Source organism: Loxodonta africana, chromosome 1, assembly GCF_030014295.1.
Source record: "Loxodonta africana isolate mLoxAfr1 chromosome 1, mLoxAfr1.hap2, whole genome shotgun sequence".
NCBI lineage: Eukaryota > Metazoa > Chordata > Mammalia > Proboscidea > Elephantidae > Loxodonta > Loxodonta africana.
Window position 1 is genome coordinate 82942585 of NC_087342.1, and position 52708 is coordinate 82995292.

General features: G+C 41.2%; 10 non-coding genes across 10 annotated transcripts; 3 read left to right on the plus strand and 7 right to left on the minus strand.

The window, feature by feature from the left end:
• Nucleotides 1-7134: 7134 nt before the first annotated feature.
• TRNAA-CGC (transfer RNA alanine (anticodon CGC)) lies at nucleotides 7135-7206 on the minus strand. Its single transcript has one exon. It is a non-coding gene; the product is annotated as a tRNA-Ala (tRNA).
• Nucleotides 7207-14852: 7646 nt separating this feature from the next.
• TRNAM-CAU (transfer RNA methionine (anticodon CAU)) lies at nucleotides 14853-14925 on the minus strand. The gene has a single exon. It is a non-coding gene; the product is annotated as a tRNA-Met (tRNA).
• Nucleotides 14926-15685: 760 nt separating this feature from the next.
• On the plus strand, nucleotides 15686-15768 carry TRNAL-AAG (transfer RNA leucine (anticodon AAG)). The gene has a single exon. It is a non-coding gene; the product is annotated as a tRNA-Leu (tRNA).
• Nucleotides 15769-20145: 4377 nt separating this feature from the next.
• TRNAT-UGU (transfer RNA threonine (anticodon UGU)) lies at nucleotides 20146-20219 on the plus strand. Its single transcript has one exon. It is a non-coding gene; the product is annotated as a tRNA-Thr (tRNA).
• Nucleotides 20220-31970: 11751 nt separating this feature from the next.
• TRNAK-UUU (transfer RNA lysine (anticodon UUU)) lies at nucleotides 31971-32043 on the plus strand. Its single transcript has one exon. It is a non-coding gene; the product is annotated as a tRNA-Lys (tRNA).
• Nucleotides 32044-37357: 5314 nt separating this feature from the next.
• TRNAA-UGC (transfer RNA alanine (anticodon UGC)) lies at nucleotides 37358-37429 on the minus strand. The gene has a single exon. It is a non-coding gene; the product is annotated as a tRNA-Ala (tRNA).
• Nucleotides 37430-41696: 4267 nt separating this feature from the next.
• Nucleotides 41697-41769, minus strand: TRNAF-GAA (transfer RNA phenylalanine (anticodon GAA)). Its single transcript has one exon. It is a non-coding gene; the product is annotated as a tRNA-Phe (tRNA).
• A 3164-nt stretch (nucleotides 41770-44933) lies between these two features.
• Nucleotides 44934-45005, minus strand: TRNAA-AGC (transfer RNA alanine (anticodon AGC)). Its single transcript has one exon. It is a non-coding gene; the product is annotated as a tRNA-Ala (tRNA).
• A 1773-nt stretch (nucleotides 45006-46778) lies between these two features.
• On the minus strand, nucleotides 46779-46850 carry TRNAA-CGC (transfer RNA alanine (anticodon CGC)). Its single transcript has one exon. It is a non-coding gene; the product is annotated as a tRNA-Ala (tRNA).
• Nucleotides 46851-52111: 5261 nt separating this feature from the next.
• On the minus strand, nucleotides 52112-52183 carry TRNAA-AGC (transfer RNA alanine (anticodon AGC)). The gene has a single exon. It is a non-coding gene; the product is annotated as a tRNA-Ala (tRNA).
• Nucleotides 52184-52708: the final 525 nt, after the last annotated feature.

Genomic DNA, 52708 nt, shown 5'->3' on the forward strand with positions numbered 1-52708 from the left:
CGAAATGACCACATTACTTCTGTTGATAAAATGCATCTTAAAGCAAATAAATAATTGCCCCCAGGAACACAACCAACCTGCGGTGAATCAGACTCGGAAACCAGGCAGTCTCTTTCCTTATAACCTGCAATGGGTATTTTCACTGGAAAAGAAAATTGAGAAGTAATGACATCCCAGATGGGAGTGCTGGGAGCAAACATTAAATTCTGTGTCCTCCTAAAGGCGCTTTGATTCAACAGGAATGCATACAGAGAGATACATTTGAAACCATAAAGAATTAGAAAGTTACAAGCAGTGGACCAGAAATACCTGGAAGTTTAGTGGTCATAAAAAGCACAGTGATCATACTGACCATGACAGAACAGAGGAAGCAGCTATTCTTTACAAAGGAAGCATACAGCATATCTGTTCTGTGATCCATTCACCTTTTATTTGTAGTAGTCCCCAACTAATGATGGTGTCCCAAGTCAATTCTTACATAAGTCAAATACTTTTTTTTTTTAGTTTTCATTTTTATTCCCCTTTATTACCAATATTTTTATTTATTTTATTTTTGACCTTTATTTATTTTGAGGGGTTGGCACGAGACTGATAACATAAGTAACATTGTACATAGCACATATTATTGATGATAAGATGTACAAAAAAAAAAGACTGGTGGTAAGATGGTTTATTGTAATTCAAATACGACATGTCAGAAACTACCTGTATCTATTTTTCTTTTTGACAGAAAAACCTTTCCCTGCTTCTTCACATGGGTGTACCTCCTTTTCATGTTAACTGAGGTTTCCAGTAAATGTTTTACTTAAAGATTAACATTACGAGGAAAATGGAAAGAGTGAGAAAACATAGGAAAATTGATATTATGGAATATCACTTGGGAATGAGCTGATTCTAGTTATTTCTTGTGTATTAGGAAGGCTTCTAATTCCCTTACAGCCTTTGTTCCCTTGTCCAGGGTCCAAGCCGTTCGTTCGCCTAAAAAGACTTGGAACCTAAACTCCTCTGCATCCACTCAGTCTTTGGTCCAAAAAACACAAGACACTAAAGAAAACTGTCAGCGATCTCTTTCCCTACCCCCTTTTCTGTCTATCTCTTTAATAATAGTACAAATGGGAGCCAAGGTAAACCACCAGTTAATGTGCACATTTTTCTTTCGGGTGTTTCAAATGATTCTGTTGAGATCCAGTTCTTCTTTTCTCCCCTTTCTGAATGTCTTACTTCCATTGTCACAGTCACCTAAGTGGATGTGGAGGCTCACAGCCTATGAATGGAAGAGCCTTCAAAGCAACCCACCAGGCTATGCTTTTACTTTCTATGTGTGCAGGAATAATAAAAAAAAAAAAAAGCAGGAATAGTATGGAAAATATTAGGAGAACAAATGTATATTCCTTCAGGATTGGATTTAGGTATTGTTGAATCAGAGAAAACGGGTGGAGGTGTGAGGGATGGAACCCATGGCCTTACACATGCAAAGCATGCACTTTACCACTGAGTTACACCACCCTGGTGGATAATAACTAGTCAAATTTATGTAAATATAAGTGGAGATCAAATGATAGAATTTTTCAAGACCACCGACAGATTAATTGGGAATACCTTTTTTCATCTACATAAATGGTGACTATACACATGGACCACAATGGATGGAATACACAGGAATCAAATCAACTGCATCTGTGCAAACTGTGATGGAGAAGCTCAATATTAAAGGTCAGAACAAGACCGGGAGCTGACTGCACAACAGACCATCAATTACTCCTTTGAAAGTTCAACTAGAAGCTAAAGAAAATTAGAACAACTCCACGAGAGCCAAAACATGAACTTCAGTATGTTCCTCCTGAATGTAGAGACCATCTCAAGAGATTTGATGCACTGAATACTAGTGACTAAGGAAGACTAGACAACTCTCAGATGACATCAAGGAAATCATTCATGAAGAAAACAAAATGCCATTAAAGACAGGAAAGAAAGAAAGAAAAGACGGAAATGATTGTCAGAAAAGACTCTGAAACTTGCTTTTGAAAGTTGAGTAGTTAAAGTGAATGGAAGAAATAATGAAGTCAAAGAGCTGAACAGAAGATTTTGAAGGGAGGCTTGAGGAGACAAAGTACGGTAATGAAATATGCAAAGACCTGGAGTTAGAAAACCAAAGGACACCCTTGACATTTCTCAAGCTAAAAGAACTGGAAAAAAAAAATTCAAGGTATGAGTTGCAATATTGTAGGATTCTATGGGAAAAATACTAAATAATGTAGGAAGATCAGAAGTAGATGGAGGCATTCACAGAATCACTATACCGAAGAGAATTGGTCTATGTTCTACCATTGCAGGAGGTAGCATATGATCAAGAAATGATGGTACTGAAGGAAGAAGTCCACGCTGCACTGAAGGCATTGACAAAAAACAAGGCTACAGGAATAGACGGAATACCAGTTGAGATGTTTCAACAAATGGATGCAGCGCTGGAGGTGCTGTCATCTACACCTACAATTTTGGAAGACAGCTGTCTGGTCATCTGAGTAGAAGAGATCCATAGTTTTGCCCGTTCCAAAGAAAGGTGACCCAACAGAATGTGGAAATTATTGAACAGTATCATTAATATCACTCATAAGTAAAATTTGCTGAAGATAATTCAAAAGTGGTCGTAGCAGTACGTCGACAAGGAACTGCCAGAAATCCAAGCCAGATTGAGAAGAGAATGTGGAACCAGAGATATCGTTGCTGATGTCAGATGGATCTTGGCTGAAAGCAGAGAATACCAGAAAAATGTTTGTCTGTGTTTTACTGGCTATGCAAAGGCAGTCAACTGTATGGATCATAACAAATTATGGATAACATTTCAAAGAATGGGAATTCCGGAACACTTACTTGTGCTCGTGAGGATCCTGTACATAGACGAAAAGGAAGTCAGTCGAAAAGAACAAGGGAACACTGAGTGATATAAAATCTGAAAAATTATGTGTCAAGGTTGTATCCTTTCACCATACTTATTCAATTTGTATGCTGAGCAAATAATCTGAGAAGCTGGACAATTCGAAGAAGAAGGCACCAGCAGGATCACAGAAAGAGGCATTTAGAAATTGTGATATGCAGATGACACAACTTTGCTTGCTGAAAATGAGGAGGACTTGAAGCACTTATTAATAAAGACCAAAGACTACATCCGTCAGTATGAATTACACCTCAACATAAAGAAAGCAAAAATCCTCACAACTGGACCGATAGCAACATCATAATAAACGGAGAAATGATTGAATTTGTCAAGGATTTCATTTCACTTAGATCCATGATTAACACCCACAGAAGCAGCAGTCAAGAAATCAAAGAACGTGTTGCACTGGGCAAATCTCCTCAAAAGACCTCTTTAAAGTGTTAAAAAGCAAAGATTTCACTGTGAGGACTAAGGTGTGCCTGACCCAAGCCATGGTATTTTCAATCGTCTCACATGCATGCATAAGCTGGACGGTGAATTGGGAAGACCAAAAAAGGAATTCATGCCTTTGAATTATGCTTTTGTTGAAGAATATTGAATATACCATGGACTGCCAGAATGAACAAATCTGTCTTGGTAGAATTAGAGACAGAATGCTCCTTAGAAGCAAGAATGGCGAGACTTTGTCTTATGTATCTGGATGCAGCAGGGGGTCACACTCTGAACAAGGCAGGGGGCTGAAAACCGTACCCCAGCATCTGTGAGGAAAGCTCACCCCTGTTTCCTAGAGTGCACAGGTGGGTGGGCTCTGCAGCCAGACCATGGGCACACGATGCTTTTTTTTTTTTTTTTTTTGGTAAGGACTGGGAGGTACCACTTATCCTTGGACCGCTGTTGTGGGTGACTAGGTGACCTGGGTGGAGCCCCTAGTCCTTAGGCCCTGGATATGCGTAGGTGAGGACCCTGTTTAATAGGCAAAGCAGTGTCAAACATCAAATACCCAACTCTCCATCACACAGCCGAAACAAATGCAGTCTGCCAACAAGGGCCTATTCTCCTGAAATGGGCCCACACAGGCCCTTGCAGGGGTGAAAGGTATTCAAATTCCATGGACCATTTGTGCCTGGACAGGAGCCCCTTTTATCCTGAGCTCCCCAGTTTAGTAGAGCTGACAGATAATCATTTCCCCCAATTGGGAATTTATTCCTTCTCCAAGGCTGGGAGAATGACTCAGAATGCGCAGTAGGACCTATCTCAGACTAAGGAAAATGGACAGCCACTGAAGCTGGCTTGGGGGCTGGGGGTCCGGTAAAATAAAAGCAAGAACTTAGCTCTTGCTGAGAGCACTGTTCTTCTGGTTCTGGAGGTGTGAGTAGGTTTTGCTGCTTGTTGCCTCTCCTTAATGAAACCACCTCCTGAACTGCTACTTCCAGCCCCGCAGGGTGGCTCCAAAGAATGATGCCTGAGGATTCCCAGCGATTCAGCTCTGACAACTCCTTGCAGCTTCTGAACCATCTCTCCCTCCCCTTGCAGCTGAGTCTGTTTTCTAACTTTGCTTTTGATGTTCAGGGCTGCTACGTTGTCGTATATATAATCGCTTAACTTGTTTCTGTCTTTGTTGTAAGAGGAATCACCTGAAGAGTCTGACTACTCTGCCATCTTGGCCCCACCTCCTTATTATTTATTTTTATAATTTGTTATTTTAACATATTAATCTTAATAAAACCTGATTTCTATATTAATAGTTTTCTACTATTAGCTTAAAAAAAAGTTGCTTTTCAATTAATTCTGATAAATGGTGACCCCATGTATATCAGAGTAAAATTGTCCTCCTTAGGACTGTGAAGGGCTGATTTTTTTCAGATGTAGATGACACAGCCTTTCCTCCCATTGCTTCTGGGTGGACTCCAACCTCCAACCTTTCGGTTATCAGACCAAGCTGTTAATCATTTGCAAAACCCAGGATTCCATCAGCTAAACAGGGAAGTAAAATTAATATTAATTATTTGTAACTCTAATTTACATTTGGGAAACAAGGGTAGGAAGGCTAGAGAAGCCAGAAGACACCTAGTGTATGTGCCAGAGTGTTGAGGTCTGAAAAAAAGGCCATGGCATGACTGAAAATAAAGAGGAGAATGGAAACTTAATAAAAAATACCCCATTCGGTAACAGCTTGTCTTTCAGAATTGGTCTCTCTGGAATGAATGAGGAAATTGCACCAACAGAAATTTCCCAATTTCTGTGCATGAATGTGGTAGGAGCAGTGTTGAGAGTAATAGCATGATGAGCCAACAGCTTTGAGATTCATCACCACTACAAGTGGAGAAATTTGCTAGATTTTGCTTGAAATGCAAACAGTAAAAAAATCAAATTCGTGTTTGTTCTACGTATTTCTACACTTAGAGGAAACCTACTGAAAATGGACTTTTTCCTAAGGTATTCTCTCTGGCTCCTCTACATTTCACATACTGCTTTTAGCTCAAAAGGACTCTAAAGAGGGGGTCTGTAACCACAGAAAGCCAGAGACTCTGTACAATCAGTAATAACTACATACTCAGCCACCTTTTCCTCACTCCTGCCCTGGTGGTGCAGTGGTTAAGCATTCAGGCTGCTAACCAAAAGGTCAGCAGTTTGAATCAATTAGTCGATCCATTGAAACTTTATGGAGCAGTTCTACTCTATCCTATAAAATAGGATCCCTGTAAGTCAGAATTGATTCAAAGGCAACTTTTTTTTTTCTTTAGTATCGGCATGGACCCTAGTGTCAGAGGTTAAGAGTTTGGCTGCTAACCAAAAGGTCAGCAGTTCAAATCCATCATTCGTGGAAGCCCAATGGATAGGGTCGTTATAACACGAAATCCACTTGATCCATGTATATTGCAGAGGCAATATACGTGAGTCCTTTGCAAGTCAAGTAGGTGACCTCAAAATTGGGTTCAGGATGGCCTGTGACAGAATGGCAGGAGGTGGATAGCTGCAGCTTTTGGAAAGAAGAGGAAAGGAGATGATGTATTATAAAAGATCTCCAGTCTCTTGGATTCTCAGCTCCTCTGTCATAATCAGGAAACCCTGGTGGTGTAGTGGCTAAGTGCTACGACTGCCAACCAAGAGGTCGGCAGTTCAAATCTGCCAGGTGCTCCTTGGAAACTCTATGGGGCAGTTCTACCCTGTCCTATAGGGTCGCTATGAGTCTTAATTGACTCCACAGCAGTGGGGTTTTTTTGGCTATGGTAATCAATCCCCTCTTTCCTACGGACAAAATAGCCTTGTCTCACCATCAAGCCTTCCTCTACAAGGTCTCTCTACGGGATTTTCTGGTGGTTTAGTTGAAAATTGAAAAAACCTTTTAGTTCATATTCTGGATTGCATATCAAATTCAAATTGATTCATCAAGGTTATTTTTATTCTCAGCTCAATAATTGAAAATATTCACAGGGAAACTAGAATCATTCCACAAGGATGTGCTAACTATCCTGAAACGATGTGGACCTTACCTGAGGTCTTTGGGTTAATGTGACTGTTCTCTTTTGGCCCTTGAGTGTTTAGGATTTGTACTCCACTTGTACTCCTTTGGCAGCCTCTTCAAAGATGGGACTCTCCCAACTACACCCAGACACTGAGCTCATTTAGGTCAGGTAGGCAAAGAAGTGGCTGTGCACTTTGATGGCTTCTTTCTGCTCCATATCTATGACTGTGAATGAGAGGTAAGCAAGACAGGGTGGTGAGTCTTTGCATCTCCAGTCCAAATCTGGGTTGAACATCTACTCTCAACGTCTTAGAGCATGGCAGAAGACAAAATGAGATGAGAAAATGGCTCTCATCTTTGGCAGGAATGAATTCTTCACCTAACATTATTTCAGAATTCTGTGTTATCCATCCCAAAGAAGGTACAATGATATTTCCTAAGCGTTGGAGCAGGTTTTTTCTTCTTTCAGATTCTCTAGCCTCTGGACACTCAACTTTTCCCCAAATCGTCTTAAACGGTCTGCTTAGTCTTTGGGATTTGCAGGTGGTGGCCATGTACCAGTGAGTAATGAGAGTGCTTGGAATGTATGAATAAGAATGACATCAAATAACTTTACTTGAGCACCAATCTCCCAACAAGTCAGTTAAGAAACAAGAGGCCAAAACAAGTCAGATTAAGAAGCAAGTTTCTGAGACTAAGAAGGTCAATGAGTGTGCTTTAAGAGCAAAGAAGCTGGAGGCACTGGGGATCGAACCCAGGACTTCGTGCATGCGAAGCACGCGCTCTACCACTGAGCTATACCCCCAGTAAAGGGTTTGTTTCAGGGGAATTATCATGGCTGTTCTCCGAGTCCGGGAGGACTGTTGTCTACACAAAATTACCTTGCGTTCAGTTTCGCTGTTTCCAAACTCCCTACACTGCAGTCTCTCAGACACCAATACACCAAGAGAAGGATACCTTAGTGCTAGAAAACAAAGGCATTGTTCCTGTTTGGTGGTCTTCTACCAGACTACCCGGAACCTGCTGCCATTCATTCCATCACCTGGCTGAGTCCCGGGATGTAACATTCTTTTGTAACTTGTCTGAATGTAACTTTCTGTATTCTTCTATTGGAAACATATTAATATTTCACACAGGCAAATAAATAAATAAAACTAAGTCAAGTGTGTGTGTGAGAATGCTCTAAATATGAATACAAATGGAAACAAATCAAACGTATTTCAAAAGAGAAACATATCCACTTTGGAGAAAAAAGAGAGATCCAGTTCAAGAAAGTTTTTTTTTTTTTTTTATCCTCACTGTAAGACAAAAAGAATCACAAACGAATGACAAATGTTAAACTCTACGTAGCTGAGTTTTGTTTCTGTTTAAAGAGAGCAAAGGTGTAGAAATTCTGATAACACTTCATGTAAGTTTTAGGCTTGAATGAATGAGTACATACATTGATGTTGTTGGCAACCAGGGCTCTCACTGTGGGAGACAGAAGGAAAACACGAAACTGGAATGGGGGATGGTAAGAAAGTCCCTTTTGGTGCTGGATGGGTATTCCCGTTGCCATCTAGGTTGATTTCCACTCATGGAGACCCCACGTGTAAACAGAGAACTGCACAGTAGGGTTTCCTAGGCTGCAATCTTTACCGGGAAACCTGGTGGCACAGCGGTTAAGCGCTCAGCTGCTAACCAAAAGATCTGTGGCTGGAACCCACCACTGGGCTTTGCGGGAGAAAGATTTGGCAGTGTACTTCTATAAAGGTTACAGCTATGAGTCTGAATGGACTCCAATGTAGCGGGCATGGTTTCTTGGGTTTCCTCTTTACTGGAACCCAAGGGGCACAATTGCATTTTACTGCTAGCCTAGATTGTTAGTTCCAGAGGTAGTAAAGGCCTAGCCATCTGCTCCCGTTGAGATTATAGCCAACACTTGTGGTCACCTTGGGTCGGAATCATCTCCATAGCAAGACACCATTTTTAAGGAAGCAGATGGCTAGACTTTTTCTTCCATGGTGCAGCTGAGTGAATTCCAACTGCCAACCTTTCCATTACCCTTAGGTTACCGAGCAGACAGCTTTAGCACCAGGTAGAAACCTGACTGATATAGTGTAGTGATTCTTTCTCTACAGGACTTTTTTCACATTTCTTGTAATTCAAAACATTCCCCTCCACACACACACAATAAGTAATATCAGAGCAGAAAAGAATAATAAATGCAAAAGCATTTCTTACTCCTTTAGTTCCTCGGTTTCCTCGCTGAATTTCGGTTCCTTTTTATATATATATATATATAAAATCGGCAAAATGTCAGTTAGCACTTCAAGGGCGACCTCAAAACCAAACCAAACTCATTGCCGTCGCGTCCATTCTGACTCATAACGACCCAAGGAACATGTAAAAAACGGAGACGATGATCAAAATATGGATGTACACAACTTGATTGCGTTTGCCAAAATCAGTAAAAAACTGTCAAAACCTACCATTTGCTGTCAAGTCCGTTCCAATTCATAAGAGCTGGCAAGAGTTACTCCATAGGTGTTCCAGGCCTGGCACAGTGGTTAAAACTATTGACCACTGACTGTAAAGGTCAAAGGTCCAAAACATATGGTGGCTTTTGCAGGAGGAAAAAAGTGGCACTCTGCTTCCGTAAAGACTGACAGTATTGGAAACCGTAAGGGGCAGCTATGAGTCAGATTCAACTGCAGTGGGTTTGCTTCTGGTTTTTAATCTTTATGGAAGTGGTGCCACCTTAATCACTGAGCCACCAGGGCTCCTAGACATACATACAGATTAAAAAAAAAAAAAGCTCTGTATTGTATACATGTACTACTCAGCTCTGTTAGAATCCTAAGTCTTGTAATACACCTGTTTTATAAGAAAGTAATTATGGGAAACTAACTGAAGCTGCTGAAACCTGGGATCTTTATACCTTCCAGTCCAATGCTCTATCAGTTCAGCACTTTCCTCTACTTATAAAGACTTTTTAGTCATTCCTTCAAAATATTATCAAGGCTCCTGTGTTTTTAAATCTTAGTTTTAACTTATTCTATATTATCCACTCACTCAGCCAAAATTATATGGATTCCGTTACTAATCATGTCTGAAAATGGGATCCAATTCTAAGAGATGGTGAATAAGTTCATAGAGTAGGAGAAGGGCAAGATATGGGAGGAATAGGTAAAACAGGAAGAAGCTCTTCTTCTTGGTAAACACAGGCAGTTATATGCTTCAAACACTGCTCATCAACCTAAAGGAATTTCCATTGAAATGATCGAGCCTGTTCTTTCTCCCTTCTTTCGGTCTTTCTTTTTCTGTCTTGTTCTTCAATGACACTGGAAAGGGTAACACATGATTACTGAGCACACTGAAAACTCGGCATCAGGATTGGAGAGAGGAAGGCTCATTAAAAACCTGCAATATTCAGATGACACAACCTTCTTGCTGAAAGCCAAGGGGTTTTAAAGCACTTACTGATGAAGATCAAAGACTACAGCCGTCAGTATGAATTACACTTCAAGGTAAAGAAAACAAAAATGCTCAAAATTGAGCCAGTAAGCCAAATCATGATAAATAGAGAAAATATTGAAGGTGTCAAGGACTTCATTCTACCTGGACTCACAATCAGCACTGATGGAAGCAGCAGTCAAGAAATCAAATGATGGATTGCATTGGGCAAATCTGCAACAAAAGACTTCTTTAAAGTGTTAAAAACCAAAGATGTCACCTTGAAGACCAAGGTGCACCTGACCCAAGCCATGCTGTTTTCAATCACCTCATACACATACAAAAGCTGGACAACGAGTAAGGAAGATTGAAGAAGAATTGAGGACTTTGATTATGGTGTTGGCAAAGAATATTGACTATACCATGGACTGCCAGAAGAAAGAACAAATCTGTCTTGGAAGAAGTACAGCCAGAATGCTCCTTAAGCAGGGATGGTGAGACTTCTTCTGGAATTCTTTAGACATGTCATCAGGAGGGACCAGTCCCTGGAGAAGGACATCGGGCTTGGTAAAGTAGAGAGAGAGTCAGTGAAAAAGAAGAAGACCCTCAATAGGATGAATTTACACAATGGCTGTAATAGTGGGCTCAAGGATAAAACTGATTGTGAGGATGGCCCAGGACCAGGCAGTGTTTCATTCTGTTATATACAGGGTCGCTAGGAGTCAGAATTGACTTGACAGCACCTAATAACAACAGTAAATGATTTTGGTACTTCAACTAACTGCTTTATTTTCCCGATTTCTTTCTACAGCCACTGCACTCAACTGCCCAATAGTTCATCCCTCTGACCTTCTCCAGTAAATTGCCATTGGTTTGGAGACATCTAGTGGATTATGCCACCACTCCATTCCTGCACAGCCAATGACTGACTGGATGGAGTGGAAGGTGCAAAAGTCCAAACCCCTTAACTCAAAGACAACTGTGCTATGCGATTTACATCTCAGCACCCCTGTCACATGGGTCATGCTAAATCTAGACTTCACCCGAGAACAAATCACTGTTTGGCTACTTTCCTTCTCCCATCCTGAAGAGCACTCCCTCAATAAATCATGTACCCCTGAATTCCTGTAGCTGACTCCTAATATTTGATAGGTAGGAAATAGGCTGATAAAACTACTCAGCAGCAAACACATGCTTCGTTGTTCTTGTTAGGTGCTGTCCAGTCGGTTCCAACTCATAGCAACCCTAGTTATAACAGAAAGAAATACTTACCAGACTTACACTATCTTCACAATGTTTGAGCCCATTATTGCAGCCACTGTGTCAATATATATAATTGAGGGTCTCTCTCCTTTTTTGTTGATCTGCTTTACCAAGCTAGATGTCCTGCTCCAGGGACAAATCCCTCCTGAAAACATATCCAAAATATGTGAGGTGAAGTCTTGCCATCCTTCCTTCTAAGGAACATTGTGGCTGTATATCTACCAAGACAGATTTGTTCTTTCTTCTGGCCGTCCATGGTATATTCAAAATTCTTCACCAACATCATACTTCAAAGGTATCAATTCTTCTCTGGACTTCCCTACTCATTGCCCAGCTTTTGCATGCATATGAGGTGATTGAAATACCATGACATGGGTCAGGTACACCTTAGTCCTTCTCAAAGTGACATCATTGCTTTTTAACACTTTAAAAAAGTCTTTTGCAGCAGATTTGCCCAACACAGTGCATCATTTGATTTCTTGACTGTTGCTTCCATGGGCGTTGATTGTGGATCCAAGTAAAATGAAATCCTTAACAACTTCAATATTCCTCACTGACTTGGCTTATTGGTCCAGCTATGAGGATTTTTCATTTCCTTATATTGAGGTGTAATCCATACTGAAGGCTGTGGTCTTTGATTTTCATCAGTAAGTCCTTCAAGTTCCCCTCCCTTTCAGCAAGCAAAGTTGTGTCATCTGCATATGGAAAGTTATTAATGAGTCTTTCTCCAATCCTGATGCTCTGTTCTTCTTCATATAGTACTTCGTCTGGAACTATTTTCTCAGCAGACAGACTAAATAAGTATGGTGAAAGGATACAGCCCTCATGCACACTTTTTCTGATTTTATACCCTTGTTCTGTTTAAACAACTGCCTGTTGGTGTATGTCCAGGTTCTGCATAAGCACAATTGAATGTTCTGGAATTCCCATTCTTCACAATGCTACGCATAATATGTTATGATCCATGCAGTTGAATGCTTTTGTTAGTTAATAAAACACAGGGAAACATCTTTCTGATATTCTCTGCTTTCAGCCAAGATCTATCTGACATCAACAATGATGTCCCTAGTTCCACGTTATATTATGAATCTGGCTTGAATTTCTGCTGGTTCCCTGTCGATGTACTTGCTGCCACTGTTTTAGAAATATGTTCAGCAAAATTTTACTTTTGAGTGCTGTTAATGATATTGTTCGATAATGTCTGCATTCTGTTGGATCACCTTTCTTTGGAATGGGCACAAATATGGGTCACTTCCAGTAGCTTGACCAGGTAACTGTCTTCCAATTTTCCTGGCTGAGATGTGTGAGTGCTTTCAGGGTTGCATCTGTTTTTTTTTTGAAACATCTCAGTTGGTATTCCATCAATTCTGGAGACTTGTTTTTTGTCAATGCCTGCAGAGCAGCTTGGACATCTTCCTTCAATATCATTTGTTCTTGATCATATGCTACCTCCTGAAATTCTTGAACTTTGTACAATTTTCTTTGGTATAGTTACTGTATGTATTCCTTCCATCTTCTTTTGATGTTTCCCGCATCATTCAATATTTTCCCCTGGAACCCTTCAATATTACAATGTGAGGCTTGAATTTTTCCTTCAGTTCTTTTAGCTTGAGAAAAGCCAAGTGTGTTCTTCCCTTTTGGTTTTTTAACTCCAGGACTTTGCACATTTCATGATAATACTTTGCTTTGTCTTCTTGAGCTGCTCTTTGAAATCTTCTATTCAGTTCTTTATTCATCATTTCTTCCACTCACTTTAGCTAGTCAACATTCAAGTGCAGTTTCAGAGTCTCTTCTGGCATCCATTTTTGTATTTTCTTTCTTTCCTATCTTTTTAATGACTTCTTTCTTCACGTATGGTATCATTCCATAGCTTTTCTGGTCTTTGATCATTAGTGTTCAATGTGTCAAATCCATTCTTGAGATGATTTCAAAATGTGGATTGGATATACTCAAGGTCACACTTTGGTCTCGTGGACTCGTTTTAATTTTCTTCAGCTTCAAATTGAACTTGCATATAATAAATTCACGGATTATTCCTCTGTCTGTTCATATTCAGCTTCACCATCATTTCTTTCTACCCACAACCCAAAACCCACTGCCGTCGAGTTGATTCCGACTCATAGCAAGTCTATAGGACAGAGTAGAACTGCCCCGTAGGGTTTCTGAGGAGCGCCTGGAGGATTCGAACTGACAACCTCTTGGTTAACAGCTGTAGCACTTAATCACTATGCCACCAAGGTTTCTTTCCACAGATAAATTCAATTTGATTCCGATCTACTCCTTCTCGTAAGTTTCATATGTATAGTAACTGTTTATGTTGTTGAAAAAAGGTATTTACAATGAAGAAGTCGTTGGTTTTGCAAAATTCTGTCATGTGACCTGCAGCGCTATTTCTATCATCAAAGCCATATTTTACAACTACTTATCCTTCTTTGTTTCCAACTTGCACAATTCAATCACCAGTAATTATCAAGGCAACTTGATTGCATGTTTGATCAATTTCAGACTGCAGATGTTGGTAAAAAGCATGTGCACTTCATTTTTCATATAAATGGAAGGATGAATCTGAGAGGACGACTGTGATGGCAGAGCCTTAAAACCACAGTGCATTAACTCCAGGCCTTGATAACTAATGTTATTTACCTGGATGGATTTAGACACTTTTGGGGACAAGTGACTCCTTTTTTGTCTTTCAATTTCTTCCCTTCTTTAATTGAAAGGTCTAGGACTCTTACCCTATGCCTGACTCACCACTGCATTTTGGGGAGCAGATAATTTGTTTGTTGAATTTCACAGATTCACAGATAACCAGAAAGTGTATCTCAGGATGGATTATACCCAGAGCCTCACTCATACCTAATTTAGAGGACATAGATAATGGAAGATTTAGGGCTTTTGAGCTGATGAGGATATTGGTCTTTGAGTTGATACCGTAATGACTTGAGATTTGGGGGGATGCTGAGATGTTACATGTGGGACAGTTGTAAATCTTTGTAGACCAGAGGGAAGACTGTAGTAGGTGTAGTTATGTCCTCCTAAAACTATCCCTTTCCTAATATCCAAAAACTGCGAATTTGTTACCTTACATGGAAAAAGGTATCTTGCAGACTTGATTAAGTTAAGGATCTCTCGGTGGAAAAAATTTTCTACGTTTTCTGGGTGGACCCAATGTAATCACAAGATCCTTATAAGAGGCAGACAAGTGGGCCAGAGTCAGAAAAGGAAATGAGACAACAGAAGCAGAGGTCACCATGATGCAGCCATGAGCCCAAGAATGTGGGTGGTCTCAAACGCTAGAAAGCACAAGGAATGAATTCTGTACCATAGTCTCCAGAAACAATGCAACTCTGCCAACATTTTGAGTTTAGTTGCCTAGGACCCCTTTCAGGCTTCTGACCTCCAGAACTGAAAATAATAAGTTTGTGTTTTTTGAAGCCATTAAATTTGTGTTAATTTGCTGCAGTAGCAATAGGCAGCTAATCCAGAGTTTGGTATTAGGTTGTACTGTAGTCAGCGTATTGAAACACTGTCTTGCTACCAAAAGAAATTGATAAATTTTTTAAGGATTCCTTGGCAGAACGGTAAATATTACAGATCCTGCACCCTTGCTATAATGACATCACTGACTATTAGTGGGAGATACTTCTGGAATCTGCGTTTCTTACTCAAAAACTTGATCGGTGTTATAATTTTCCCTACTACTGCGATTCTTTCTCAAGAGAGCTTAGTAGAAGAGACAAGAAAAACCTTCGTTGCCTTCTCTGAGGCTCGAACTCAGGACCTTCAGATTATGAGACTGACGCGCTACCTACTGCGCTAAGAAGGCACCTGTTTAAGTGTACTTAGTCAACATCTCAGCTGAATACTTTTCAACCATCAGTGAAATTATTAAAATATTAGACTTTCATATACTACACCATTGGAGCCCTGGTTGCACGATGGTTAAGAGTTGGGTTAGTAACCAAAAAGCCGAGCAGTTCGAGTCCATCAGCTCCTCCTTGGGAGCCCTTTGGGCAGTCCTACTCTGTCCTACAAGGTCGACTGTATGATAAGGGCTTTCGTGTTTTTTCATACGTCTCCATGCCCCAAAAGGAATTGGCACTAGTTCTACTCTGTCCTACAGGCTCGCTATGAGTCAGAATCGACTCGACAGCACTCGGTTCATACGTAAGTTTGCTGTTGCTCCCAGTTTGTCACAGAACCTTGATCAAAATCATTTCAGGATTTTACCACCGGAATAAAATTTTTTTTTTTAAATAAATGTACAGCAGAGTGAAGTTTTCCACTACCGCTTTAAACATCACTTACAGCTGGGTGACATTCAGCAAGTTTCTTACTATCTGTGTGCCTCATATTCTCCACCAGGAAAATGCAGATTATAGTAACAGTACCTACTATTGAGGCAGTTTAGAGGACTGAATGACAGCAAATGTAAAGACAATGCATGGCACGTAATAAATTTTAGTTTTGGACCAGTACCTTGTAGAAATGTTCTAGGAAAAGTATAATGTCGTGGAAAACAATCTTCTATCTTCGTAAACATGATGATTTTAGACATACTTAGGTAACTTTTTTTTTTTTTTTTAGGTAACGTGGCCGAGCGGTCCAAGGCGCTGGATTAAGGTTCCAGTCTCTGCATGGTGCATGGGTTCGAATCCCACCGCTGCCAACTCTATTGTAAACTCAATTGTAAATTGGATCCGTCAGAGAACCGAATTACCAAAAACCTAACCAGTTGTGATCCAGTGGCTTCCGACTCACAGCGAACCTCTACAGCGCAGCGTGAAACTGCCCGATAAAGTTTCCAAGGAGAGGCTGGTGAGTTTGGGCTTTTGGTTGGGCAGAGCCCTCAACTAAGGAGCCCTTGGAGAACAAGGCGCCCTTGGAGAACATAAGCAAGGCATATTTCCCCCTAATAGTAGGTTAAGATCAATTACGGTCTTTTAAAGAAAATGAGACTATTGTCTTTTCTGACTATTGTTTATGTCTAAGAATAGTATTTCGTGTCCAAGGGGTAAATCTTTATGGTTTTTAAAATGTTTATATTGAAACAAATATAACTCATACATTTCCAAATTACAGAAACTTAAGACTATGCACAGTGAAAATCTTCCCTTCCACCACCTCCCCTCCTCATTCCACCTGCACCCGATTCTGCCTGTCCAGGCAACTATATTAGTCTGGGGTTACCTGCAAGGAATATTATTTGCATAAGCATGCCAATATACAGTTGCCAAGGAGTCATCTCTGATTCATGGAGACTCCAAGTGTATCAGAGTTGAAATGTGCTTCACAGGGTTTTCTTTCTTTTTACAGCATTCTTTTCATAGGCTCTGTGCTTGGAATAGCTGGGTTGGAAGTTTCTAGTTTAAAACACCAACGAATAAGAATTGCTAAGGTTTTAATTACACAGTCAGAGCTTCTGAAAAAGTCCCCACATAATAAAACAAGCAGGGCCAATGGGCTGGGTTTCAGTTTCTCCTCCTTTTTCCTCTACTGGAAGCCTCAGGAGCAATGTGGTTCTCCTTCCTTAGCCTGGAGAACCAGTCCTGGTCTTTCCGCTTTGGCTTTGTTGCTTAATTTGAAGGTAGAATCATGTGACATAGCACTTCTTTTCAGTCTAAGCCCACTGGTAAAAATTTAAGTCCGTTTCAATGCCAGATTCATTTCGTTACCTAATCCTAAATCAAAATGAACAACTTGTCTCACTTTCCAATGTTGTGTATAGCACAATCGTTGGACATGGTGTTTGGAGGTGAATATTCCACAGGGATTTAGATGGCTGATATTTCGGAACTAGATTACCAGGCTTTTCTTCTGAGGTGCCTATGGGTGGACTCCAACTTCCATTCCTCTGGTTAACAGCCCAGCCAATTAACAGTTTGCTCCACTCAGGGACAAATAAGCCAAAAGGAATCTATCATTTTTTCCATATTTCATACTTCCCAAACCTGCTCTTTTGCACATTACATATTAAGGAAACTAATATTTCCCTATTATGTAGTAGGGAAATTACAAATATTTTCTCCACAATTTATTTTTTTTTTCCAGTCTTATACATTTTTTATTTGGGTTTTTGGTTGTTGTTTCTTTTTGTCTCATCTTGTTTTTTTAAGAGAATGGAGGTATATCCAGGCAGAATTTTTTTAATGTACTTAATTATGTCAAGATTTTATTGTGTCTAAGTTTTGTGGAAAAATTGATTTTCTACACAAAGTTGTATTAACTTTACAGTAATTACATTTGGTTTTATTTTTTATTTTTACCTTTAAATTTTATATGTATTTCGAATTTATTCAAGTATCATAGATGACATATTGATGTAAACTTTTATTTTCCTAGATGGCGACCCAGTTAGCCCAACATCATTTATCTGAAATTTCCATTTTGCTACATCAATTACAAGTGGAACTTAAATAGCTGTTTATTTTCCAATGTCTGGGTGACTCCATTGTACCGAATAAGATTCAGGTGGCCTAACAATGGCTTGTTAGCTCTATATTAATATCTGAAGGTGTCATTTACCCAAGGAATCCACTCGACTGCAACTGGTTTGGATTTTTCTGTTTGTTTTATGTCGACATAAAGGTCCCTTGGTGACAAAAACAGTTTGCACTGAACTACTAACCTAAAGGTGGCCCTGCAGAAGAAAGGCCTGAGAATCTAACTCCATGAACTTTAAAGCCAAAAAAACTCTGTGGAGCAGTTCTACTCTGTAACACATGGGGTCACCAAGAGTCAGAATCAATCCAATAGAAGGCAATGGTTTGCTATTATTGTTATTGTCATTTATGTACGAATACAAAGTGGTTGCAATAGTGTGGGAAACCAGACCATCGAGGCATGCTGGCAGGAATGTATAATAGGCAAGATCCATCAGAATTACCATCTCACATCACATACACTTCTTCAGCAATTCCACGTACAAAAACTACTCACACCCATTTGACATGTCATATGCGGACTATTACTTATTGTAACATTGTTTGTATGGGCAAGATATATAATACATCCATACAACGGAATTCTTTGCTGCCAAGAAAAGAAGGAAGAAGCTCTTTCTGTATTGATTTGGAAATCACAACATTCATAAAATGAAAAAACCAAGATCCAGTGGAATGTATTTGGAACTTCCTTATTTGTATAAAAAGTGGAGGAAATAATATCCCTAAGAGGATGCCCAAAAAACTGTGTTTGCCTGTGTAAGGAGGAACTGGGTGACTGGGATGGTTGCCGGAGAGTCAGGGATAAGACTTAGACACTTTTTCGGGGGCACCAAATTTGGTTTTTGGTCCATCAAGCAGGGACCCTGGAGAATTAAGTTTGCCTTCTTTGCTGTCTCTTAATGATACCTATGGGCAGTTCTACTCTGTCCTATAGGGTCGCTATGAATCGGAATCGACTCGACAGCGCTGGGTTTGTTTGTTTGTTTTTTTTTATGGGCAGTTCTACTCTGTCCTATAGGGTCGCTATGAATCGGAATTGACTCGACAGCACTGGGTTTGGTTGTTTTTTGTTTTTTGTTTTTTTTTTTTTTGGTTAATGATACCTGGATAACATAAAGTGTAAACGCAGAAAGGATAAAATCCATTAAACTCCAGAAGAGAAAAATAGAAATTAATCTTGAGAAAATGATTAAAAATCACCACGGCTGTCTCGTCACCAGGACCGTGATCAGGCAGAGGGGAAGTCTCTTATCAGCTGCGTTTAGGGGTCCGGAGTGGGCAGCGGGAAGTTATTCTTTACGTCTGCAGCCACAGAACAGAGGAGCCCCCCACAACCACCTGGAAACCCAGTCATGATTGTGTCTGTGAGTGTGTGTGTCGTGTGTACATGTATGCGTGTGTGAGTTCCCTTGTTGTGCAAACAGATCTTCCACTTTGCTGAAATGTGTTATGGTGTTAATTCCCAGATCTCAGAGCGGGCATCAGTTTGCTGTAGACGCGTGTCTTGGATTCCTCCCCCGGCCCTGAGAGGACGCTTCCTGCCAGCTCTCTCACCCCACCAACGCAGGCTTGGTGGAGTCCCTGGGTCTCCCTTTCCCTGCCCTGCCCCCCTCATCCCCCAAGGCATTTCAGTCCCCGCGTGTCCTAGGGGCCCCGGGCCCTGCAGCCTCAACTCGACTCTCACAGCCCTGCTACAAAACCATGCGAAACATTCTTGGGGGCGCAGAGCTGCGTTCAGTTTCACAGCCAGTCCACCCGGGCCTCTGAGCGTCCTCGGAGGAGGTATGCAACCGGGAACGAGGGCGAGGGTCACCTGAGGGTGCAAGGCCCAAGTTAGAGACGAGAGGAAGTTACTTTCTTTGCGAGCCGATCACCTGCTTCGCTTGAAACTAGGCCTTGGGGGAGTACAGGGCACAGCGGTGGTGGTGGCTCTTCACCTTAGGAGGACTTTACCTGGATCCAGGAACCCTATGTAGCCAGCCGGCCCCACTTCGCCTCCCCCTTTTTCCAACGGGCTCTACACCTCTGGTTGTCTGATTAGAGCCATCACAGCGCTCAATTTTGGTATCGTGGGATTTAAGGGAGCGAAGATTTTAAGGGAGACTGTAGCTTTTTTTTTTTTTTCTTCTGTAGCTGAATTCTACCCTCCTAAGTTTTGGAAACTTGGAAAAAGCCTTCTCACTGCTTGCTGGGTGTGCAAATGATGCTTTACCTGGAGGTTTGAATGTCTCCGTGGAGTTCCTTTGTTAGACACCCTCACTCTGGGGGTTCGAACGAAGAATCTAAGTTACAAAAGATGAGGCGCAGTAAACTGCGAAGTTTTGTTTTTAGAAAACTTCATTCCATTTAGAACGACCCAGGCTGCCTCGACTTTTACTGAGGGTTATCGTTGGACTAATTGAAGTGTTATTGGCCCTGACACTCAAGTTGCCCGAAACTTTTCCTGCTTTATTTTATAGCACATGTCAGTAAGCAAAACGTCCTCTTGGAGTTTGCCCATTTTCTCTCAGTAAACTGCGTTCGATCGTGTAGATTTTGTAGCAGGACTAGTTCATCTAATCCGACAGAACACATCGAGCACTAACCTATACGCGAGCGTGGGCCCTATGGCTTAGTTGGTTAAAGCGCCTGTCTTGTAAACAGGAGATCCTGGGTTCGAGTCCCAGTAAGGCCTCAGTCTTTCCTCTCCATGAAAAACCAACCTTTTCTCTAAAAAAAAAAAAAAAAATCCCCCCCCAAAAACCATAAACCCGTTGCCATTCAGTCTATTCCGACTCATAGCGACCCATTAGGACAGAGTAGAACTGCCCATTGGGCTCCCGAGGAGAGGCTAGTGGATTCTAACTGCTGACGATTTGGTTAGCAGCCGTAGCTCTCAACCACTGCACACTAGGGCTGCCCTGTTTATTACCCGCTACCCCTAAATTCTCTACCGCACTTACTATACCGTAAATTCTGATTCTATTAATCATAAACAGTTGTGGCTGCAGAATTCCCACTCCCAAAAGAAAAGTGATATGCCCTAAATAACTTTTCATGTAAGGTTTTGCATTAAATCATGCCAGTTCTTTTTCTCCGACATATATTTATTGAACTTCTACTATGTGATACGCACGGGTTCAAAACTTACACAGCTGTAGCTAGCAAAAAGCTATTTAGATTTATCCTGCCATCCAGCAAACCCTTTGTTAGCAATCAATTCCAAACACACATGTGTAAAAATACAAAATGAAATATGAATGTGGCTCATTTGTTTAAATTTTTAATAGAAAAAGACTGAAAATAAACCACATGTCCATTAATCAAGGACTGTTTGAATAATCTATGGTATATACATACAGCTGTGATATGAATTGAATTGTGTCCCCCCAAAAGATATGTTGAAGTCCTAACCCCCATACCTGTGAATGTGATGTTGTTTGGAAATTTGGTCTTTGAAGGTATAATCAGTTAAGTCAATGTGATGTCATACTGGATTAGGGTGGGCCCTAATCCCTTCTGAGTGGTGTTCTTATAAAGGAGGAGAAAAGACAACAGACAGAGGAAAGATGGTCATGTTGTTAGACTGCAGGTGTGAGCCAAGGAACACCTAGGGTATCAGAACCCAGAATAGACAAGAAACTGTCTTCTGCTAGAGCCTTCTCTGAAAACGTGGCCCTGCTGACACCCTGAAAGTAGCACTGGTGAAGCAGTGGTTAAACACTAGGCTACTAACTGAAAGGTGGGCAATTGGAACCCACCAGGAGGAGAATGGTGTGGCAGTCAGATTCCAAATGGTTAAACCCATTTCTGTCGAGTGGATTCTGACTCACAGAGGTCCTACAGGACAGAGTAGAACTGCCCCACAGGGATTCCAAGGCTGTAAATCTTTCTGGAATCACACTGTCATATCTTTCCGCCTTGGAGCTCTTTTTATTTTTTCCCAGACTTTGAATAACATTTTTATTTTCTGCATTATCCTTAGATATCCTTCCTGAAATTTATAAAGTCTTTTGTAATTTCAGGTCTGTTAAAAAGCAAAAATCCTATTGCCATGGAGTCAATGCCAACTCATAGCTATCCTATAGGTCAGAGTAGAACTGCCCCATAGGGTTTTGAAACAGGGCTTTGAACTGGTTCGAACCTGGTTCAGTCATCCAGCTGAGCTCTTAACCACTGTGCCACTAGGTTTCCTTCCATAAAGATTACAGCCTTGGAAAACCTATGGGGCAATTCTACTCTGTCCTGTACAGTCGCTATGAGTGGGCAACAACTTGAGGGCAACAGGCTTTTTGACACTCTGAATTTGGAGAACTGTGCATAATAACTATCTATGGTTCAAATCCGCCTACTTTGTAGTACAGCCATGCGTTTCTTTAAAAACAAAACCGTTGCTGTCCAGTAAATTCCGATTCATAGCAACCTTATAGGGCAGAGTAGAACTGCCCCATAGGATTTCCAAGGAGCGGCTGGCGGATTGGAACTCCCGACATTTTGGGTAACATCTGAGCTCTTAACCATTGTGCCACCGGCGCCCATGAGTTGCTTAAGATCGATGATATGTTCTGTGAAATAGGACGTTAATGTGATCTGAGAGCTGTTCGAACACCGTGTTATATACAGGCAGTCCCCGGATTACGAAAGTTTCGTTCCTAAATTTGTCTTTAAACCAAATTTGTACATAAGTCAAAACGGTTAGATATGTTTCATATCTAACGTCAGTTAGTCAAATGTTTGTTTTAGTACATAGTTCAGTATATAGTCTATGCATTAAAAAGTTAAAGAGAGACTTCCGGCCAACATGGTGCCATAGACAGAAGCGCCAGGTCGTCCCTCCACAGCAAAGACCTGAAAAACTAAGTAAAACAGAGACAAACGTCATTCCTGGAACCTGAAGTGCCAAACGAAGAGACTCAGCTAAGGACCGAATGGAATAAGAAACTGACAGGGGACAGAGAGCAAGGCGAGTTGCATGTGGAGGGCCCTATCAGCTAACAGCACGTATCTGCCATCTTGGACTCCTGTTGGAGTTTGGTAGAAAGGGAGCAAGGGAATGCAGCTTCCCGGAACTCCCAGCAGGAGACAGAGCACCCGGTAAACAGCGATACACACTTTCCCACCCCATTCTCTCCTCGCTGTTCCACCTCCGAGCCTGCTGGCTGGCTGCGGTGGCTCAGCCGGCCGGGAAGTGCAGCGTCCGTGCCACTTGGATTCGCCCACCCACGTCGGAGATTAGCAGACAGGGAGTACAGAAAAGCAGCTTCAGAAGTTCCCAGCAAGAGACAGAGCACCCGGTAAGGAGCGATATTAGCTTTCCTAGCCCCCCCCTTCCTTCTCCCCCCCCCCCTTCAGCCTCCTCTGCTTCCCGCCAGCCGCAGTCTCTTGGCCGGGAGGCAACTGCTTTGGCCTCAGGCTGCTTGGATTCGCCCTTCCCACACTGGTCGCCCCTGTGCTGGTGTTGCTTTTTTCCTTCTCTTTTGGTTTCTTTTGTGCCTCCTACCACCTCTCCCTCCTTTCTCTGGAACACCTGGCTCCATGTGCCATCTTTGCTTCTTCTTGAAAGGCTGTGAAGCCACGCTCCACTGGGGAACCACTCTCCCAGCCCGCGACACCACTCTGGTGGGATCGCTGGGGCTTTTTTTTTTTTTCTTCTTTTTTTTCTTTTTTTTCCTTATTTTGCTTTGTTTGTTTTCTTTTTCTTTTCGCAGTTTGGGAGCCCCTTCTAGCCGGGCTGCACTGCACAGCCTAGGAGCCACTCCCCCAATCTGTGCAGCAGAGTAGGTGGGATCCCTGAGGGCCTTTCTTTTCTTCTTCCTTTTTTTTTTTTCTTTTCTCTCTGTTTTTTCTTTTCTGTGTATCTTCATTTCTCATCACGCTACATTCATCATCTTTTCCTGTCTCCTGAATACCTGGTGTTGTGTGACATCAATATCCCCTCTACTGCGCAGCCTAGGGGCCACTTCTCTGGTCTTAGCAGCCCCACCAGTGGGACTCCGGGACTCCTGGGGGCTTTTCTTTTCCAAATTTTTAACTAGTTTTTTTTTCTTTCTTTTTGCTTTTCTCATCTCTCCACTCCAACAGCAAGCTCCCTTAGTACCCTTTTTTCTCTCTCTTTCTTTGTTTCCTTGTTTGTTTTTGGCTCCTGTTTTTCTCTACTCTCTCTCCTCTTTCCCACACCCCTAATAGCTCCACACCTCACAACCTCCTCCCTCTTTCCTGCCTACCTGCACCATGCACTGAACATCACATCCCAGAGCAGCACAGCCATAGCCTACTGGAACCTGCCCAGCGCTAATTACTGGCCAGCCCTGTTAGCCCTAGTAGGTGCCACAAACAACCCATCAAAGCCCCTCCCCTTCAGCTGGACCTGCCCTGCTGCACCATAGCTGACTGACCCTGCCCATCGGACAGGGAGGTGAAAAGTACTGTGACCAGAGAAGCAAACAACAAAGAATGTACAGCCTGCCTGCCCAGACATAACCAAATAAAACTAAAAAGCAGGACAAAAAAAAAAAAATCTATGCTCGAGAATGAAGAAAATATCTACTGAATGTCCCCAAGACAGTAGAAGATGTCAAACCTTAAAAAAAAAAAAAAAAAAAAAAAAGGACAGGATGGGTCCAGTAGGTGTCCAAAATAAAACAAAAGATGACTTTCCAGTAGAAGAAAAGGCACTAGGACTACCTGAAAGGGAATTCAAGTCTCTAACATTCAGCGCAATCAAGAGTTGAAGCAAAAAGCAGACAAAAATGAAGGAAAAATAGATAAATTCATGGAAAATACAGACCAAAAAATGGAACAATTCAGGAAAGCAATACAGGAACAAAATGCCAAAATAAATTTGCTATTAGAAGTCATACAAAAACAACAATTAGAAATCCAAAAGATAAACAAGAAGATTTCAGAAATGGACAGTGTCATAAAAGGGCTGAGGAGCAGGTTTGAAATGATGGAAGATAGAATCAGCAAAATTGAAGACAAACACTTGGATACGACTCTGAGGAAAAAATCAGAAAAAAGAATGAAGAAACCCTGAGAATTATGTGGGATACAATCAAAAGCAAAAATTTGTGAGTGATCGGAGTTCCAGAACAGGGAAAGAAAACAGAAAACACAGAGCAATCATTGAAAAATTGCTGACAGAAAACTTCTCTAATATTATGAATGCTGAAAAACTGACCATCCAAGAAACTCAATGAACCCCATATAGGATAGAGCCCAAAAGAAAAACACCAAGGCATATCATAATCGCACTCGTTAAAACCAAAAACAAAGAAAAAATCCTTCAAGCAGCCCAAGAAAAACAAAAAGTCACATACAGAGGAGAAACAATAAAACTAAGCTCTGATTATTTGGTAGAAACCATGCAGGCAAGAAGGCAATGGGATGAAATATATAAAACCTTGAAAGAAAAAAATTGGCAGCCAAGAATAATATGTCCTGCATAACTTCCGTTCAAATATGATGGTGAAATTAGGACATTTCCAGATAAACAGAAATTAAGGAAATGTGTAAAAACCAAACCAAACTTACAAGAGCTTAGAAGAAGTCCTTCGGTCTGAGAACAAACAACATCAGGCCACAGCCTGAATCTAGGATGCAAGATTGTATCAGCCAGGTACCAAACTAGGAAATGAACTCTCAAGGACTATCCAAAACCAAAACAATTGCAACAGGGAACCAGAGCGGTTAATCTGTAAGGGACAACAATGTCAGAACAATAAAAGAGGGAATAAATGTTATAGTTATAGAACTCTCGAATGGAGAGGACGGCAAGGCCATACCAAGTAATAATAGACTAGTTCAAATCTAGGAAGGGTAAATTTCAAGGTAGCCACAAAGAAAGCTAACAAACCTACTCATCAAAATAAAGAAGAAAAACATAAAGTCTCAATAAAAACAAATCCACAAACAAAAGGAACTCAGCACAGGACATTATGCTGAGTGAAATAAGTCAATCACATAAGGACAAACATTGTATGAGACCCCTACTATAAAAACTCATGAAAAGGTTTAAATAAAAAAAGAAACAATATTTGGTGATTACGAGGGAGGGGAGGGATGTGGTTGGAAAAACATTTAATAGACAATAGATAAGCAGTAACTTTGCTGAAGGGTAAGACAGTACACAATACTGGGGAAGCCAGCACAACCTGTATAAGGCAAGGCCATGGTGGCTCCACAGACACATCCAAACTCCCTGAGGGACCAAATTGCAGGGCTGAGGGCTGCAGGAACCATGGTCTCAGGGAGCATCTAGCTCTCTTGGCATAACAGAGTTTGTAAAGAATATGTTCTACATTCTACTTTGGTGAGTAGCATCTGGGGTCTTAAAACCTGTGAGGACCATTTGGGATACTCCACTGGTCTCACCCCTTTGGGAACAAGGAAGAATGAAGAAAATTAAAGACACAAGGAAAAGATTAGTCCAAAGGACTAATGAACCACGTCTACCACGGCCTTCATCAGACTGTGTCCAGTACAATGAGATGGTGCCTGGCTACCACCACTGACTGCTCTGACAGGGACCACAATACAGGGTCCCGCAGACAGAGCTGGAGAAAGATGTAGAACAAAAATCTAATTCAAAAAGAAAAACCAGACTTGCTGGTCAGACAAAAACTGGAGAAGTCCTGAGAGTATGGCTCCCAGGTACCCTTTCAGCTCAGTAATGAGGCCACTCCTGAGGTTCACCCTTCAGCCAAAGATTGAAGAGGCCCATGGAATAAAACAAGACTAAAGGGGCACACCAGCCCTGGGGCAGGGACTGGAAGGCAGGAGGGAGCAGGAAAGCTGGTAATAGGGAACCCAGGGTTGAGAAGGGAGAATGTTGACATGCTGTGGGGTTGTTAACCAATGTCATACAACAACGTGTGTACTAATTGTTTAATCTTCATCTAAAGTTCAAAAAAAAAAAAAGAACAAGCAAATGTATAGAGACCAAAGCTTATTAGTGGTTACCAGGGGTGGGAGAGAAGGGAAAGGGGGAGTTATTGTGTAACAGAGCACTGAAATTTTGTTCATGATGATGGAAAATTGCATTAATTTAAGGTAATGGATGCATAGCCAAAAAAAAAAAAAAAAAGTTAAAGACACACTTCCAGATACACTAAAACATCTTAAACCAGTTGCCATCGAGTCGATTCTGATTCATAGAGACCCTATAGGACAGAATAGAACTGCACCATAGAGCTTCCAAGGAGCACCCGCTGCATTTGAACTGCTGACCTTTTGGTTAGTAGCCATGGCTCTTAACCGCTACTTCACCAGGGTTTGGAGAAAAGAGAAACGCATTGTAATAATAATAATGTTTTGATGCACATCGAAAAGTAGCACCTGTTTGTTATTATAAACCATCATATATGTACCTCACATTTTTAACACAATATGCTTTATGGGGTTGGTTCGTTACTGTGGGTTGTAAGTAAGTTAAAAGCTCTTAACCAGGGAACTGCCTGTAATCCTAAATCTTTTTATCTTCTCTCTTGTAAGTTTTGGGACGCTGGTGGCACAGTGGTTAAGAGCAATGGAGTTGTATGGCTGCTAACCAAAAGGTCAACAGTTCAAAATCCACCAGCTGCTCCTTGGAGACCCTGTGGAGCATTTCTATTCTGTCCTATAGGGTCGCTATGAGTTGGAATTGACTCAATGGCAACTGGTCTTACAAGTTTTATTGTGGTTCTTTTTTGCCTGCGTGAGGTCCATACCTTCCTGAAGAATGGAAAAACACTTACATCAACTCTCTGGTTCCTTCCTCGCGCAACTAACCTCTCCTCCAGCTCAGCAAAACCTGAATGAGGCTCAGCTGGTGCAAGGAACACTTGCTGAGCTTGGCACTTAAGGGCAGAAAGATATTAAAAGGTAATATGATAAACACCAATAATCCTCCAACACAAAGATATAAGGGTCATAAATGGTATAGGCTGTATTTCAGTGACTCCAAAGCTTGGGAATAGCCTGAGAACCTTATAAACATATGGTTTCCTAGGTGCACTGCCCAGCTCCTGATTGGATTGAGATAAGGTGGGGACATAAATCTATATAATTTAAAATGGTCCCCAGGTGATTTTTATCATCAGGTAGATTTGGGAAGCATTGGCTTATAAATTCAGATGGGGAGTAAGGAACCTGGGGAAAGAAACATCACCCAGGAAGAGAGGCAGTGGACATAAAGAAAGCGGGAGGGGAAAGATGAGTAGAAGGGGCAGAGTGATGTGTTGAGTGATGAAGAAAGGGAGGCAGCAGATGCTGGGAAGGAAGATAGCTACTGCACAAATGAGAAAAAAAGAAGAGAAGTGGGTGGAAGAGGGCTTGGACCCAGATCTCTGTGGATGCAAAGGATTTTGGATGGTTGATGAGGCAAAACATTTCTGAGCTCTCCATCTGCCTTGTGCTTTCTTTAAGTTTACAGGTAGCAAGAAGCTTCTGTCTAAGGAAAGTGGGCTGAGATCATTTGTTTTGCAGAAAACTCCAGCTCATTTTGTCCAAGATGGTGGCTATGAGAACTTAGAGCCGGTCTTGCAGTCATGGGATAGAGGAGCTGCGCACCTTGAGGGCAGACTTGCAGTTGTTTTTGTTTGGGGTGCAGAAGCCCTGATATTGGGGACTTCTGAGACAGCCAAAGGAAATTCCACTGGTGGTGGTAGGGAATGCAGAAGGGGGATCTGCCTGAAGTTCTTGCCTTGAGCTTCTCAAATACTGGTGTGCTATGCTTACAATGCAAGGTAAAGAACGGAGAATAGCCAACTGTATTCATGTTGAGTAAATTCTCAGGAAAATTTAGATCCCTGAGCCTTGGTAGCTCAGTTGTTCAGCATCAGACTCTCACTGTGAGGGTCTAGATTTTAAGGGCAGTTTCAGGATTAATAACCCCATTACCACTACACACACGTATTTTAACTTTTTGTTAGAAGCCTTCTGAAAGCTAATTTTCTCCAGAGGACCTCTTTGTTTACAGTGGGCTCTTCTACTACTTACGTCCTTTTTTTGGCTACCATCTACCAATCCTAGAGCAAGACTGTGTTACCGAACCCAGAAAGGTGGGCCCTTGTCTAGTGCACTAAGATTTGCCAATTTTCTGGACACTGGTCTTTGAGATAGAGAAAGTAACTTTATTGCAATGCATGGATCAGGGAGGAAGTTCCTCAGATACAGTTCACCAAGCAGGGGAACCAGGGCTCATATGTGATTTGGGCAGCAAGATGGCAGCCAAGCAGGTGTTCTGTGGAGGGAAAACTCTAGAAGGTGGGCAGGAAACAGGAAGTAATGTGGTTCTTGTCTGACTTCCCTCTTCCAAATAGGGTCAGGGTGATGATTTCCTTCTGATTTGTTCATCCTGTTTCTGTGCCTTCTGTTGAGGTCAGTTAGCAGTCACAGCTGACCCTTCTGTGCATGTGGGGCAAGCCAAATCTGATTTGGACTAGTTTAAGGACAAATGGAAATATATTAGCATTAGTAAGGTCAGTTTACAACTGTAAGCCAGGCAAACCAGGGTCACTATAAGTTCGGTAACAACTCTTTATGCAGTACTTTTAGTGGCTCGCTGCCAATGGCAAAATGTATAATTGACCAAATCCAGTATGATGACTGTTAGTGTGTACATAGGTTTTTTCCCCTGTCTTTTTGAGACTTGGCCCATTATAGGTTTCCAAAAACTCTTTAATGTTAGCTATTAATCTTCGCGAAACCCTGGTGGCCTAGTGCTTAAGAGCTACGGCTGCTAACCAAAGTGTCAGCAGTTTAAATCCACCAGGCACTCATTGGAAACTCTATGGGACGATTCTACTCTGCCTTATAGGGTCGCTATGAGTCGGAACAGACTCGACGGCAATGGGTATTGATCTTTGAGGAGCCCTGGTGGCGCAGTGCTTAAGCACTTGGCAGTTTGAGCCCACCAGCTGCTCCACGGGATAAAGATGTGGCAGTCGGCTCCATAAAGGTTTACAACCTTGGAAACCCTGTAGGGTGGTTCTACTCTGTCGTGCAGGGTTGCTATGAATCGGAATCTCCTCAACCTTAACTGCTCTGGTTTGGTTTGAGTTTTTGTTTATTGATATGTGAAAGGAGAAACTTAACTGAAACCCCAGCCCTCAACTCCAGGAACAACTCTGTAGTTAGCCATTGGAAGTCAGTTCAAGGACCTTCTACTTCTTGTCAAACAAGAAACAAGGCACCAAGAAGACCCCAATCTTCCATCTTCTGATCTGGAATCAGAGGCCTTATCCATCGGGCCATGTGACCAATACACTGAAGAAGTAGTCCAAATAGGAAAGTGAAAGTGTTGCTAGAAAGCATTTGGTTTGTTTTCAATTTTTTTTTTTTAACTTCTCAATTGTAAGAAAATTTAACAACATTCAAAAATAGAATCAAATATCACCTGGAAACAATTACTTAGAATTAATGAACTGTGAGATTGTGAGATGTCCCCTGAAATCCATTGCTCCTCAAATTGATTCTGACTCATAACGACCAGAAGTGACATATTTCTTCCAGGGAGCTCTCATCACTGATAATAATGATGCTTTTGAGTGGAGAATTATGAGTCAAGAACTAAACTCTGCAATAAAGGGGTGCAGATGTCAGCATGAGGAGAGGAGCACCACAGGTTGGTATTCTTGGAATTTTTCCATCTCAAAGATGGCGTTGCTTCAGGGAGAAAGGTCTGAAAGTTCAAACAAGAGCTTCCCGTGTTGGAAATGCCTAATTTTAATGCCAGAAAAATATTTTATTATAATCCATTCATAACATAAATTTTCACAACTTGATCCACTATCAACAAGTAGAAGAATCATCCAATATGCAGGTGGGCCCGGGTTGTGGGTCCCGAAACCTCCCTGGGAGAATGGTCCTGATGTCTGAGGTGCAATTTGGTGACTTTCAAGCTACTTGAAAAGGGGAGAAGAGAGCCAAAATAGCTTGGAGGGGTCCTTGTCTCATTGAAATGCTATCCCCCCAGGTATTTTGCTTAAAAGTCATTCCATAGCTCTTCTTTATGTTGATACACAAAACAATCCAAGGCAATTTTGTGTGTCCCACCCTCAACTATGTCTTGTACGTTGCTAGAGTAGGGAAGATGAGAAATCCACAAATTCCTAAAGTAAAGCAATTACAAAATTCTCTCAGTTTTCACATAGTCTTGGTTCCTTGGAAGTGCCAAGTTATTTGCAAGAAATAATAGTCTTTTCCCATGTCTCTTGCTGTTTTTCCTCCCCAGAGAGCTTAGTCTTTCCTTCACCCCAAAACTTCCCCATTTGTTTCCGTATTCCCTGTACAGTATTTTTTCTAGGTTTATACCAAAACCAATGAACTATCTTAGGACATATTCTGTATGGTATGTACTAATGATACATTAAAAAATACATTAAAAAAATGTAATTACTGTGCATTAATTCATCAAGCTAGTTATCCTTTTCTTTTGGATGTGAGCATGGTAGAGAAGTTGCATCATTAAGAAAAACAAGTACAGAGATGCAGAAGATTAAATCCAGGCTCTTTTGCCTGCCCACCATTATGGAACGTTCTCATCAGTCTTCAGATTCTCCTTCCTTCAACTCTTTCATCGTCTGTCTACCAAGGCTGCATAGAAGACAATGCAGAGGGATATGAAGAAGACTAGCGTGAGTATTGCTCCAAGAAGAATAGGTGCAGGTGGGGAAATAAGAAACAAAAGTATAAAATCACAACACTTGGTAAGAAATGAAGTCGGTTGGGTCTTGCAGTGTGGTCTGGAACCTGGCAGTGCTTTGTCTAGGGGTCATCACTCTGGTTCTGAAAATCTAGAGCTACAAGGCAAAGAGAGAAGGAAGGGAAATGCTCTGAGGGATGACAGCATTTACTTCAAACAAAATCTTGGTAATAGCACAACTAGATGGTGATTCGCTACCACCACCAACTGCTCTGACAGGGAGCACAATAGAGGGTCCCGGAGAGAGCAGAGGAAAAATATAGAACAAAATTCAAACTCACACCAAAAAAAAGGTCAGACTTATGGATCAGACAGAGACTGGAGAAACCCTGGATACTCAGTACTGGAGTCACTCCCGTCACCTTTCAGCCAAAGATTAGACAGGCCCATAAAACAAAAAATAATACATGCAGTTCCACCATATATAAGAGACTAAATGGGCATACCAGCCCAGGGGCAAGGATGGATGAGAAGGCAACAACTGACAGGGAAGCTGGATGAATGGAAATGAGGAACCCAAGGTCTAGAAGGGGAGAGCGTTGACATGTTGCAGGGTTGGCAACCAATGTCGCAAAATGTGTGTTGTTTAATGAGAAACTAAATTGCTCTGCAAACCTTCATTTAAAGCACATCAAGAACAACAACAACAGCAATAAATTCTTGGCAGTGAGGTAAATTCGAGGAAGACTATTTGAGAACAAGAAATGGAAAACCCATTGTCCACAAAAATGAATTTAAATTAAGCCTATGTACCCATAACGGGCCTGGGTAGCTCAGTTGGTAGAGCATCAGACTTTTAATCTGAGGGTCCAGGGTTCAAGTCCCTGTTCAGGCGTCCTTTTTTCTCTTAGAAAGAAGTCCTTCTTTGTATTCAAAGAAGCTCTTCATTGTATTCTGGTTACTTCTCCTAGAAGTTCCACTTCTTGACTCATCTTTCCCTGCTCTTTGCTCTACAGGAATCTGAAGACAGCCAGAACAAAAAAAGAAATGGTAGCAGTTTACCCAGCCAAGATCTGTTTTGTCACACTTTAGGCAGGAAGACAAGCCTTTCAGTAATTCAGAGGAAAAAGACATGGATGATGAAAACGAGAGATAGCAAAGAGAAAGATAACTTGACGATTTAAGGATATTTTGACTTGGAGAGCTAGAAAAGATGTAATGTCTTTCACTGAGCACAGAAAGAGGCTTGTATAGTTCTGCTTGTACATTGATTAAAACTTCGTTTACCTTTTGATTTACAGATGTGGAATGTTTACATGATGAATTTGCCAGCCCTAGCGTAGCTATGAGTCAGAATCAACTTGGCACATAAAACACAAGAGACAGCTTTGTGAAGTTGTTTTCTAAACACTGGAATACCCAAGTCTGAAACTGTGTAGACTGCTGACCTGGAGATTTGGATTTATGTAGTTTTTGAAAGAGAGGCTCCTCTGTCAGTTGAAAGGAGTGGGAGGCAGGTATGTCAATCAAAACTCATGAACTATAAAAGCAAAGTAAAACAAAAAGAGATCTTGAAAGCAATGAGAGAAATAACACCCTACCTATATGGAAAAAAAAAAATTTGAATGACAGTGAATATCTCATCAGCAATCATGGAGGCCACAACGAACAAGTCTATTTTTCAAGTGCTGAAAGAAAAGAATTTGCAATCCAGAAAAAAAAATACATATTCTTTTGTAATGAAGGAGAAATTAAGACATTCTCAGTCAGAGGAAAGCTAAGAGGATTTGCCACCAGCAGAACTATCCTAAAAGAATGGCTGAAGCAAGTTCTCCAGAAAAAAAGGAAATAAAAAAGAAGGAATCTTGGAACACCAGGAAAGAAAAAAGAATGTGGTAAGTAAAAATATGAGTAAATACAGTAAGTTTTTCTTCTCCTTTTAAGGTTCCTGTATTATGTTTGATGGTTGAAGCAGAACGTATAACACTATCTAATGTGGTTCTAAATGAATGTAATGAAAGTAGTTAAAACAGTTACATTATAAATGGGGGGGAGGTAATGGAAAAAAAGGGAGATAAGTTCACTTAACCTTAACTTGTGAAATGATGACACCAGCACACTGTGACTTATATGTGTGTGTATACTTTTTTTTTTTACTATTACACCACTAAAAAGAAAAAAGAAAATCTATGCAGAGACGTATACCAAAAACTATAAATTGAAATGGAATTTTTAAAAATTCAAGTAATTCATAACAAGAGAGGGAAAAAGAAAACAGAGAAATGGAGAGAACAAACAGGAAACAAAAATAATTACATTGAATGTAAATGGTCTAAATATACCAATTAAAACACAATGATTAGCAAAGTGGATTAGGAAATGTGACACAGCCATAGCAGTCCCCAGGCTATGAAAGATAACCATTTCATGGTATTTTCAATCGCCTCATATGCGTGCGAAAGCTGGACAATGAATAAGGAATACCGAAGAAGAATTGACACCTTTGACTTATGGTGTTGGTGAAGAATATTAACTACACCATGAACAGTCAGAAGAACAAACAAGTCTGTCTTGGAAGAAATGCAGCCAGAACGCTCCCTGGAAGTGTGGATGGCCAGACTTCATCTCACACACTTTGGACATCTTATAAGAAGGGACCAGTACCTGGAGAAAGACATCATGTTTGGTAAAGTAGACAGTCAGCAAAAAAGAGAAAGACCCTCAATGAGATGGATTGAGATAGTGGCTTCAACAACAGGCTCAAACATAACGATTGTGAGGCTGGCGCTGGACCAACCAGCATTTCTTTCCGTTGTACATACAGTTGCTGTGAGTTGGAACTGACTCCATGGCACCTAACAGCAATAACAACAGTTTTACTCTGATACCAAAACCAGACAGACAGTCTAAAAAATAAACCTGGATGCAAAAATTCTTAATAAAATATTAGCAAATAGGGTTCACTAATACATAAAAAGTTATACAACATGACCTAGTGGAGTTTATTCCAGAGATGGAAGGCTGGTCCAATATATTCAAATCAATGAATGTAATCAAACATATTAACAGACAAAGGAAAAAAAACCACATGATCACATCATTCGAAGCAAAAAAAAGCATTTGACAAAAGCTAACACCCAGTCTTAAAAAAAAAAAAAAAAAAACTCAGAAAAATAGGAATAAGGAACCAAATATTTTAAACTTGATATGGCTTTCAGAAACACTCTCATCAGGAGCCTGGATGATTTAGTTGGTAGAGCACCAGGCTCTTAACTTAAAGGTAGTGGGTTTAAGTCCTTATAAAGGCAGTGGTGTTCTATACTTTATTCCACATAATTCTAACCTGGTAAAATCCATGTTTTTTCTGGAGAAGCCCACCCATACTTTTGCAATGGATTTCTATACTGCTTATATCTGGTTCTAGGAAGAGTGAAGAACCGGAAAACCCAAGGTTGCTGTACAATAAAAACCCCTTATAAGGGTCAAACAGAAATAAAACAGTGATTTAGGCATGGTAAGAAGGATATGTATGGGAGCACAAAGTCGAAATGGGCTAAGGATGGGATTTCCTCCAGGAATGGTGAGGAACGGTCAGTTAGCTACAAAGCCATCTCTTTCAGAGCACAACCCTGCTTAACATCAGGAAGATTTTTAAATAAAAATTCCCTCATATTGTAGATTTAACGACTTGGTACTAGACCTGAGGATTGGCCAAATCACTAGGTGGCATCCGGAGTAGCAGCAGGTTCCATTGAGGGTCTTTCTGTGAGGATGGAGATAATGATTCTGTCTCTGTTTTGAAACTTGCAGTCTGTTAAGCTTGGATTTCAAATTGAGAACCTTGTAGCTGTTTTAGTTTCTAGTGGTGCTATTAACAGAAATTCCACAAGTGGGTGGCTTTAACAAACAAAACTAATTTTCTCACAGTTTAGGAAGCTAGAAATCCAAATTCAGGGCATTAGCTCTATGGGAAGCCTTCCTCTCTCTGTGTCAACTCTGGGGAAAGGTTCTTGTCTCTTCAGCTTCTGTTTCCTGGTTCCTTGGAGATCTCCATTTGGCTTGGCATCTATCTCACCCATCTCTGCTTGCTTAATCTCCTTTTATATCTTGTAAAAGATTGACTCAGGACACACCCAACACTAATCCTGCCTCATGAACATAACAAAGGCAATCATTCCCAAATGAGATTATAACTGCCAGACATAGAGGTTAGGATTTACAACACCCATTTTGGGGGAATACAATTCAATCCATAACATACACCCAAAAAGATTGAGTGGGCTCCAAGTGTTTGACTAGAGAGCATCACTTTGCTCACATTGTGGATTCATCCACAGAAAAATCAAGGGCTCTTTTGTGTGACCTCCAAAATCATCTTAACTATGGGGGGTTTTGAAAAGATGAAGAACCCTCCAATCCCTGATGTAAGGCAAATTACAGCCATCGCCTGAGAACAGACAGCAAACCCCTGGAGCCACTCTCCCTACTAAGCACAAACCTGGAGCTTAGCATCTCCTTCTCAAATGTTCAGAGCAGTGCTTCTCAGGCTTTACAATCCGTATCACTCCGAGCACTTGAAACCACGGATCGCTGATGCAGTGGCTCTAGGGTTGGGCCTTGAATTTGGAATTCTGCTCACGGTACCCTAATTCTCCCCATTCTTTGTTCCCTTGTGCAGTGTCAACTGTGGCAAACGTGTTACTGTCTGCTTAAAGGGCCTGGAGAGAACAAGTAGATAACAAAAAAAAGAGCAAATACCTGAAATGACCGAATTACCTCTGTTGATGAAATGCATCGTAAAACAAACAAATAATTGGCCCCAGGAACGCAGCCCACCCTCGCCCAATCAGGGTTGGAAGCCAGACAGTCTCTGTCCTGACCACCTGGTGTGAATATTTTCCTTGGAGAAGAAAATCAAGGAGTAAGAACATCCCACAATAGACTGTTAGATTGGAGAGCTGGGAACAAACATTTAAATCTGTGTCTTCCCAAAGACACTTTAATTCAACAGAAAATATATGCAGCGATGGAGACAGTTTTGAAACCATAAAGCTTTAGAAATCTTCAAAATGTGCCATAAGTGGACTAGAAATTTCTAGAAGTTTCGTGGTCATACAAAGCAGATGTGATCAGATCGACCGTCAACGGCTGTTCTTTACAACAGAAGCAACCAGCATACCTGTCTTCCACTCACCTTTTATGTGTAGTAGTCTTACGACTCTGTCTTAAGTCGGTTCAGAATCGAATGCCTCTTTTTCTTCCTTCAGTTTTCATTATTATTGCCTTTAATAATCAATATCTTTATAAATTTGATCTTTGTTTTGGGAGGTTGGTGTAAGAATGATAACATTACCAAACTAACCGCTGCCACATAGTATGGAGGACACATTACTAACAGTAAGATGTTCAGAAAAAGAAAAAAAGGTGGTAAGTGGGATTGGTTGTAAATCCAATTCGTAAGTCCGGAACTACTTGTATCTATTTTCCATTTGACGGCAAAGCCTTTCCCTGCTTCTTCCTATGGGTCTGCCTTCTTAAGATGTTAACTGGGGTTTCCAGTGAATGTTTTCTTTAAAGATTTAAAACAACCAGGAAATGGACTGTGTAAGGAAATACAGGAAAATCGGTATTATGGAATATCACTTGGGAATGTGCTGATTCTAGTTATTTCTTCTACTTCCGTGACAGTCTTCGTTACCTTGCCCAGAGTCCAAGCTATTCGCTCACCTGGAAAGACTCGGGACCTCCAGCCGGCCGTCCATCTCTCATTTTCAGACCGAGCACGGGTAGAGAAATCGGTAGGCAAAAGATGGGCTCCTCTGCTTTCACTCCGTCCTTTGTCCCAGAGAACAAAAAGCACTAAAGAAAACTGGGCCCTTCCTCAGCCCTGTTCCTGTCTTTCTGTCTCTTTAATAATGCAAAGTGGGAGCCAAGGTGAACCTCCCGTTAGTGTGCACTCTTTTGTTTCGGGTGTTTCAAATGAATCCGTTGCATTCTTCTCCGGTTTCTGAATGCCTGCCTTCCTTTGCCACAGTCACCTTAGGGGATGCAGAGGCTCACAGCCCATGAATGGAAGAGCGTTCAAGGCAATCCACCGGGTTATGTTTCTACTTCCTATGTGTGCAGGAATGGTATGGAAAACGTTAGGAGAACTAAATCTGTATTTCTTCAAGATCGGGCTTAAACAGTGTTGGAGCAGCGAAAAGGATTGGAGGTGCCGGGGATCGAACCCGGGGCCTCATACATGCAAAGCATGCGCTCTACCGCTGAGCTACACCCCCTCCTCGCAGGCCGATATTTAATCTTTACCTGAAATATAACTCGCATTTTCTGAGCTGCTCCATCCTAGAAAGTTTTGGTAGTATCCTTGAGGCTAGAGGTCCTAGTAGCGCAGTGATTAAGAGCTCCGGTGCTGAACCAGAATGTCGGCAATTCGAGTCCACCAGCTGATCTCTGGAAACCTTAATGGGTTTAGTTTTTTGTTTTTTGGTTCAGGTTTAGGAGGCATCCTCAGTTACTTTGGGCTGAAGGCAATCAGGAACCAGTGGGGGCACTGATTCCTTAGCTTATAGGGTTTGTGAGTGATCAGGAAGTGCAAGCGTGTGGAGGGTGTATAGGACTGCTAAGTGTGCTTTGAGATTTGGGGATAGAAATTCATTATTAATATTTGTAGGAAAAAAAAAAAAGCTTACTCCCAGACTGCTTCTGAACCCTGGGATTTATTATGGTTTGGACTGTATTCTCTGAACTACATAAAAGGACTAAGAGAAAAATCCATTTCCTAGTACCAGATTTCTAGTGTCTATTAGTTCCTTCTCACCGTGGTTTGCCCATATCTGAGCTGTTGCCAATATTCATAAAAATAACATTGAGTCCTTTTTTTAATTGACAGAACATGATTTGTCTGTCAGACTTGTTCTTTCAGTTGGCTCACGGGATTTGGTACAAAAAGAACAAGAAGCAGTGACAGGTTTCACTGGAGGAGAGCACTAGAGTGTCACACACAAAACTGATAAGTATGTGTGTATGTTTGTCTCTTTGTGAGTGTGTGTAAATGCTATGATGGTATCTTGGCTGTTTGATGGTGTGAAAGCAATATTAGGACAGTTCACAGAAACACTGTTTGGTTTCTGCAGTTATATAGCTATGGGTTACATCGTGCTGCTCCTGAAGAAGCCTGGGTGTCTCAGATTCTTGAGAATTCATAAAAAGAGTTTTTGTTTTTTTTTTAATTTGCCTCATAAACAAAATGGAAATTAAAAAATTTAACTCTAGCAATCTTTGAACTAACAACGACACTATTGGGAATATCTGTCTGTACAGATATTGTAAGATGGGTTCGTTTATTACAGAGTTCCTCTTAGGATGAAGACAAAACACATATACCCAGTTCAGAAAACCTGCAAATACATGAAGTACATGTGTGATGCTGCACTGTCCAATATGATAGCCACTAGCCACAATCTGGTGGTAAGGTGTTGGGAGAGGAGAAGAAATGTATAATCCTACAATTAGATCTCAGTCTTTTAGTTAGCCCAGGAGTTGTGACTGTCGCAATTCCTTCTCAGCTTTTTTTTTTTTTTTTTCCCATCCCTTAGGTGAAACAGGAAGATGAAAGGGAGCTGGAGTTGGGTATTTCCTCTCCCCCACCTCCAAGGCTACCTCCAAGGCTAGCCGGGGCTTTTTGGGGTATTCACTTTCCCCATGCAGAAGGCAGGAAAGCCTGGTGGTGTAGTGGTTAAGTGCTATGGCTGCTGACTAAAAGGCTACAGATTTGAGTCCACGAGGCGCTCCCTGGGAACCCTATGGAGCAATTCAGTTCTGTCCTATGTGAGTTGGTATCATCTACATGGTAACAGGTTTGGTTTTTTTTTTTTTTTTTGTATGTGGAAGGCTAGAGTGCACTGGAATTGGGCATATTCCTTTTTCCTGCGTTAGGTCTGATAAAATGCAGTTTGGTTAGGCTCTGATAAAGCAGTTTCCCTTGAGAGCAGGCAATTGTTAAGAACAGAGCACTATTGCAAAACAGTTACTTTTCCCCCTCCCTTTGCTGGAAGAACTAGGGGATTTTTCTCTGAATGTCACAATGGGAATCTGGTGCTGCTTCTCCTGGTAAAACTCACAAAAAGTGTCAGGGGCCCTGTAATGCTGGGCCTCCAGGAGTTTTTCCCTCTTAAGCCAGTCCACATTCAGTCTCCAGCAATAAAGAACTATTTCTAACTGATGCTGGGTCCAGCTGCAGTGATGGTTTCTGATCCTATTAAGGACTGATTCTCTGTGTCACCCGGTTTCTCTCTCCAGTTTTCAGGGTGGTGGTTTGCAGGTGTTCTCCATTATCTGTTGTATATATGAAAAGCCATTGATTTTTAGTTTTACAGCTTTTTTTCTTGTTGTGAGGATGGGTGAGATGACTTCCAAGCTCTTTATATGCCAGACTAGAAACCAGAAGTCATAATTTTTAAATCAATTGCTTATTCAAATCAGTTTTTAAACTGCTTGATAATGTTTTGGATATATTAGGTTAATAAAGTATATTGTCAAAATTAAATTCACTTGCTTATTTTTCCTTGCTTAATGTGGCTACTGGAAAATTTAAAGTTGCACAAAGGTCCCTCATTTATAGCTTGCATTGTATTTGTATTAGACAGTACTGGCTGGAGAAGATGGTACCTGAGTAGATGTTGTTCTGGGAGAATCCCAGAGGCAGAGAGGATGGAGTATGACCTACCAACATTTATGTTTCATATCATGCACGAACTTGAAAGACAGTGGTCACATGCATGATCTCCTTCAATCTTTATAACATTCCTTTTTTTAAAATATATTAATCATTGGTCTCACTTTTAAGCTATTGAATAAGGCTAATTTCATTTTGGTATTTGCTCTGTCTCCCATCTCAGTAGAATATAAAAGAATCCTTGTTCAGTTAGGTAATAAAACACTCAATGATGCTGTTTGTCCAATCAAATATTTCTTAAAGAAATAAAATGCATGCATCTGAGTTGAGTTGGGCTGACTGACCTAACAAAGTGTCTGTCTTCCAGTTTCTGTAGTCAACGACCCTATCCTGGTGTTGATTCTCATTTTGTACTAATGTTCCTTTTTGCAACTTGATGCAGTTCTGATGTTGGAGCACTGCATGTGATTTTCTCCTGACAGTGTTCAGGAGTTGCCAGTGGAAAACAGATATTGGGAAACCAAAACCCTTACAGGAAAAGAAGAAAAAAATTCAAAATGATTAAAAAAAAAATTACCTGTTATCCCTAACAAAGAATGTCAAGAAAGAGGCTGATGTTAGAGGGGGAAAATAATGGCTATTCACACCTGAGTTTTGATGACTTTACTGCCATTTGCTTTCATTTTTCAGAATTCTAGGTACCGTCATAAATGTTCAGCACAATTTTTCCAAGATAATTTTTCATATATTTTTGTTCTTTCCTTGAACAGAAATAATTCGAGATTTGGAAATGTCAAAGAGGGGTGCAAGGCTGCAGGGATTCATATCAACAAGAAAATTCAAGATATTCTTAAAATTGCTCAAAAGCTCAATGATGTTCAACAATTTTCCTATTTCATCAGTTTAATAATGAAGTGTACTCAAGGTATAAACCCAAATTTTCTGATTGCAAAATTTTCCTTGCATACACTACACCCACATATAGTATAGTGATTCTTTTCCTACAGGACTTTTAAACATTTCTTGCTATTAAAAACATCCCTTCTCCCCCTCCCCATATATAATAATATAAAAGCAAAAATGAATCATAAGTGCAACGAAAACCCATTGCCGTGGAGTCAATTCTGACTAATAGCGACCCTGTTGGACAAGGTAGGGCTGCCCCGTGGGATTTCCAAAGCTGTGGTCTGTAGGGTCCCTGTGAGTCGGAATCTACTCAAAGGCAAAGGGTTCGCTTTTTTGTTTGTTTGTTTGTTTAATCTTTAGGGAAGCAAACTGCCACATCTTTCTCCCCGGGAGTGGCTGATGGGTTAGCAGCCAAGCACCCAGTACGACGCAAGGGCTCCTTGTAAGTGCAACAGCATGTAGTGTATCGGACTTTCTGATACCACAATTTCCACAGTAGAACTACTCCATAGAGTTTTCTAGTTTTTTCAATCTTTATGGGAGCAGATCGCCAGTTCTTCCTCCCGCCCAAGGGGCTGGATAGGTTGAACCGCTGACCTTTAGGTTAGCAGCCTAGCGCTTAGCCATTTCGGCACCAGAGCTCCTTACCTGAATTTCAGTTTGTTTGTTTGGTTTTTGTTAAATAAAATATGCAAAAAGTCGGTTAACACTTCATGGAACATCGCAGGAATATGTAAACAAAGGAGAGGATGATAAAAACATGTATGTACACAACCTGGTTGGATTTGCTAGAATCAGTAAAAAGTGTAGTAAGATATATAGAAATACATATATCTTTTTTTTTTTAACATAGTTCTCCGTTGAATGAATGTGCTACACTCAGCTCTATTACAGCCCTACAGTCTTGGGATGCAACTATTATCCAAGAAAAAAGAGTGATAATATCACGCAAACATAAAAGAAATTGCCGAAACCCGGGATTGAACCAGGGACCTTTAGATCTTCAGTCTAACGCTCTCCCAACTGAGCTATTTCGGCTGTGTGGAAACACAGCTTTTAGTCATTCCTCCAAAATATTATTCTACCTTTTTATTTACAAGGCTCGTGTGTTCTTAAATATTTAATCTTAATTTATTTAATATTATCTACTCGCTCACCCAAAATTACATGGTCTCTGTTGCCATCCATGTCTGAAAAGTGCGATCCAATTTTGGAGACCGTGGATGGGTTGGTAGAGTAGGAGGGCAAGGAAGCGGAGGAATAGGTAAAGCAGGAAGAAGCTTTTCTGCTTGGTAACCTGCGGCTGTTCTACGCTCCACACGTTGCTGGGAAAACCAAGGGAATTCCAAATGATTGAGCCTGTTCTTTCTTCTTTCAGTCCTTCTTTTTCTGTCTTGCTCTTCAATGACACTGGAAAGGGGCACAGAGAACTATTGAGCAAATTTACGTGGTGGTTGGGCTTCTTGATTCGGAGTAGAAACGGAAACATTTAAAGTCAATCCATCGAATAAAGTGTTTATTTCCACAGGAGTGCGCAAAACGTGTTTTCAAAAGAGAAAAGAACGAAAATGTTGAGAATTGTAAAAAGCAGATGAATTGTATGGTTTCGAACCCCGTCAAGGAAAGGACACATTCCCATTGAGCCACACCTCTCTCAGAACAGAAAGGTCATGAAGGTCCTCCCTGAAATATTAGCAGTATTTCTAAGGGGTCTTCGCAGATCTGATATTTGGCCAGAAAGAAACTCCATTGTTTCAAATCTCACTATTTATTAAACCTCTAAACTATATTCTCTTGCACTGCTACACCAGGAAATACGTAAGTGAATGGTAGATCAAATATTGTTTCTGCTTCTTGGACATTTCATCCCATCAATCAAACTTCCCTCCCCTGGAAACCACCAGGGGCCATTTTTTCCACAATCACCAGGAAAGATCGCCAATAAAACTTGTATTTTCAACTCTTTTCCCTCTCTCTACCTTTTCTTTTTTCTCTTCTGACAAAGTTTTTCAAGCCCCCTTCTCCTTAAGAAGGACCTTCTGGGTGCAAACCTTGTATAATACCTAAAGGTTGGCAATTTGAACCCACCCAGTGACACCAGGGATTAAAGGCCTGATAATTCGCTTCTCTAAAGATTACAGCCAAGAAAACCCTGTGGAGCAGCTCTGCTCTGCAACACATGGAATTACTCTGAGTAGGAATCGACCCTACAGCAATATTTTTTTTTGTTTGTTTGTTGTTTTGTTTTCTCCTTAAGAAGGGATTCGTCTCAGCCTGTGAGAAGCTATTTCAAAACTTATATTTGACAAACGACCTGTATGTGGAATATATGAACTTCTACAAAACTCTAAGAAAAAGATTGAAAACTCAGTGAGAAAGAGCAAAGGTTAAACATGTACTTCACAAAAAAGTATTCCCAAATGGCCAATCAGCAATTTTTAAAAGGTGTTGGACATCATCAGCTATCAGGAAGACGCAAATCAAAAACAGTGAAATAATACTACCCTAGTGAAAAAAATTTTTCACTAGAATTGCTTAACCTAAAAGAAATGACAATATCAAGTGTTGCTGAGGAGAGGAAACAACTGAAACTTTGATACATTGCTGATGAGACTGCCAACTGGTACATCCACACTGGTACGCTATTTGGAAATACCGTCTAAAACAAAACACAACCTACCACCCTGAAACTCCATGGCTACATTTAGACCCAAGAAAAAATGCACGCTTATCGCCCTTGAAAGGCGTGTTCATAGCAGCGTTAGTCTTCCCAATGTTCATAGAGGTGGGGTGAAATGAAGGAAGAGAAGGAGAAAAAGGAGAGAGAGGAAGAGGACAAGAAATGCATCCTCAAACTGACGAGGATTTGGATGGGTGGGGTGGAAGGGTAAGTGCAAGCTTCTTTTTTTTTTTTTTTTTCCGGCTCTTCCTCCACGTGTGCCGGAAGAGAGAAACCCCTTTTCTCCTACAAGAAGCAGTCTTGACCCAGAAGAGGGTGCGGTTCCTGGCTTTGCGAGCGGCTTGCTGCTCTTTCCACTGCCAGGTAGACAGGCTGAGCTCTGTGGAAGGCGCAAGTGAGGTTGAATTTTGTTGTCTGCAGACCAGATGTCGCCGGTTTTGTAGCTTCCGTGGTCGCTGCAGGGATTTCCCGATTTGCATTCGTGGATGTGGTGGGACTGGGAGCTGTGCTGAGGTGGAAGCAGGATCGGCCGGCAGCTTTGAGACTGAGCACCACAGCGACGGGGGAAGCGTCATAGTAACCAGGTTTTCCTTGAAATGCAAAAAAATGAAAAAGACAGTTCCCGTTTGTTTACGCCACGACTTATTTCTAACTATTAGAAAGAAGCCTACTGAAACCCAACTTTCTTCAGAAGAAACTCTACCTGGCTCCTTTTCTCCTCCAAAGAGGGATTGTGACCAGGGAAAGCCAGAGTCGTGGTACAATCGGTGATAACCACATGCTCAGCCGCCTTCTCCTGAGTCCCAGTATAGGACAGAGGCAATACAGATGAGTCCCTCACACGTCAAGTACCTGGTGCCTCAAGACTATTCCGATGGCGACCCCATGTGTTACAGAGTAGAACTGCTCCATAGGGGTTTCTTGGCTGTGAAGTTTACGGAGGCAAATCGCCAGGCCTTTTCTTGGCGGTGCTGCGGTGGGTTCAAACCGCCTACCTTTAGGATAGCAGCTGATCGCAAACAAGGAGGTGAACTCAAAATTGGCTGCTTAGGGATGGCCTGTGCCAGACTGATAGAAGGCAGATAGTTGCAGCTTTTGGAGAGAAGAGAAAAGGGGACGATACATTATGAAAGACCTCCAGGTCTCTTGGCTTCTGGCACGTCTTCTACCATAATCAATCCCCCCTTTACCACGGAGAAAACACCCCTTCTCTCGCCTCCAAGCCTTCCTCTACAAGGGCTCCCTCTACAAAATTTCCTCATGGTTTACATCAAAACACAAAACAAAAATCTTTTTTAGTTCATATTCTGGATTGTATGATCAAATTCACATTGATTCATCTAGGTTATTATTATTCTCCGGGTGAAGAATTTAAAGTACTTATAAAGAGGAGTAGAATCGTTCCAGAAGAATGGGCAACTGGGCTGAAACTACACAGACTGTACTCCAGGTCTTTGGAAACCCTGGTGGCGTTTTGGCAAGTGGAGTCCCGGGCGTGCTTTGCAAGGAAGGGAAAAGAAAATGGAAGTACTGGGGATTGAACCCAGGACCTCGTGCATGCTAAGCACGCGCTCTACCACTGAGCTATACCCCCCTGTCGAACGCAAACCTGGTCTACATTTCTTTGAGGGCTAAGTCATCAGGATAAAATCACCTTACGTTCAATGCCGCTGTTTCTAAGTTCTTTATAGTGCATTCTCTCAGGCACGGATACACCAAGGGAAGGGTACCTTAATGCTAGAAAGGTATTGTTTATGGTCGAGATGGTCTTCCACCAAATTGCCGGGAACCTCTTCCATTCCATTCCATCACATGGGTGAGTCCTTGGATAACATTCTCTTGCAACTTCTCTGAATATAACTTTCTAAATAAATAAAACTGACTCAAATGTGTGTGAAAATACTCTAAAACTGAATGCGCATGGAAACAAATAAATCTTAACTATTCTAAAAGAATAATATAACCAGATGGGGAAAAAAGAGAGAGCTGATTCAAGTAAGTGTTTTACACAGTACGTTGCCATCACTGAAGACGAAAAGAATGGCAAACAAATCTTAAGCTCTACGTAGCAGGGTTATTATTTTATGCCTGGAAAATACAAAGCAGATGTGATTGGATAGCTGGGAAACAGCAGAGGAAATAGCTGTTCTTCCAGTACAGCCAAAAGGTCCTAGACATCTGTGCACTGCTCACTTTTTGGTTTTTTTCGGGGGGGGGAGTAGGTAGAAATTTCCATTTGAACACACATACCATATATATGTGTGTGTGTATCACTTCTTCATAGTGGCATGTTTAATGTTAGCTGATGCTTCCAGGCACAATTTTTATTTAGAGATTTAAAAATATGGAAAAATTGGATGAGTAATAAAATATAAGTTGAACTGTATGAAATAGAAATTCAGCATGTGTAGATTATCTAATCCGTTTAAAGCAGGGTTTTGGTTTTTGTTTTCGACTTTTATGTTTGGCAGGACTCTAGCTCCCTGATAGCCATCATTTTGTGATCTAGCATCCACCCACTCATTTACCTAGAATCCAGTGCCCTCTTATTGTTAGACCAAACTTCTGGCGGTGGAGAGAGGGGATGGGTAGAGAAATCAGTTGGGGGACAATGGGTTCCTTGTCTTAAGAATTTCAGAGCAAACAAAGGAGACTAAAGAATTTTTTTCCCTGGGCCTCTTGTTTTTTCTTCTTTCTCTATTTTTCCTTCTTCCAATCATAGTGGAAAATAGAAGCCAAGATGAAGGGTTTGTTAATATGGGCGTGACACACTTGTTTTGATATGAGGAGAGCCTATGTGTAGTAGGCTGAACGTTGTTGAATAATGACTCCCAAAGATATCAGGTCCCAATCCCTGAAACCTGTAGATGTTACCTTTTATGGAAAAAAAAAGTCTTCGCATGTGTAATTTGGTTAAGGATCTTGAGATGGAGAGATTATCCTGGATTATCTGGGTTGCCCCTAAATGCTGTCACAGGAGTCTTTAAGAGAGAGGCAGAGGGAGATTTCACATACACAAAGACATTGTGACCACGGAGGCAGAGATTGGAAGAATGCTGGCAGTCAGAAGAAGTTGGAAGAGGAAAGGAAGGGATTCTCCCCTAGAGCCTCCAGAAAGAGCTTGGCCTTGCCAACACCTTGATTTTGTCCAGTAATGTGACTTCCTATTTCTGGTCTAAAGAACTGTGAGAGAATAAATTCCTCTTCTCCTAAACCAGAAAACTGTGGTAATTTGTTACAGCAGTCACAGGAAATTAATGTACTTTGGAAGCAGATTATTTTCTTTTTTTCCACTCCCCTCTTCCTTCTGTTCTACCAGCCGCCTTTGGTGGTTTCACCGATTTATGAAATACAAGAAAATATGAGCTGGAGGTACCGGGAGTTGAACCCGGGGCCTCGTACATGCGAAGCACGCGCTCTACCACTGAGCTACACCCCCTTGCAGGATACGAGACTCTAGAGGTCCTTGAGGAAATTTAATGTCTGTGTATTCTGGGGTTCCTTATTCCTGTGTTGTTCCAGCAGTGTTGGGAATAGAAGTAGGATTTATAGTTGCTTTAAAATAGAGGACTTCAAGTAACTGTAGGGAATAGCAAATAAAGCTTAAGATGAAATTCATAGTATAAGAAACATGCAATGGAAAATTGACTCGGTTAAACTTTTTTGTTAAGCCTTGATGATTGAACTGCTAAAGATCCAGTCCTTGTTATTATGCTAGAGTTCAAGTCCCTGTTTAGGCGATTTTTTTTTAACTCCAAAAGTGTCTAACTCTGCAAGGCAAGGCTATTGAAATTCAGCTTTTCCCTGAAAAACACTTCTTGCTATTTGCTGTTTGTTCACAAGAATATTAAGGGCAAGACTTTGATGGGAAAAGCCCGAGTGAGAATAAAAACCGCATGTGATTGGCTCAGCAATTTGCTACTGAGAGTCAGCTTTATTCCCTTTTATTGCTGCGTGAAGGCAACTGAGTAGGTTGGTGGAAAAATCCAGGAGAGTAATGCTCATTGCTCAAGGTATGAACTGAGCAGTTGATTTAGGGATGGAGGGCAGAGTGAGATTATAAAAGTAAACTAATAGCTAGACGCAGGATTTAGAGACCTAGCGCAAGAACTCAGCCCAGTGCTCTGGTCAGAATACTTAGGGGTGGGAGTATTCAGTAGGCATATATATAATGAGTAGGATGAGAACTGAAAAGTGTCCTTTGGAAATTTAATATCAGGAATTCATTTAATGATATTTGTGAAAACCAAAAAAGTGAACTTCTTCCTCAGCTGATCTTGAACCCTGTGTTCACACAGGTTACTGCCATGGCCTTGAAACTTTCATGGAAGATCCAGAGTTTCATTTCATAGTGCCAGACTCCTAGTAGATGTTATCTCTTCCTCATTCACCTTTGTCTATCTATATGTCTTTGTCTCCTGTATTAGTAAGTATATTATTAAACCTCTTTTGAAATTGGGAGAACCTGACTGGTTCAGAAGACTTTCTCTCTCAGTTGACTCCTGGGGCTGGTAGAATAGGATAAGAGGAAACTGATAAATGGCAAGTTTTACTGAAATTGAGCACTAGAGAAGTGTGGCCCACAAAACTGCAAGCTCTGGTGTAGGGGTGTGTATAAGTGCTGAGAGGATGAGTGGCAATTATCTAGGTGGTTTGGAGGTGTGAAACCACAATTGTGAATGCTCCAGAATCATTGAGTAATTATCCTCTAAATTGCACCCAGAGAAAACTGGATACCAGAGAGATTACCAGAGTTTGTTTTTTTCTGTTTGTTCCCGGGTGCACTGAACACACCAAGAATTGTTTATTACTTTTTGTTTTGTTTTATTACTTTTTGTGATGACATTTGGACTTGATGGTGTCCAGACAGCATTAATAAATATTTAATAATGGGGAAGTAGTAGGATGAGTTCCAAATATATGAATTCTTCTGATGAATTAACCATTTATCTCAGGTGATAAAACTTATTCATACTCAATGTACTCTCTTATTGAGGAAACCTGCAGATGTATGAAGTGCATTTCTAATGCATCTAGGACCAGAGAGAAGACTGTAACTGACTGGGTATCATTTTGAAGAAGCTGAGAGAATAAAAGGGTGGAATCATGGTTTTCATGTAAAGAGATTTTATGTAATGCTCTAAGATTTGAATTCACACTAATGATTTTCTTTCATCTTTACAGCATCTCATCTACATAATCTTGGTTGGCCTCGATTTGTTGACATGGACAGGGAAGTTTAGTTTTATATAGGGAATTGCCCTAAATCTCCCACCATAATCAAATATGACAGAACTATTCCTGAATTAGAGCCATGGTGGCATAGCGGGTAGAGCTTGTCTGCCAATCAAAGGTCGGCAGTTTGAATCCACCAGCTGTTCCTCCAAACTCTGTGGGGCAGAGTTGACCGAAATGGGTTTGGTTTGGGTTTGGTTCCTGAATTAGCAGTAATCCTTCAATTTATTATGTCTTAAAAAAAAAAAAAAAAAAAAAAGGAGGAAATGCATCACCCTTTAAGTCAGAGTGACTGCATGTCCTAATGGATAAAAGTGTCTGCTTCCACATTCTTGTGCAGCGAGTGGTCCCATCCAAATGCCACCTCTCACACATTCATACAGGCTCTCACACACAGCAGTGAGATTCCCTTTCCTCTCAGCAGTTCCTCAATATTTAGTCTCTCCCTGAGAGAGCTAAACAAAAGAGGAGCTTGTTGAAGAATCCAAAATCCATTGCTGTGGAATTGAATTCTGACTCGTAACGACCCTATAGGACAGAGTAGAACTACCCCATAGGGTTTTTTTTCATAGATTTAATTGTGATCCCCCAAAATATGTGTCAACTTGGTTAGGCCATGATTCCCAGTATTGTGTGGTTGTCCTCCATTTTGTGATTGCTGTAACTTCCCTATGTGTTGTAAATCCTAATCTTGGCCTGTGGTTAATCAGGCAAGATTGGATTGTGTTGAAGAGGATTAGGGTAGAATGTAACACCCTTACTCAGGTGACATCCCTGATCTGATACAGAGGGAGTTTTCCTGGGATGTGGCCTCATCACCTTTTATTTTATAAGAGATGATAGGAGAGAGAAGAGAGCAGAGAGTTGGGGACCTCAAACCACCAAGAAAGCAGCGCCAGGAGCAGAGTGCATCCTTTGGCCTCGAGTTCCTACGCAGAGAAGCTCCTAGACCAAGAGAAGATTGATGACAACGACCTTCCCCCAGAGCCAGCAGAGAGAGATAGCCTTTCCCTGGAGCTGGCAGCCTGTCTAGCCTACTAGACTGTGAGAGAATAAACTTCTGTTTGTTGAAGCCATCCACTTGTTGTATTTCTGTTATAGCAGCAGCCCTAGATGCCTAAGACAGTTTTCAAGGCTGTAAATCTTTCTGGAAGCAGACTGTCACATCTTTCTCCCACAGAGCGGCTGGTGGGTTCCAACTGCAGACCTTTCTGTTAATAGCTGAGCATTTAATTGCTGCACTACCAGGGCTCTTTTTGTTGAAGAGTAGAATCCCAAAATAACACATGGTTAAATTTCCAAATCTGGTCTACAATGTATCTTAAAATAAGTCACTCTTTTCCTGGGCCAAAGTTAGTCACTGCTTGCTCTCAGGGAGGCTCTTCAGTCTGTCATGTTATTCGTTTTCATTGGCATGTATTTTTCGCAATCTTCATCCTGAATTTCCTGTGGCTTTCTCACTCTAAGCTCTTGGCTTTTGCACCTATCTTTTTTCTCTTAAATACAGAGGTAGACCTCCCTGGAGAAGCCTATGGCTGAAAGGGAAATAAATATTTCCACTTGGGCTTGAGTCCTAATACAGTAGAGAAAAAATGGTAGTAATTCCATGGTATTCTTTTTTATTATTTTCCTTTTGCAGTTTGAACGCCATATGGATAATTTTCTCTAGACAGAGTATCCGGATATAAGTGTTAAACAGAAACTGTGAAACTATAATATTCAAAAGAATAGAAAATGACCCATTTCCTCCACCAAAGGAAACCTGGCTTCTGAGCACTAGCTGTGACTCTTTCTTTGGAGAAGTAAATCCAGAACCTGAAAAAGTCTTTTGTTTTAGTCCACACTAGCATCAAATTTTATAGGGGTGTTGGATCTTCAAAACCTAACACAGGGTTTAGAACACAAAGTGGAAGGGATTAATACAAGAGTTTCTGAAGATCTGAGAGTATCTGGTGAGGGGGAGACAGTTAAGAGTTTTAAAATGATTACAAGATTCTATCCTATTTAAACTGTTGCAGAGCAGAGACAAAGATACAAACTTCCAAGTTCACATTGGAAGGTAGCAGTCTTTGTAAAAAAGAAAACTTCACACCAAATTTAATCATGTATGTTGATTAAAAATATTAATACCATGTTACAATGGATGAGAAACAGGCTCAGTAATAACAAAAAAGTTCAAAAACTTAAATATTTTACCATTATTTTTCTACATTCTACATTAGAACAGGAAATGATAAAAAATCAAAATCTAGCCAAATATTTGTATTATAGTATATATCCTCTTAATTTTGTCTTCTTAATTTACATCATAGCACTTAACCCAGCGCTTCTCCACCAATTTTAAAGTGCAAAGGAATCTCTTGGAAATCCTGTTAACATCCTGTCCAGGAGGTCTGGAGTGGAGCTGAGATTCTGCATTTCTTAACAAGCTCTTTCCTGGTCCAAGGACAACTCTTCTGGTCCAAGGACCACACTGATCAAAAACCAAACCTGTTGCTCCGGGGTCTATTCTAACTCATGGCGACCCCATGTGTCACAGAGTAGGGTTTTCTTGGCTGTAATCTTAATGTAAGCAGATTGTCAGGCGTTTCTTCTGCTGTGGTTGGAACCGCCAATCTTTAGGCTAGTAGTCCAGTGCAAACCGTCTGCACCACCTACAACAACAACGACAACAAAAAACCAAACTCGTTGCGGTCTAGTCCACTCCGACTGACAGATTGCACCACCTAAGGACTTTAAAGAAGACTTCGAAGTACCAGGAGTCGAATCCCTTGCCTCATGCATGGAAAGAAGGCGATCTACCGCTGAACTACAATGGTCTGGAAAATTCCTTTCCGATAGAGGACGCAGCTGTATTAGGTCAAATTATTGCTGGAAATCAGCAGCTGGGAAAGGCCTGTTCTCGTGTAACAGTGAAGACAAAACAAACCTGGAAATCAATTCGTGAACTTTGAGATCTTCAGCCGAATGCTCTTCCCAATGGAGCTATTCCGACGTAAGTGTGATGGCGTTACATTCTTTGATGAAAATTAATTTTTCAACTGCCCAGTTTGGAAGGCTCCGCGTTTTATCTTGTTCAGCCTCCAGTCCGATCATGGCCGACCACACAGTTCAGAAAGCAGAAGAAACTAACAAAAATTGCGTGAGGGCCTTGTGTTTTTCTTTTGTTACATTTTTCAATTCTTAAATGTTCTTTCCTGGTTTATTAATATACCGCACTGCAAAATAGAACCAAAGATGAACGGGCTTGTCAATTTGCTGATACTTTGTTATCTGAGGTTGGAGAGCTGTTGAATGAATGGGGTCTTTGTCTTCTGGGTCCTAATGGGGCAGAAATAACACAGGCAAATCATTGTTAAATAGATAGGTTTACTTTCTGTTTAACTAAGAGAAAGAGTGAAGCAGTGAAAAAACAAATACAAATCAAAAGGAAAAACTGAGCAAAATGGCGGAAGAGACTAAAAATGGAGGTGCCGGGGATTGAACCCGGGGCCTCGTGCATGCTAAGCACGCGCTCTACCACTGAGCTACACCCCCTTGAGGAGCAAGTGATTAGGGAAAATACCCAAGGCTGATCACTAGCCACAAGACAGAAATCTGTTCTATATAATTTCCGTTTCTGAAATTGAAAATCTAGGTCTTGCGCGGTGTTTTGCTAGAAAAAGAGTAAACTGCATTTTAGACCGAAAGTTCCTATTGGCGATCCTGGAATCTTTCCGCTCCTGGGAAGCCTGTAATCACTTCCTTGCAGCCATCAGGAAAAAGCCGGTTAGAAACATTTTCTGTAGTGTCTTCACTGTGTCTATTCCTTTTCTCTCGCTGCTTTAAAGGGCTGCCAGAAAGCTACAAAGCATAATGCGGGGAAACAAAAATAGAAACCATTTTAGGTCTAGGTGAGGAGAGAAGAGAGAAAAAGAAAAAGCAGATCTGCTAGTGCCTGTCGTAGGCACAGTCCTCAGCGGACGCCGGCGACCGGTCGCCGGCTAAGCGATGAGACCCTGCAAGACTCGAACTGGGAAGAGAGCGGAGAGCACGCGCAGGTGTAATAGCGCCCCCTTGCGG